The 60,948-nt window shown below is 38.5% G+C and overlaps 1 long non-coding RNA gene across 1 annotated transcript; it reads left to right on the top strand.

Annotated features, from left to right (window-relative positions):
- The first annotated feature begins 43,830 nt into the window (after positions 1 to 43,830).
- LOC110358400 (uncharacterized) lies at positions 43,831 to 60,183 on the top strand. The gene is made up of 3 exons (XR_010469838.1): positions 43,831 to 43,914; positions 44,140 to 44,243; positions 59,659 to 60,183. It is a non-coding gene; the product is annotated as an uncharacterized LOC110358400 (long non-coding RNA).
- The last annotated feature ends 765 nt before the right edge of the window (positions 60,184 to 60,948 follow it).

Consider the following 60,948-nt stretch of genomic DNA (forward strand, 5'->3'; position numbering starts at 1 on the left):
GGCAACAAAGTTGGTGAAAGGGCTGGAAGGAATGTCTGATAAGGTGTGGCTAAGGGCTTTGGGCTTGTCTAACTTGCAGAAAAGTAGGCTGAAGGGGGACTTCATCACTCTTTACAGCTTCCTGAGGAGAAGAAGTGGAGAGGGAGGTGCTGAGCAATTCTCTCTGATATCCAGTGGTAGGACACATCGGAATAGTTCAAAGCTGCACCAGTTAAGGTTTAGACTGAACATTAAGAAGCATTTCTTTACCAAGAGTAGGGTCAAACGCTGAAACAGGCTTCTTAGAGAGGTGGTTGATGCCCCAAGCCAGTCAGGGCTTAAGAGGCATTTGAACAATGCCCTTCATAACTTGCTTTAACTTTTTGTCAGCCCTGAGTTGGTCAGTCAGTTGAACTAGATGATCGTTGTAGGTCCCTTCTAACTGAAATAGTCGTCTTACTGATGAAGATATGCTGTTCTACAAGAGAAATAAAGGGAAATAGCCTTGGTGTTAGGGAAAAACAAAGAAACAAACCAACCAACCAAACAAGCCCAAAACACATTAAGTTGAACATGTGTAATAGAGAGATGCTTTTCTGTAAGGTGATGCACCTCTGGTCCAATCTCTTGTCCAGTGGCAATGCACTGAACAGTCACTGAATTGTTTTAAGAGAAATTAAGATAATTACTTTCTCTCTGAAGAGTGTTCAGACTCTGAGGGCTGTGTCCACTCCCTTGCTCTTCCTGCGATACTTCCCACATTGTGGAATGGCTTTAAGTAAGAGGGATAGAATATTTCTAGACCATTCAATTTTTCTCCATCTGAAATATAATCTGGGCAGCTAGAGTTTATTCTGGGATGTAATAGAGACTGAGAAGGGTCTTAAATCCAAGTCCTTTTCTTCCTCACTGGCTGTGCTACGTGATAGTCATAAAAGGTAGGTGATGGTGAAATTTGCATCATTTAGAGTAAAAAGGGAATATGTTTCATTTTATTTTTTTTGGTAAAAGGTTGCACAGCCTACCTGCAGAAGAGATTTTTCACCCTGCTGCATGAAACTGCCTAATTTTAAAATGGATAAAATACATAAAATGAATCCAAATCATTAACATGTGAATGGAGACTAATAAATGTCTCCTTCTCTGGAGATATTCAAAAGCCTCCTGGATTCATTCCTGTGTGATCTACTCTAGGTGAACCTGCTTTAGCAGGTGGGTTGGACTAGATGATCTCCAGAGGTCCATTCCAAACCTAACCATTCTGTGATTCTGTGAAATGTATTGTAAATTCGTGTTGTCATTGGTACATTGTGTAGCTAAACTCATTGACATTTTGAGACCATTAGTACAAGCTGCCATTTCAGGTCCTAACATGAAGAAGAACTGGTGGATCTGAAAACCAGTCTTTTATCCACATCACATATCTATTGGTTTAATGAAAACATACCTCCATTATAAATCTCCCCTGCAGATCTTGTCTTCTGTATATGATTAGCTTACCACAACTACACAAAATTTCTTATTTTTGTTGACTAGAGGTTTTTTATGACAGTGACCAATGTCTCAGACTAAAATCACAAACTATTTATTTTAGAAGTATGAAGTGTTATATTAATCACCTTTCATTCATTATGTTTAGAAGGAAAAAGTTTTTAGTAATAGTGAAGGGTGAGTAGGCTTTATCTCCCATCTAAAGATATTTTACAGGTCTTATAAACAACCCAAGAAAATTCTTGCTAATACAAAAATTTTTATTCTATGAGGTAGTTTTGTTCAGCAACATCTTTCTTACTGAAGCTGATTCTAATAAACTTCATAGTTGATTCTTGAGAAACAGACACTGTCAGGCAGCAATAAAAGTAAATAATGTACTGTTTGATTAAAATTCTAACTATCTGGATGCAGATCGTTTCCAAATTCTTGTCACAAGTAGCACCGTCCAAAAGTGCTGATCCTTGCTTCTAGTCACATTCCAAGAGCTTTGGATGGTGTTTCAGTGAATAGTGGTGACTCATTTCAGCATAGAGTCATCAGTTGGACTTGCAATTTAGACTTCAAGAAAGCATCTCACAGATGCCAAAGCCACATGTTTATTTGATTTATTTATATTTGAGGGGAGAAAGCTTCTTTGGAACCCCTCTCAGAGTCTGAGGCATCCTCTTTTCAGATTCCTCCCCTGCATCCCTGTGGCCCTTGTGGTCCTTTTGGCCAAAGGGAATGGGACACACCTTTTTGAGTTGCCAAACACTTTTCAGCCTGGAGTAGGAGTCCCTGCTGTCTATAGCTAAGCATAAGAAATATGGAAATGTGACCCAACAGACATAAGCACCTTTGGGAATTTTCCTCATAAAGTACAGTAGAATGCCTCTTTCACAAATGGGAGTCATCTTTCATTTTTTTAGATTGTGGACGGAATTCAGTGCATGAATTTATAGTGTGTTCCTTTCTGTATGGTACTGGTGGCATAATTTTAATCATTGTGATGGTAATACGTGAGTGTACACCTCTGTGGGGGTGATGGTGATGCTGGAGATCTGGATATTTTCTGTATGACTCCTTTTATGAGGCTGATGAAATATGGATATCCCCTCTCCAGTTTCTCCATCATTTTGTTTATGAGTGCTGGTGCAATGCATTTGAAAAACTGTTGTTTTGCATCACATTCAGACAACCTAGCCATGAAGACATGGGATCCCATATCCAACATCACAAGCCATCTACGTTCTTTCAATTTCTTTTCAAACTGCTGTGAATTACTACATTGCATGCATGGCAGCTGCTTGTTAACACCTACACATATACAGGTTTATGCACACACAGACAGCTGTTGTGGTCTGAAAACAATTTTCAGTAGAAATAATACTTCTAATGAGAAGAGATATGAGGAGTGCAAGGGGCAGTGGATTCATTCCTAACTAAATATATTTTGGGATCAGTTTAGAGTGAGAAGGATATTGGTATCAGCTTTTATCTTGACTACATGTGCCATCAGGCAGGCACATTTTTCTTTTGCCCACTGAAAAACTTGACTGAGATTTGTCAAAAGCCATGCTTCTGATTATGAATACAAGAAAAATAACCTTGGTAAGACAGTGAACTATGTCCTTTGACTGAGCTGTGCTCAGTGTGGGGCAAAAAAAGTGTAGAAACTCTTTTTAGCTGAGGCAGGCTTAATCAACAAGGGGCAGCAGACTCACAGTCTATTCACAGTATTAATTTTGTTTGAATTATTTTTTTAGTAAAGAGTCAAAAACATACATGATAAACTCTAAAAATGACAGGTGGCCCTACATAATTTTGCAAGTGCAAAAATGCACACAACACAGTGCCCTTACTCAAAAAGTGCTTCTTTACTGAGACATGTGGCAAGTTTACTGTTTAATTACATTCCAGGTGTCCTAGCAAGCTGTGCCTTTTATACATATGTCTCATATCTGAATTGACTTGAATACAGATGGAAATTTGGAAACATGGAATTTCTTAGAATATGGTTTGGCAGTTCAAATCATTATGTTGATGTAATTCAGGGCAGACTTAAATACAGACTATTAACGTTTCTGAGGAATAAAATCATAGAATCATAGAATAGTTTGGGTTGGAAGGGACCTTCAAAGATCATCTGGTCCAACCACCCTGCAGTGAGTGCAGGGCATCTTCAACTAGATCAGGTTGCTCAGAGCCCTGTCCAGCCTGGCCTTGAGTGTCTCCAGGGATGGGTCATCTACCATCTCTCTGGGCAACCGGTACCAGTATTTCACCACCCTCATTGTAAAAAAATTTCCTCCTTATGTCTAGCCTGAATCTCCCTTCTTATTTAAAACCATTACCCCTTGTCCTATCGCAACAGGCCCTGCTAAAAAGTCTGTCTCCATCTTTCTCATAGGCTCATTTTAAGTACTGAAAAACCACAATAAGGTCTCCCTAGAGCCTTCTCCTGGTTGAACAATCCCAAATCTCTCAGCTGGTACTCACAGGAGAGTTGTTCCAGCCCTTTGATTATCTTCGTGGCCCTCCTGTGGACCCTCTCCTATGGATCCATGTCTTTCCCATAATGACGACTCCAGAGCTGGACGCAGTACTCCAGGTGGGGTCTCACCAGAGCAGAGAGGCAGAATGATCTCCCTCAACCCTGCTGGCCATGCTTCTTTTGGTACAGGCCAAGATATGACTGGCTTTCTGGGCTGTGAACACACATTGCTGGTTCATGTCCAATCTTTCATCCACCAGTACCCCCAAATTCTTCTCCTCAGGGCTGCTCTCAATATCTACATCCCCCACCCTGTATTGATACTGGCGCTGCTCTGGCCCAGGTGCAGGTCCTTGCACTTGGCCTTGTTGAACCTCATGAGGTTTGCATGGACCCACTTCTCAAGCTTGTACAGGTCCCTCTGGATGGCATCCCATCCCTCAGGCATGTCAACTCAGCTTGATATCATCTGCAAACTTGCTGAGGGTGAGCTCAGTCCCAATAGATATGTCACTGACTGAGATTTAAACAGTACTGGTCTGTGTACAGACCCCTGAGGGACATCACTTGTCACCAGTGTTCCATCCAGACATTGTGCCATTAATCACTACTCTGTGGCTGTGACCACCCAGCCAGTTCCTCATCCACCAAACAGTCTACCCATCAAATCCATATCTCTCCAATTTAGAGAGAAGGACGTTGTGGAGAACGGTGTCAAAGGCTTTACAGAAGTCCAGAGAGATTACATCCATTGCCCTTCCTTTGTCCACTGTTGTAGTTATTCCATCATAGAAGGCCAGTAGATTGGTCAGGCAGGACCTTGGTGAAGCCATGCTGACTGTCTTGAATGATCTTCCTGCCCTCCATGTGCTTTAGCATAGCTTCTAGAAGGATCTGTTCCATGATTTTCCTAGGCACAGAGGTGAGGCTGACAGGCTGGTAGTTCTCAGGGTCCTCCTTTCTACCCTTTTTAAAAATAGGTGTGATCTTTCCCTTTTTCCAATCACCAGGGATTTCAGCTGACTGCCATGACTTCTCAAATATCATGGAGAGTGGCTTTGGCAAGTACATCAGCCAATTCCCTCTGGATTCTGGGATGTATCTCATTAGGTCACAGGGACTGTGTTCAGGTTCTGTAAGTGGTCGTGAACCAGATCCTCACATAGTCAGAGGGACTTTGCTCCCCCAGTCCCTGTCTCACAGTTCATTTTCCACTCAAGAAGTGTGGGAAGAGATCTGGCCTGAGAAGACTGAGGCAAAGAAGTTGTTGAGTACCTCAGCCTTCTCCTTATGCACTTTTACCTGTTTGTCAGTCTTGCTCATCAGGCAGGGCATGCTTTCTTTGAGCTTCCTTTTCTGGTTGACATCATAATAAGAATACAAATCTGACACACTTTCTGGCTAAGACAGTTCCAATCATACCTTCATCAAAGATCTAAAATTTATTTCTAATGAGGTTTTTGAATAGGAAATTAAAAAATATTTGGGCATACTTAGAAAATTAATTAATGATCAATGGAAGCATTGATAGGATCAGTCAAATACTGTTTTGGTTATTTAATTAAGTAATTTTTTAGAATTTCCATGAACATCAGGCAAAACTAATCCTGATCAGCTTGTGCTAGCTAAACATGGGAATTTTACTTTAAATGAGTAATATAAACTTCCTGCAACAATGAAGAGAACAGTTTAGATAAGCAAAGATGAACTCCTGAGGTGACTCTTTTTCTCAATTTCTTTTTACAATAAGCTTTTAGATTCTTTTGAACTGGACATCTAACCTCTAGGCTACTGAAAACAGGCAAAATAAATTCCACTATGACTTGCTCTAATGGGTCTACCCAGTCTCAATGGCAAAGCTTTTATGAGTTAGAAGATCATAAGACATATTTGTTTTCTACAAGGACATAAAAATACATTTATTGTATTTTGACTCTTTGTTTTTGGAAAATGATAGTTATAGTATAGTGAGACTATCTAGAAAATAGTTTTAGTCAGTTTTTAATTAATAGGAACAAATACACTTTTCACTTTCAAGTTTTATGTGCATAATAAATATAAAATGGCAGAGAATATAATTTTTGACAGTATCTTTAAAAAAACCCCATATTACACACTTACTGAAAATGAGATAATAAAAAATGTGTTTGTACAATATGTACCTTCAATTAAGCTGTAGAAATAATGCTATTTCATAGAAAGCGACGAAGTTTCCTTCTGGTAGAAGGAGTTCTAAAAAATCCCTTCAACTTTGCTTGTTTCAGCTACCTTTTTTTTTTTGAATGAAAATAAAGTAGAATTGTGTTCATCTGTGGCCTGGGCAAAACAAAATACATGATTTATGATACATTCTAAAGCATTCTCAACAATATATTAACATTTGCTGAAAGGAAGACCTGAAACAGTGTTATTTAATTTGAATCAATACAAGAAACACAACTTTAGTGTCTTATTGACAGACTGCAGTGGAAACTGAAAGTCTTCATGTGCAGAAAGCATTATTTTGCTATTAGCAGCAGTAAATAACAAGCAATGATCAAAGGCCTGGAAATATAAGGTGGTGGAAACATTTGCATTGATTACACAGGCTTTGGAAGAAACCTTGGAGCCATAAATACTAAAGAACTGTCGTTAGCTAGCAAATACATCCCTAGTACTCAGTAGGACCCTGAAACACATGAAATTACTTTCCTAGTGTCTCAGTTTTGTGCTTGGATAAGAGTATGATGGCTGCCCAGAAGAGTACCAGCTACTGAGGTCCTTATTGTTTTTTGGGATATCAGGTCTTATCCCTCTGCCTTGTCACATTGCAGGAAAGAGCAAATAAGATCCCTGTGCACCTCCCTTAGCTCTGGGAAGGAGCAAGTGCTCTTGCCCTTCAAGACAAAGGCAAGGGATGCCTCTTTCCCCTGGCCCCAAACATGCCGGAAAGGAAAAGAAAAGAAGGCTCTTATTTCTGCTTTGCTCTGCAGGTGAAACTTGTCTTGCTTAGCGTTAGCCCTCTATGAACTGGCAGACAATCTAAACCAGTTGTTTAAACTCATTTGTAATCACTGGGGAAACACAGGTTCTTCTAGAGGCTGTTCATCCATCCACAGAAAATTATTTAAAGCAGATGGAATAAATTGGTTTAGGAAGGTGTCCCTCTCCCTCTGCTGATAATAAGGGGCCCAGAGTACTAGTTTAGAGCAGATGTCTGTCTTTCAGCTGGTTAATTTATATAAGACATACCCTGCTATTATTGTGTGTGTATAGAGAAGAGTCTGAATGTGTTTAACCTTCAAGCCTTTATCGTGGGTGAAGGCAACAAAGGGACTGAAGACTCAGGTCTGTCCACCATACAGTATTTTTTTTTTTCCAGTGAATCAACAGCAGCTTTTAAAAGTTAAATAATGCCTAACTGTGACAGCAAGTTGAAAGCCACCTCTGCACAGGAACTACAGGAGAAACTCTGCCAGTCTACTCTACAGGTGTCCCTTGCCCAGATGAGTAGACATGAATTGTCCTCTGGTGGAGCTGCTCATCTTTCTACCATGAAAAGAGGAAAAAATCTTTGCCCCTGTCCAGCTCCTTTAGAAGTACATTGCAACTTGCCCTTTTTTATCCTGCTTTTCTTCATACCCTTTGATTACACACCAGGAAAGCCATGGGTTGTCTTTGGTCTCAGTATTTGATCTGACATCCATTGAAGGCCTCATGGCATCACAAATGTGTGTCAGTTGTTGAACCATCAACTTTCCCCGTAGCATTTAAAATAGCTAAAATCACAGAAACAAAACTATGGCCATGTGGGCTGAAGAAAGCAGACAATAAGGATGGGAAATGGGAGTGTGCACAAAAGGAAGGTTTGCAGACTCATGGTTGGGTTACAAATTGCTTTTCACATAATTCTGAGAGAAGCTGGACCTGTAGCAATCTCTTCACTGACAGCTGGTTGTAGACGTACCTGGAAATAAAGATAACATTTATTTTCTGATACATAATGATGCTATTTAGAACAGCAAATGGAAAAAAAAAAGCATGCTAATGAAGCAATAATGACAATTCACATATGCTGAACAGTAAGCTAGAAACACTCTTTATGATTATCACGGTTTTAAGGAACTTTTTTACATTTGCACTCTAACAAATATTTATACAGCCTTTATTCTCATAGCTCCCAAACAATTCTGCTTTCCTTATCACAGCTGCTGTGGTTCAGGTTTAAACCTTAACAGTAAACCTTTCAGTAAAGGATTTATTAACAGTCACTTCATGAATTATTTTAGTATAGTAAAAAAATAAAATGCTGATTCACCTTTGAGCTCAACAGGAAATATGAAAGTTTTGTTACTGACAGGGTTTTTGTTTTGGTTTGGGTTTGAGGTTTTCTGGAAGATAGCAAAAAATGAATCTGCTCTCTTTTCTGTGCCAAATGAATGCAAATGGCCTCCAGTGACAAAAAAAATAATACATGAAATAATTTCTAATTATCAAAGAATTTATTTTAGTTAGTTCATGAACGGTGACATTTACTGATTGCTTACCTTGTTGCACATACCTCCTTTCTTAAATTCATCACTATTTATTAGATGCTTGTTTCCATCATTGGTGCACTTGCTTTTGCAGCCATTTCATTAAATATAAATCTCTCTATTAAGTAACAATCTGTTTCCATTTGAGCCTTTCTTTTATTTATCCCTTTTTTCTTTTTCTCTCTCTCTGTTCTCCCTTTTCCTCTTCCTCTTCCACTTTCTCTTCCTTTTTTCATTTATTTATCTGTTTCTTTATCTGTTTTGTGTGTTTTTTGTTTTGTTTAGTTTTAATCTATTTCTTTTTACTTCTTTTAGCTTCTCCTGTAAGTTTGGCTGGTCTGGAAATATACAGGTTTAAGAAAGTCTTTTACTGACTAAAAAAGTAAGTAAACATTTGTTTCTTTATAAATTTTCACATTTGCTTTGTTGAATTTCCTGGATTTCCCCTGCATGCACTATACTTGTAAGAAACAGAGGTAAAAATAGATATTGTTGATCTAAGTGTAGCAATTACTATAGATATATGAACTGCTTTCCAACAATGACTTTTTTTAAGGCCTGTAAGATAGTGAAGCTTTTTTTTTTAGTGATGAGACAAAAATATTCCCTGGGAGTTTGCAGGGTCTGTGTCACCATAAGCTTATAAAACCTGTCATGAAACACAGAAACTTATAGGCAACACAGTCTTTTGTATGATCTGCTGGATGTACTGGAATAGGTTGAAATGTTGTTATTCTTCTGTGTAAGATTCAAGGATTAGGAATTTTTGAAGCCTGAACAAACGACGCTGGTAAACTCCAGCCATGTTTAAAATAGGTCCTTATATTGAATCTTACAATACTCACTGGGAAAGCTGGCAGCTTTTCTAAGGTTTTGGTGAAATTAAGCAGGGAACAATGAAAACATTAGCCCAATTGAAAGCTGTTCTTTAAAATTTCCAGGAAGTAAAAAATAATAAAAAATAAAATCCTCATGCATGTAATTTCCTAAATGATTTACTGACAGATGAAATTTGCCTGAAGGATTCTTTAGTGAAATTAAGCAGTTGAGAGGGCTTGTTCACATAATAATTCAGGCAGGTGAGAGGTTGCTTACAGCTCAGTGAGAGGGTGAAACTCCAAAGAAATGAATACTCAAGTACACAAAGGCAAAGTTCAGAGCATAGAAATCCTATGTTCAGCATACAGCTGTGGATTATAATTGTGCCTATTGAAGTACAACTGCAATTGCTGGTCATAAAGATCTCTGGCTCATAGTTTTTACATCTTCTGGGTCATTCAGTAACACTCTGGCATCTGAATCCCCCTTAAAACATCAGGGAAAATCAAAGCCATATCCTATGTAGTCCTTCAAGGTTCAGAATATCTTTTCCTTTCTTAGTGTGAATATCTTATGTTTATGTAAAATGTTCTTGTTATCAGTGGTCCCTCCTTCATTTGCATTTACTACTACTGTCTCGATTTGACGAGGTACCAAGATTACACTTAAGAATAGAGTAATTAAGTGGTTCCACTCTGACTATTCAAATTTCTATAGCTGGTAGGCAGCTTCCAGTTTGGTCTGTCTAGCCAGGGCCACTTTTATTTTATTCTTTATGTAATCACTTTCAGTCCATATGCAATCATAGTGGTTTTGTTACTGACACCATGGGAGCTACTGTTGTCTTTTGTGAAGAGGTGCTTGTCAGACACTGCTTTTTGTAACATTTTAGCCTGAAAAATTCTCAAGAATGGGTAAATATTATTCCACTTTAGAGGAGACTGTCCTTATTGAATATACATTTAATTTTGCTCCATGCTTAATTATGTCAACTGGCACTTGCTTTTTTCTTTTAATTTTTTTTTCCTAAGCACAATTTACAAATAAAGTCCATTGTATTTTCCCATCATAATCTTGAGAAACAATCTTGAAAATTAAAAAAAAGGGCCAAAAAACCTAGATCACAAGAAACAATAGTCCCAAATTAAACTTCTGTAAACTGCATACAAAAACCATATGACAGCAGGAGCTGCTTGGATGCTGGCCTTCTGGCATCCACAACTTCTCTGAGCAGGCTTTCAGTCCTGTAAGTCAAGCAAAGATGTCAGGAGGCACGTGTGGATGGACAAGGAGGGATGTTTCTACTGGATCTCCCTGTTTGCTAAATATTTTTTTAAAAAGTTTCACCTGCTCATATGGCCTTATCATCTGTGTTCTTCTTTATCTACCAGTCTGTAGCACAGAAAGCTTTCAAAAAACTGTGTCAGTTTCAAGAAAAGGGCATAAGAGATTCTTAAGTCAAGTTTTAATTCAGAAAACATGGAAGACTGAAAGAAGGTAAACTTGTCCACTGTGAACAAGTTCAGTGAAAAAAGGTGTGTGTCCAGCCTGACAGCATGGATATCTCTAGAAAACTTCAAAACAGCATACTGTAGAATACTCCAAATATACTTTACTTTTTCCAACTTATGCTTTCCAGTAAGTACATAAAGTAGCATGAGGGTTAGGGAGAGTTTATAACAGAATGATTGAGAAGATTTATCTGCCAGTATTGCTTCTCCTGCACATCTGTGGATATCTTTGTGTATCTCCTTGTCAATTTTTAAATTTCCCTAGGCAAATTAAAAGGATAATATTTTTTAAAGAAATTTACTTTTCCACAGGCTACAAAGCTTGATTTTTATCCACTTATTCCAACCTCGTGGCTGAGTCTTGTGCCTCTTTCTGCAGACTGGTTCATCTTTAACAGACAGGGTGAAGAAAAGACTTAGAGCACTTCTCTTTAAACTACCACTTCTGCCCCTGCAGAGGTCTGGAAAAACACAGTGTGTGAGGCTGTCAGTAGCTGCCTGCTTGGCATTTACTTAGACTGGGCTAAATGCTTCATTTCTGCCAGATCTACGAGTCAGCATATGGAGTCACCATACAGAGTCACTATGCAGTCAGGGTGTGGAGTCATCTCTAAAGGAATCCCAGGGTGGTTTTGAACCACCTGTGGCTCTTCCTGAAGGAGAAAAGGAGAAGTCTTATGATATAATATTATCTTTTAGCACTCCATACTTTCCAAGAGGTCATATGATGAATTTGGAACTGTGAGCTACTAGTCTGAGTGAAAATTCAGAAGAATGTTAGGAAAGAAATACTTTACTCCAATGTGAACAGAAACACACCCTCCTACTGATCTCCCATTCTCACTGCCATCTGCAAGCTCTGATTTTATGAGGCATTAAATTAGAAAAAAAAAATTTAAGAAATGTATCTGACACAAACACAGTCTTCCAGAAATGAAGGAAAATCTTTTGATAATGAAAAATAAAGCTGCAATATTGACATTTAAGCAAAAGCAGTTTGGAAGAAATGTATTAATTGCTTTGTTTGCTTTGAAAATGAACATTTTAATGTCTTCAGTGCTACTATTCTCAGAAAAAAAAAAAAAAAAAAAAAAGAGGCTTATCAGATTATGGCTCTGTTGGCAAAAGAAATCAAAAGAAATCAGACTTGGCTTGAACAACGGTGCCATGATGTTTTCCAGCCCTGAAATGATACATTAGCTGTCTTTAGAAGGTGGTAATACTAGGAAAGCAAAATCTGACTCATAAATTGGTCTGTTGTGTAAGCAATTCTGATCGCAGTTTCCATCAAGGATAACATTTATGCATCTCCATTTGGGTTAGCTAGTAAAGCAATCTCACTTAGCTCTCCTGGCAAAGTTCCCTATTTCATAAATATCTAGCCATACATTTGCAGATATTCCAGGGCATACACTTGACTATTGACTGGAATGTGCTTTATAGAGGTGTAAAATTGTAAGGAAAAAGAAACTCTCCACTGGTTTTATAAGCTACATGGGAGATACATGCTTTCCTGTCTCCCTTTACCTTTCAGTAAAGACAATAATGGGTTTACAGGAAGCTAAATGACAGGTCTCCAAATGAGAGGGGATTATATTGTGCTGTCTTCAAAAGGTTGAGTACTTCTTTGGTGTGTCTGGAAACCCTAGGAAATGGGCTAGCCCTATACCTAGGAGTGAAACATGAGCTGAAGGCCATGCCTCCTGTACTCATGGTACTGCCCTGGCTGCTGGCCAGGCTCCAGCCATTCTGGTAAAAACAGGGCTTACAACAAGACTTGCACAGGTGGCATCCTCACTTTGGCTGCTCCTGTGCCAGATCCCGTACACTTCATGTGAATGGCAATCTGACTCTAAGCTCAGGGGCTGAAAGGACAAGGCTGTTCCTGCTGTTGGGGGGGCTGCATTGTGGCTAGAGGTGACTCTCAATGTGGGCTGAGTTTATAATGTGTATGGTGACAAAACTGAGTGTGAGAAAACAGAACATCACTGCCTCAACTTTCCTGACTTTCCTGATGTTCCATGTGGGACAGCCCAGCTTCACACAGATTTTTCAGGTTATAAGCTGTTACCTTTAATTCAGGAAAGCATAGACAAATGCATTGCTATATTCTGAACTTCCGATTTCAGTGATGCTTTCGACCGAGGATGGTGTGAATACGAGTTGGGGGGATTTTTTTACTGAAGGCTATCAGCAGATCATCGAATAATGATATAAATCCTATCTGGATTGATGCTTTCATATTTCATTGCATTGTTGATTCACTCTATCACTTTGAGTATGTCTTTGAACTCTTTAAACTGCATTTAGCCTAATAAAGTCTGCCAAAAGCTCTGGATATTCATTCTGAAGAACAATTCTCAGAGAATCTGTCATTTTGAACTATTATCTGCAGTAAAAACCTACTTGTTTTAAAATTCAGATTAACTTATCTGATTTATTTAATTTATAATAGAAAGTTTGAATTTTGGTTAGAAATGTGTGGGTTTTCATGAAAGAAGGAGGAAAGCTTTCTCAAATACAATATAGACACATTAAGGAGGAACAGAGAGAGTAGATTAAGGGTTAAGTCAAATTTTTCATGTTAAATACCTTCCTAGGTTTAAATAAATAACCGCATACTGTAAAGCAGGACACTTTCCTGTTGGAGTTACTCTATGTTACATAAATCACTAATATTTCTCAGATTAGAGAAATAATTTAGAGGAACAGTAACTTCGAATTAATCTTCCCAGATGTCTAGTGACTGGCCTGATCACTAAGATCCTGCCTATTCTGAGGTTGTGCTTTAAAAGTATGTTCAATACATTTTGAGGGTCTTGGTTGTTCTTTGATGTGGAATGAAACTATGCAACCAAACACAACACATTCCTGGGCAACCTGAAAACTAAACAAAACAAAACAAAACAAAACAAAACAAAAACAAACCAAACCAAGGCATTTTCTTCTTTTGGTGCAAGTGTTCCTTATTTACCCCCATGTAACTAGGACCAGAATCTAGCCTCTAGAATGGAAATATCAGAAGACTAGAAGATCTGATTACTCCCTTCCTGCAGGAAAACCCAGTGGTGATCATAGAGGCATGCATAAGTTGCACCATGTCCAAATTCCTGAGCTTTACATTTAATGTAAAAAAAAACCTTCGCTGAAATTATGTAATGTGGAAAATATGCATTATTTAGGTATATCCTGACATATGTGATTGATAATGGTTATTAGCATATCCACATACTTGCAAGGAAAATGGAGCTTGGCTCAAATGGTAGATGTCTTATGTTTTATCTTGCAGGTGTACTTTGATGCTTTTGTTCTCAAGTATTTATAAAACCAATGACTGATGAATGAATATCGATTCACCAGTTTAAGCACTAATCCCACCATAACACAGAGAAGCCAATGATCCATTCTTTTAAGAGAGGACTTTTCATGGGAATTGGATTAGGCTATAATTCTTCCAACATTTAAATAGACATATTTATTTGCACAGTTAACATTTTCATAATTAAGATATTATTTCACAGACAGTCCTATCAGTAATTAATGGAATGAGAGACATTTTGCCACACGCCTTTCTGTAGGTTTCAAATTTATTATGAAGTTACAGTCAGGCTGATACATTTGAAGCTTTATGGTTTAGCTAATCTTTTCAGCCTTTTGTCAGAAGTTACTGGCTAATTGTTACCTTTACTATTCATCACTTATGACAGTGCAAAGCAGAATGAAAAAAATCAAGTGAGAAATATCTGTCTAAAAAAATATTTCTACCTCCTCTATTACTGCAGCTGTGTGCCCAGGGAAATGCTCCAGGTGATTCATCTGATTTCCCTCATCTTTCCAACTGTTAAAAAAAGGCCAGTCTAAGCTAATTGTTTTGTCTATTAGTGAGAAGAGAAGGACAGACCCCTCAAGGTCAATTTGTCTCAACAATTTGAGACAGCTGAGAAGAGATGAATCACTCCCCTGACTACTGAGAGAGCCTGAAAAATGAGGTTACAGGAGGCATCTCAAGTTTTACTAAATAAATGGAGTTGAATTCTACTTTTTACAGGAAAGGTAATAACTTTAATCGGTCTAGTATTTCTAAAGCCTTGATCACAGGATGGAGCTACCCGAGTACAGGGCAAAGACTGAATTTACCAAACTCAGAGTTACTGCACAGTGGTTTTCTCCAAAGTAAACCTCTCAGGAGTGTAACCAGATGTAATATTTCTAGGTGAGGTTAGATTTGCATTACTTGAAATGGCTGTTTCAGAAGGTGATATTTCTGCAATGCTTTTCCATACCTTTGAAACAAGAGGGTTTTTTCCCCCTTGCTAACCTGCTTGTGTGTTCATGGCTAAGGACAATGAACAGGTGTGCTCTTGGATGTGTGGCACTGAGATTATGTGTGGTAGAAAGTTATTTGGTGGTGCCATGGCCTCTTACTTACCAGCATTCACTTTTTTCACTTCAGTGTGGCAGTTACTGAAATCAAGGATGTTTTAGACTCTGATTTCTATGGTGGTTTTTTTGTTTGGTGTTTTTTGCTATTGTTGTTGTTTTGTTTGTTTGGTTGGTTTTTAATGTTTGAGGACTTGAGGTTTAAGCAAATCCCATGTCTGTGAAAAAAAGTCCTACCTTTACTCGTCTTTACCAAACCAAACACTTAGAAACACTTTTCAGCAGACTTTGGAAAGCAGAAGGAAGCTCAAGGTGGACATGCCTACCCAAAGAGGGTAAGAAACAACACACTGTTCTCACTGTTCTGTATTTCTCCACAGATTTTTTTTGTTTGTTTGTTTTGTCTCTGTAACTTCCTCATGACAATTTGCATGTAGAAGGCCTACAGAGATCCTCAGCATTTCTTATTCTGTGCTAACATAAGTAGAGGTGACACAAACCTTCCTCATCCCTTGACTCAAATGTTGATGGGAATAGTATAGTCCTTCACCCACACCGTCCCATCATATACACACCTCTCCTTGGGATTATTGTTTTCTGTGGTTATGGCACAGAATGAGGGAATTTCTTAGATTTTACAGTCTTCTGCTCTTTGTTGTTCAAAGTGCATAGTCTTGAGCTATTTTGGCACAATGTTACTCTCAAATCAACATTTATTTGCTATTGTCTTCTATTTAAAATATAACTGAAACAACTGCATATCTGAGAGAAGCATATTTCATGAACTTAATATCACTTTGATAAATAAGGCGAAACCAGATATTTTCCTCAGTACGTGAAAACATTTATTTTAAAGCTATCAGTTATTACATGGTGACAATATTGTTTAACAAGAACTAAGCCTTGTGCTCAATTTTGGTTTTCATGTTTCTGAAGGAAATTAGTAAGGATGAAGGAACGACATGCCACTTTCCAAGCCTAGCCAGAACAAATTTAGGATTAAGTTATAAATGCCATGACTTATAGTTCCTATACTGCATGTTCTGTGAGACAATTCTAAACGTACAACTCTGAAAAAATAGCAAAAAATCAATTGCCTGTGACCTCGCGTGTTTAGGGCACTGAAAGTCATGTGTTTCAGAGCTGTTTCCTCTCAGTGTTGGCCTACGCTGTCAGTGTACTGTGTGAGGAGACCTGTTGCTCTGCCAGAAGAAAATTCCTATGTCTGAAGGTAGTGCTGGAAGTGGAGGTCCAGCCCGAAGCCAGCTGCTCATGCAGCAGCTTCTTATACATCTCTGTTGCTGCTTTTCCTTGAGTGTTACGTGAAGCATAGCATATGTTAAATAGTAATTTAGAGAATCAATTTCATTCTGAGTTAATTAAAGCCCTTTCAGCGACACTGCTGCTGCAGAAACTTGCTTGATGTAGGTGTATCATCCTTATGTTGACTGTAAAGAGTACTGCTGTTCAGTCCCCTCACTGCCTCAGTGAGGTAAGAGCTTGAATAGGATTAAAACCAAGGCAGAACTGAAGGTAGTGTTGATATGAAAGGAAAAGAGTTTGAAGAATTCCAGTCCTCAGTAATAACCCTGTATTACGTATTATTTCCATCCACTGTTGTGACAAATCTAAGCATGCAGATAGTACGTCCAGTCCTGAAAGTCACAGTATCAGGTAGTAACATAAAAATGTGTCAGCTTTGTTCTTCCTAAAAATATTTATTTTTCCTCAGAATTTTGAATCAAGTATTACAATAATTATTTGTTGTAACTTTTCCAGTGCACCATTCTTATGAAATAGAAAATATGTCTAATGGTCAAATTGATGGCTTCCATTTACCAGTAATAATTGCTAACATTAAAAAAATTGTGAATACTTTTAAATTTATAGAATTTTTTTGCAGGTGAATACTTCTACTCAGTTCAGAGAAAATCAGCAGATCCAGAGAAGAAAGGTACACACACATGACTACAAATCAGAATCTTTGAAAGAAATTCAATTCCAGAAAGCCTGTTGATTAAATAAAATTATTATTTATATTGTACAGTAACTTCTCCTTTTCCCTATTATGATGACGTGTGAACAATTGTACAGCAATTTCTCTCATTGTGTATTCAGCTTTAGATGGAATGTAAAAAACTTGAATTTGTACATGAAAGGAGAGATGAAGCAAGATTCACCTGTAAGAACAGGATAATCACTCAACTTAAGAGAAACTTCCAAGTCAAATTCAAAGACAATTCAGACAACTAGCATAGCATTTTATGCAAGGATGTAAACTCAATATATTAAGAAATTCAGAGCAATCAAAATGTTCTGCATGCCATTCATCTTAAAAATATCATAGACCATGACCAGAATTGCGATAATAGCTCCTTATAATCACCTTTTTCTTTCCTTATTATAACATTTTACGCTACACTAAGCACTAAATGAAGTTTAAGTCACAATGTTTCAGAGAGCAATTAAATAATACATGTTTGAAAAAGAAATAAGCCCACCTTAATTACAGTTAATACTTTTTTTTTCGTTTAATAGCCCGAGATGCCTTTGTTATGTTATATACAAGATTGTCTATATCACACAGTCCATAATAATAGTTTTCAGTTTCAGTACAATGTCTGGTAATATTTTATGTTTTGATAATTTATTTCTCCCTCACTCCCAAAGCACACATCTCTAATTATATCTGCCAACCCACACCCCACAATTGTAAGAATATCAAAATTCCTGAATGATGCAAAAAACTTCATAACAACATATTAACAGATGTGACAGAACAATGTTGTGAGGGAAACAAATGAGTTGGTAGAATCTCCAGCTAGGCAATTTGATATTTTATTTAAAATCTGAGATAATTTAATTGTTGGGTTTTGCTTTTAATTTAGCAAATTAATTGTGAGAATGAAAGCTCCAGATTCAGAAACAGTTGAGTTTGATGAAAGGGTTTATTGGGCTTTGGATTTGTCCCAGAGATAGCAATAATCTTCAATTTAATTTGCAGAACAATTGCTTGAGTCAGCACTAGCCATAGCCAGCAATATTCCCTGCAGTGACTGAAGCATTCGTAGCTTGCCCATCTGTCTGGAACTTGTTTGGTTTGCATGGGATAAATCCTTTGGTTACTGACTGAAGGTAGGCAGTAGTGATGATTTGTTACTATAAAGATGGGAATAATCAGTAATAACTGCTGTCTACAATGACTCAAAACTTAGAGTGTTAGAATATTGAAACAGTTGAGGTTTGAAGGCACCTTTGGAGACCATCTAGTCTAACCCCTCTGCTCAGAGCAGGTTGAGCTACAAAAAGGTTGCTCACATCTGTGTCTAGTCAGGTTCTGAACATATCCATGGATGGAGACTCCACATCTGTAGGCAAACTGCTCTAGTATCTTAACATCCTCACACTGAAACTTTTTTTCTTATGTTTAAATGGAATTTCCTGTATTTCAGGTTTTGCCCATTGCCTTTTATCTTGTGACTGGGAGTCTGATGTTCAGGTGTTCATACACATTGCATATAGGCTCAGAGGTGTCCCTCTAAGACTCTTCTTCTCCAGGCTGGACTGTCCCAGCTCTCTCAGGCTTTCTTCATGCATAAGATACTCCAAAGCCGTAATCATCATAGCTGCCCTTCACTGGACATTCTCCCGTGAGTCCATGTCTCTCTTTTACTTGGGGAGACCAAACATGTATGTAGGACCTCAGCTATGTCTCAGCAGTGCTGAGAAGAGGACAAGGATCATCTCAGGCTGCTGGCAACACTTTTTCTAATGCAGACCAGGAGGCTGTTGGCTTTCTTTGCAATGAGAGTGCATTGATGGCTCATGACCAGTTTGTTGTCTACCGGGACTCCACGTACCAAGCTGATTTTCATCTGGTCTGTCCCCAGCATGTACAGGCACATGGGGTTATTCCTCCCTAGGACTTTCCCTTTGTTGAACTTCATGAGGTTTTGGTCCAGTCATTTCTCCAGCCTGTTGAGGTCCCTCTGAATGCTAGCATAGCTCTGGTGTATCAGCAACTCCTCCCAGAGTTGTATAATTTGCAAATTTGCTGAAGGTGTACTTTGTCATCCAGGTCATTAATGAGAATGTTAAACATGAATGATTCCATATTGACCCTTGAGGTACACCGGCTGTGATTTGCCTCCTACTGGTCTTTGTGCCATTAATCACAGTCCTTTGAGCCTGGCTTTTCAGCTAGTTTTAAATACACTTGACTGTCCACTTACTGAGTTTGTCCATGAGGATGTTGAAGGTCCTGCTAAAATCAAGACACAACAACCACTGTTCTTCCTTCATTCTCCAGCTTGTTCATTTGATCATGGAAGGCGATCAGGTTGGCTGAGTGGGGTTTCCCATTAACTGATCCATGCTGACTACAAAGTTCTTGTCTTTCATATAGTGAGAAATGGCTTCTAGGTTTATTTACTGCACCAGCTTCCAGGTGATCAAGGTGAAACTGACTGGCTTGTAGTTCTCAGGCTCTCCTTTCTTTTCCTGAAGACAGGAGTGACATTTGCTGTTTTCCAGAAAGCCAAATATTGTGAGATAAAAAGATGTGGAGCTGTTAGCACTGCGAGTATGTGCCTCTCACACTACTCACATGTGCTGAAACTTGCTGCTAAATAGTACTTTTCCCCTAAAAAAATTACATATTTGTTTTAAATATCTTCATTGTTATTCATCATTCCACATACTTTGCATGCCTAGTACCGGAAGGTTTACTGGTGGCACTGAAGTGATGGGTCTGCATCTGTTTCTTTGGTTTTGATGTTTGCCTTTGTGACTTGCAGGGCTGAGAAACACCCCAGCTGGATATCCCTGTTCTTATCAGCACTACCCACTTCAATAAGATACTGAAACTTGTTTTCTTTGGGGCTTTCACTTGTAAGTCAGGTTTTCAGAAAGAAAGCATGGAGCTTTGTAAGCTCTGTCTCTCATTAGAGCTACAGACTTAAGAACAGGACATGCACAGATGAATGTTCAGTCTGGTGAAATGTGGTTTCCACACCCTGCAGTACCTATAGACTTCCAGCAACGTACACAGACGTGGCAGAGCGAAGTGGGCAAATGTATTGTATGCCCTTATGCTTGGTGTGAGGGTGCACAGAAATTTCCAAGGAAGAATTAAGCAGTTTGAATAGAACTGAAGGACTGAATAGGGTTGAAGGAACTATGACTGATACAGCCAAAGTCATACTTTCCTTTAAGGACAATTCACTGAGAGAACTGTCCTCAGCCCCACAGTTGGATTTTATCAGGCGCTAGGTGTTTTGCTCCAAGAGAGAGCCCTGGAAAGAACTGGTAGTTGTGCAACATGGAAGATGGGGGAAACAGAAGTAAATTAAAGACCTCTGCAGAGAGAGGTGTTCCCAATGCAATCCATGTCTTTGGTGCAAGTTCAGCAGGATTTGTAAGAAATTTGGATGCAAGGCTGTCTAATTTCTGGATCATAAATGAGGTCAGGAGATAGATTCCTCTGACAGGTCCACATAAAATAGCAAGCTTCTGGATTTAAGTTTCAGCAAGAAAAATACCGTTTGTGAGAAATTTTAGTTGTAATTCAGACACCTATGGAACTGAGCAGGGTTTCTTACTTGTTTACTTACCTCTTTACTTCATGTAAGAGGTTATAGTTTGTCTAATTTACCTGTTTAAGTGCTCATTTGAAACATAAGTTGAGTACTCATCTGGATCTCACCCCTGGACCTCTGAAATAATTTGTCAGAAGAATGGCATTTCTGTTACAACACACAAAATAATTGAGTGTTAGTTACATTTAAGACGGGTATGAAATATAGCAGAAATATTTTGTCTGTGGAATGGATGGATTATGTATTTTCCTTTTTGAGGATTTGCCTATTAAAATATAAATTGTTTGCAAAACACAGTATTTAAGTCTACTCTCCACCCATCAGCAGAATTAAAACCATTATTTGTTAAACTTCTTAGTAATGTAATAGAATATAAAAAGATTTAGAGAGCAGTAAATTGTTTAAAAGGTGAAGTGCAGTTAAAATAACCATCTAACTTGATAAATCACCAACAAAAACAAATCTAATTTGCAACTGGTTATTCTAATTAGATCCAAGCTTTCAAAAGTACAGAAAGAACAAATAACCCGGTAATACAGGGTAGCACTGTTTTTTTGTTACTAAGGAAAATGTATTTCATTAGGGCAAAAAATGGGGTACTAATTGTTTTTTACAGTTACTATAATTTGCCTTTGGTATGACTTCTATTTATTTTGCCAGCTCCACCGCACTTCTAACTTACACAGCCATCAGCATTTATATTGTACTATGCTCTTTATTGAAAACTAAAATGAGAGAAAAATTTGCAGTATCACCTAATTTTCAGCCATATTTCTGGCTGGTTTTATGCTACCAGCCAAATTTTCAGGTTATGAGTCTCATGCATCTACAGATTTAATAGTCAAACATTTAAGTTATGATAAATTTTGCACATAGGAATATGTATGGACCTGCTTTTTTGTATAAAACAGCATGATCACATGGCCTTAACTTGAGACCTCAGTCTTAGAAACAGTTCCGTATGTGTCAAATGTAAGGTGCGTGTACAGCATTACTTTTGTTTCTTCTGTCATTTCTTGAATGATAAATCAAAATAAAACTCAGACTGGACAAAAAAGTAACAATTCATTCTTCCATAACACCCAGTCACATTCTTGTGGCTGCTTTTCAGGTATAGTAATTTCTTGTGTCTTTGGATGCTGCTTTTAGCATCTCCCAGGCCACATTGAAGATGGTTATTACTAAGTGTCTGATTTTCCATGGCTGATGACACCTTTCATGCTGCTAAAGTGATTCAGAAAGTGATTTAATATTGTAATGTGACAATATTCACATGACACAAGTAGATATCAAATATGAAGAAGCATCTTAGACTAGTAAAATTAAAACAACATTGTAATTAAACTGAGCAGTCATGAATCTAGAAAACTCAGACATCTACAAAACAGAAAAGAAAAAAAATCTGTAGAAAAAACTGTACAGATATTTCAGTTAAAAGCAAGTACTGCAAAGAAAACTATGGAGAAAGATTGCTCATGAAGTGGACTGGAATATGTTTAAAACAGATTTCAGTGTAATGCTTCAACATGCTAATGTCTCTGCATGGAAAAAATGTGGATGATGTCTCTCTTGATAAAAGTGAAAGAATCAATATATTTGGATTAATATGCCAAGTAACATATAAATTTCACCATCTGAAATAGTAAGAAAATACCTGAATGGGTGCAGCAGGCCTGCCTGGCTGATAAGTTGGTGAGAAGAACAGAGCTGGATTCAGTTGGATCATCTTTAATGATCTGTATTTTTAGTAGAATAATGTGTCGGGGGAAAGAAGAAAAGCTTCACAAAGTATCATAAGTTTCAGTTGAGTCCTCATGTAGATGGCTCCCATGATATCCAAAGAAAAAAAAAAATAAAAAAAAAAAAAAAAAAGAGGAAAGGAAAGAATCAATCATCTTCTAAATTTGTTTTTATGAAGTTGTTTAAAACATCAGTCTTGCAAACATTTACTTCCATGTTTAATTTTAATTACATATCACCTGGGATATTGAAGCCATGTGTCACTACTCACAACACAAAGTTTAACCACTTCAATATGGTGCTGGAAGGAATTATTTAAAAAAGGGGACAAAACTGAAAGAAACTATGCCTGCTAATTTTCAGAAGGAAATGTTTTGAAAACAATATTTACGACCTTATTTTTGGAGAACGTGTGAAAAGATCCTCAGGCATTAAAAACTTGAATAAGTATTGCAGTTTGTATAGCAGCATGGTAAAAATATCCTGGTTGTGATCCTGCACTCCTCTAAAAAATATCCCCTACCAAGCCAAGAAACAAAGCGAGTGCACTACCCCAAGGCAGATGAATATTTGTAATTTCATTTATTCCTCTATTTTTACACATGTGATAAGCTGGAGAAATATTCAGCTCTTCTAGTAAAAAAGTTGATTCTCCATTCTGCTAGGTATTTGCTGAAGCAATAATTCACTAATAATGTTAATTTAAAAAGTTCTTATAAACAATTCTTTACTGTTTTGTAGAGATTTGAAATAACATTTTGACAAAATATGTTTCTAGTGAGCTTGCATCAATTTAAAGAAAATACAACCCTTCACCTTCAAAAAAGCCCTTTGAAACACAAGTTTTCTTAAAAACAACCCAAACAAACAAAACCCCACAAAACTTGGAAAAACTTAAAAAAAAAAAAATTAAATTATATGGTATCAAATTTTCTCTCTTTCTAAGTCAAATATGTTCTATTTTCAACTTTCATTTCTGTTCACAAAAAAAAAAAGAAAATAAAAAAAAAGAGTCAAAATGCTTTTGTTTCCTGAAAACCAAAAATTCTGAATTTTGACATGCTCTGATCACCATAGAAGAGTTTCTAACCATGGATTTATGGGTAGCTGGTGGTTATTTTCCCCTCAGCTCCCTCGGTAGTCAAGGGTGAGAAATCAGCAGTGTACATTTTACGGTAGGTTTCCTATCTGTCCCACGGTATGTAGATGGTATTGCCCATTTTACAGCACAGTTTTATGTTATGTATATCTCAGGCAGTCTAACTTTTCAGTAGTATTCTCTTTGCTCCCATTGATGCTCCTTGTTGCATATTGCCACTGCTTTGCCTATGTAAGCACTGGTATTTTTCTGACCCTATGATGATCTGCTTCTAGGAGCAAACCTCCCTACCCACCCTAAATCCTAGTATTTACAAAAACAACTGAGGTTTTTTTGTTGTTCATCTCTGCAAACTAGATCACTGTAAGTCAGATGTGCATTAATGCAAGAAAGAGGGGAGGAATGGTTGCCTGAGGGCAGGGAGTAAGCACTGATGCTGCTGGCAACAGCCTGTTGTTACATTAAAGTGTTACATTAGATTCTATTTCATGAGACAACGATCGCCCTGTGAGTTGCTTCCAGCAGAGACAGTAAAAGTCTGCAATACTAACTTACACTATTTGTTTAATTTTTAAAAGCTTTTAGTCAGATAAATCACACTGGTAGCCTGTAAGAGGTATTGTGTGTGTTATAAAGCAACAGCAACAAATTCTTCATTTTTGTCAGTATAAAAACAAAACAATAAATGACCCTGTTAGACCAGAAACCTATATGTAAAGGAACATATATCACATATTTAGCTAGTATGTCTTTCCTGAAGGCCAAAGAGAAAATGATGTTTATTATTTCCTAGGATAAAACAGCTGAAATGTACAATTCCAAAAGCCACGTACACTGGGGAGAAGTGAATTCCTACAGGTCAAAGTTTTCTGAACTTTTAATTCTGATGGGAGTCCAGAAGGCAATTAGAGTTTCTTAACCTCTGGGAAGCCGAATTGTATCTGTTACGTGATTGCTCTAATATGAGTACAAGGCTATAAAAAGATATAATAGGAAATACTGAATAATCAACTGTTTCAAAAGGAAAGGAAATCCTCTTGCCTAGTTTTTAAGCCAATTCTTGTTGCAAGTTGAGAGAAATTACAGAGAAATTTCTGACAAGGACTTGCTGTCTCTTGCCTTCCTTTGAGTTGTCTAGCCCAGACCATTGCTGGTCACAAAACCATGGTCTATATGTTGGGCTGATCCCATGGGAGGTCTGTTCCCCTTCGGTATGTCACAAAATATGTCTCTACATTTTGCAAAGTATACCGTTATGTTTAACTTTGATTCTTTTTGAATAACCAGGGGAAAAAGCACCACTATGTTGGCGTATTTCTTACGGGATCAAACCACTGAGTTGAGAACATGATGGCATTGTCATCTGTATTGTGTTGTCTGGAAAACAGAGTGGAGTAAAAATTGTCAGAATCCCTTGCTTTGATACAATCATGGAAGACATTAAAAAATATGTTTTAAAATCCTCTAGAAACAAAGTCTAAGTCTTTCTGCAGCTTAGAGTTATTTGAAAAAAACAAATTCACACACGCAAACCTTGTATTTACTTGAAATATTGGAAATGCAAGTTAGCAAAGTTCACATAGTTACCCCATCCATTACTTAATGATTTTATTATATTTTTAGGACTGAGCCATGACTTTGAAGTTTTGGAAAATAACAAGGCCGAACCAGGACACATATTTCTGTCAGAAAGAATAACTATGACAAAACTGGCAAGTACAACTTTGAAGCTGTTTTCTTCAGGCTAAATGCAAGCTTTTTATTATAACCCATCCTCTGAGAACCTGGGATACACTGAAACAGAGAGGTGACCTTTCCACTTGAACCATGGAATACCAAAAGTCAAACAAAGCATTGCATTGTAGTGCTCATATTGTCCTCCAGTTAAGTACGTTGAAGGGTGTTTATTGCAGATATTTATATTAAATACTATGGGGAATGTTCTTTTTTCTTCCATCTGAGGATTGCAGATGTTATTTTTTTTTCCATTCAATGTACCATACTGCTTTTGGGAAATAACAAGGCAGAGAGATACAAGCATTTCTGGCTTTATGTGAAGGAGAGCTGAGTTTTCCAGCAAATGAACAGCACACTGGAAAAAAAATAAACAGTGTTAGTTTTCAATGGATAAGCAGCAAACTGTTTCCAAAATTATAGCTTAAGTTCACAAAATGTCTTTAAGTTTGCAGAGTGGCTGCTTGCCCATAGGCAACTTGAGGTAATGCCAAATACCAGATTAGTTATATGCTTTGAAATACAGTCCTTGTTCAAGAGACTGCTTCTCGTTCTTTTCCATATTTACCCCCAGTTTAAGCTAACAGAAAGATGGCCTGAAATTAGTTTGAGACCCTGAAAATTTGAACACATCTGAAAAATTGCATTGATCAAATGTAATGGATTTGCTTGCTTGTACTTGCAAATGTAGAAATGTACCTTGGATATCAACTTGGTGGAAAACTTGAGCAAGGATGTTTTATGTGAACATATTATGATTGAAGATATAATTTAATAACACTGTTGAGAGTCCTTGATGCATATGTCCTGCCAGATTGGCCTTGGAAGCTGTTACGTGGTTTGCCTGATGCCTGTGGAAATGAGTGGGAATAATTTCATAGATTTCAGTAGGTTTCACTGATTGACTTCACCATCATGTTATTCAGTATATGTTCACTTTTGTTTATGGCACTTCCTTTTCTTGTCACATGGTTTAACTTTTCTCTGTTGCTCTTATAGAGCAGACAAACAAGAAATGAACATTAAAACAGGGTGGTGAGCCAGGAACAGAAATCAATCATTCAGTGCCCAGTACTCAGCTGTGGAAACGGGTTGTGATTGAAAAAGGGGAATATTTTGATTTAATTACGAAGTCTATGGAAAATTAACACAGTGGGTATTTTTTTACCACTTTTGGAATGTTTATAAAACAAACTACTTTGAGCTTTTGGCAGTTCAGTAGGATTTTGCCATAAACTTTATTCCCCATTTCCTCTGTCGTGAATAGAGAGCCTAGAAATAGCCTTTCCTGTTGCCAAAAATGAAATATGTATAAGTATATGAAATATGTATGTATATGAAATACATACATTTGTATGTAGATATAGTAGAGTGAAAAACCTTTAAATTAAAGTTTATTTCCTGATTAAGATCTAGCTGCATTTACCTGTGATGACGTGACTTTTAAAAATCCAACTGCATTTATCTATAATCACTTGGCCTTTACTTGGTGAAGATTGCTAATGATTCCCCCACTAATCACACTACCAGTGGCTCTCCGCAGTCAAAGAGAGAGATTGCACAGTACTGTACCATGAACAAGGCTCCAGCACAGGCTGTGAAAAAAGAGTTGAGATTTTCTGTTATGGATCAGAGAGCCTTGGAAAGGACCTGACTGCAAATGGGGATGAAAATGCTCTGGAGGAGCTGAAGACATCTTAAGAAAGGCAGTTACTACAGAAAGAGTCCTTGGGAAAGAGTCTGGCATATGAGCTTTATAACACAGAATGAAGTTACTCTATGCTTTATAGTAGCAGATTTGGCAGAGGAAGGGAACAAGATAGATCTCTATGATAAAAATTATAATTTCACTAACAGCATAAACATTCAAAAGAAAAAAGAAAAGAGAAAAAAGAAAAAAGAAAAAAAGAAAAAAAACATAGTGTTGGCTTGCCTAAAATTCAGCTGACAAAAAAGCCTTTTCCATTTGGATGCTAGAAAGGGATTTGGCAATGTTGGGCACAAGGAGATATCCACCAAAGGAGGTGTTAGGTTTTCCTTGTTTCAGAAGGGAAATTGCTTAAAAATGTCTGATTATTAATCGATCTATGGAGTGTGTGTTCTCTTGACCTAAATTCATTTTTTTCCACCTTTAAAGCAGGTTTCAAAGGACTCCTTGTGTGGAGTTAATCAAAGTGTTTGAGATTTTGGTATAGAATATAATGGGCTATTTTATTTTGCATAATTATTCTTTGGGAAAAAAAATAGCTGGTTTTGTTTGGAATCCACTGAAATAAAACCCTCTTTGTTAGAAGTAAAAGGGTCTGGGCCTTCTTCTTTGTCAATTCTACAGAAAAGAGATTTCTTTTCAAGTGTGATTTATTAGCAGTCTTTGATGTTATGATTAATTAAACATCTCATCCAGATCCTCTTGAAGGTAAAACTCAGTAGACCTTCAGTCAATCTTAGGATGTTTATGGAGGAGTTCTAACTGTGAAAAGAGTGGGATTATAAATTTTGTCCCTTCATAAACTTTCCAACAGCATTGCAATGCTGAGGTTATTAGTTAATTTTTGTTTCCTGTACAAATAAACAAATCTGTGATGTTTCTATATAGCTATTGGTTATATAACACAAACGTTCAACCTTACAAGTCTGAATTCCATTTTTGTACTTATGAAACACAATAAATAAAAAGTCATTCATATTAAACCAAAAAGAACCACACTTTTTGTTCCTAAATTCCAGAAATGGCCAGATGTTTTAAGCTTTAAAGTGAGATAGTCCAGAATTTGAGGAATGATGCCTGGTCATGGCACCTGGTTTTGTGTACATAAAGACATCACATGGGCAGGTGTTGACCTGCAGGTTGCATCTGTTCCTACTCAGGCACTTCCTCTTGGCTGTTGTGTTGTGTGCCAGTGACAAGCTGCTGGTAGGGGTGGCTGCAGGGTGGCCTCTGTGTGGAGGGGCTGGGCTGCCCCATGGTGGTTCAAGCCAGCTCCAACCAACCCACCGCACAGCACAGCTGAGTCAATATGGTGGAGCCTCTGGGAAAGTGCATTTAAGAAAGGAGGGAAAAAAAAGTGTGAGAAAAACCCTGCAAGCACCCAGGTGAGAGAAGAAGGGCTCTCCAGATGCTGGAGTAGAGATTTCCCTGCAGCCAGTAGAGAAGATGCTGGTGAAGCAGGTTGTTGTGCTGTAGCCCATGGAAAGGACCAACCCATAGTAGATATGCACACCACAGGCTGTGAGGGACCCCATGCCAGAGCAGGTGGATGTACCCTGAAGGAAGCTGCAGCCATTGGAGACCCCACGCTGGAGCAGACTCCTGGCAGGAGCTGCAACCCATGGAGAGGAACCCATGCAGGAGCAGAAACTGCAGCCTGTGGCTGAGTCATGGTGGAGCAGGGAAAAAGTGTGAGGAGGAAAGGGTGGCAGAGAGGAGCCATTACAGACTGACCACAACTTCCCATTCCTCTTTTGCCACTTGGGAAGTGGAAGGAGTTAGGAAGGAAGGTGTGAAGTTGAGCATGGAAAGAAGAGGTTGTGTGGGGAAAGGGTTGTTAGTTTTATCTTTGCTCCTCATCATATGACTCTTTTATTTTAAACAAATTAATTTTCCCCAAGTAGAGTCTGTTTTGCCCTTGATGGTAATTGACATTAACGTGTGGCGACATCCCTGCCTGTGTCTTGACGTACAAGCTTTTTCATCTTATTTTCTCCCCTCCAATCCTGTTGAGGAGGCAGAGTGAGACAGTGGCTGGGTTGATGTTTGGCAACCACACAAAGTCAACCCACCAAAGCTGGCAGGACTAAGGAGAACCTCACCTCATCTCCCTTGCCCTTTTCTCCAGCCCCTGCAGCCCTGTGGCCACTCTTGATATGACCAAGCTCACTCCAGCAATACCACTAGTACTCATGCTGATGACCAAAAAAGTACAAGCACTCAAGGTCCTCTGCACTCTTTCTGTAACACCCCACATCTGTGATGCTGGCAAGCAACACATCTCCAGGACAACAGGTCTAGCCTGGTGCCTCTGTTCCCTGTAGCAGGGAGTCCACAGCCACACTAAATAAAGCATTCTGCTGTATCTAGCACACGCTTTTTGCTCAAGAAAATATCCAAATCATAAGAGGAATTAAGCTAAACTTTCTCCCGTACTTGCTCATTTTCCACCCTGTTTCCTATGTGCCCAATATATGGCATGCAGCAAAATAGATGTTACATAAATGAGCTCTTTTCCATTAAAGGAACGTACCCTTTCCAAGTCAGTGGATATTCTTCATCAGTCTTTGAAGATGTATGCTATGTAGAACTGCCTACTACATATAGAAGAGTCTTTGCTTATATGAGCTGCTCTGCTAATGGTGTAGTGAAAGGTTTTGGACTTACAAAGGAAGAACTGAGATGTGCACACATGGCAAATGAGACTTTTCAATGGAAAATCCACAGAGAACTTATATTCAGTGTGCCAAGAACTTCAATATCTTCATGCAAAAACCAAGAAAGAAATAAAATTTAAATAAGTGCATAAGAACCAGCATATTTGTTTGTTCTCCTTTTGGCCGAGAATTTGGTTTAAGTCATCTTTTCCTCCTCTTTTTCCATTACAAAAGTTCTACGTGTATGCACTCCTCCAACTTTGTTTTTGACATTCATGATACTCACATATGGTAATCATTAACTACTGCAAAAATGTACTACAGTTGATTTAATTATTTTCCTAGAACATTATTTGAGGAATTCAGGTACAAGGACAAGTTCTTAGAGGTACACACTATGCTCAGTACCATCTTCTAATGAGGAACATACATATTTAGTTTTGGAAACATTATATATGTCATGACTGCATAAAAGACATCTGATTTTTTCTCAATGGAAAACATAAAGGCATGCTCAGTATTTTGCATGCAGACAGACAAAGTTGGAGTCTCGCAAAGAAGAATAGTGAAACAACTCAAGCCCAGAAAACTTCAGTGTTCAGACTTGGAGAGATCTTTGTACTCTAGTTCTGATTTATAAAGCAGTTCAGAACATGAGCTATGCCATTAAGTAAAGTTCTTCCTTTGTGTCTTTTTGACATCAACCTTTGTCTAATACAGGTTAAAATACTGGTTTACAGATCATCTTTGTTGCTTGTGACCCAACAAGATTCTACTGTACTATCAGCAAATCCAACCTTACTGTTCCACCTTTATGGGTCAAGGTCACTCAGTTTTTACAGTTTTTGAACTGGGTTGGTTTTCATGACTTGTACTTTTCTTTCTTTACAATAACATAACCCTTCCTTATCAAGACTTTCAAGATTGTTCTTGCTTGTCCTAGTTCCCTACTTACCCATGGACCTCTTTTTCTACCTGCACCTGATCCAGCCCCAGAACTGAGGGACATCTTTCAGCTGATACCACAAGACCCTTGGCTAGACTCTAACTCCTCTCTAAACAAATAACTTATTCCATGGAAATCACAGATGTGTAAGCAGAAGTTAGTGCTGTAAATAACTCTCCATGGTCAAAGGAAATTGTCAATGTGATTGGCCTCTTGTCTAAATAATAGTGTGGTTTTCTAGGTCAAGGTTAATGGCGGCAGCCTCATACTTTTGGTGAGCGAGATTTGGACAAATGTGAAGCCTAATTATGCCTGTACTTAGATGGTGTCTCATTAAGAATTTCCTTGATGAAGTTTTGCAGAAGTTGGAGATATAAGGTTCATATACTAAAGTGAGCTAACCAGACCTTTAAACTGAAATTCAATTCACCTGTCTCTATCAATCTGAAAATTAGCTGTCTAGTGTAGCCTGTGTAGTTATCAGGGAGCAGGAGGTACCTCAAAGGTCACATCCTTCATTTGATCAGTGGTAACACAGTTTTATTTGCTTTTGTCTTTCCTTGCCAAAAAGGAAGTGTGCATACTGACTTGAAGAGAATTGAGCTGCTGTCATAGTGAGTTTTAATGACAAAGCATTTCTGGATTTTCAGCACCATGGAATATCATAGACATTCTCTCAAAGTGACAATTCAAGCATGACCACTGGGCATACTTATTTATCATGTTACATTTTCAAAACTGTATATTTCATTACTTTTTTTCCACAGAAAAACATTTTTTCACTCTTTTCCAATTATTTCTAATAATGCATGGAATAATACAGACAATACTAAAAAATAAATAATTTGACCTTTCAGTTACCATCATTAGCATGCCTAAAATGCTGCATAAAGTTGTATATATCTGTATCTATCTTTGATCATTTTTTAACAAAACTAGTTTTTTAGGAAAACCTAAGTGAAAACAAATGTTAATAACGTCACTGAAAGTTCCTGGAAACTTGAAGAATTGTTTTATTCCCTTCAGGGTTGGTGATATAGTTCTATGAGTTTATAAAATATTTTGACCGTTTTACATTTTAAAACTCCCACTTTGTTGCCATAAGTTATAAAAATAGTTCCCAGCATAATGTCAATGATTTCATTCATAGCAGCAGTTCAAGAGAACATCCACCATTCAGGAGGACTGCTGCATGCAAAATGAGATCTTCAAATAAAGTACATAGACTGACACAGGAGTTGTGGGCTTACAGAGACGTGTGCTGGGCTGAGGAGAAGCTGCTCCACCCTGAATGTCAGCTGTGGTGAACATTTTATTCAGAGCTGCTGCTGCCAGGAAAAAAAAGCAAAGCTGTCAACTAACCTGTTATGCCTGTGGTCCCTGGGCAAGGAATCTGCACTCCATGTACAACTAAGGAGCACCAGGCATGTGAAATGTTCTTCCATTCATTCCTAGCTGGTAGGGCATGAGAATATACATACGGGCTACACAGAATATACATATAGGGGTTATATATATATATGGGGAGGGGAAAAGTACCATTAATGAGTAGATTGTGCCATATATTAGAAAATGTATAACCATATGTGGAAAGCTCAATGACCCAAATGGGAATTTCTCCAAGCTTGTAAAAAACCCCAGAATCTGGACAATAAACTGGAAATTCTGAATTCACCCTGGGTTAGGCACAGATTGTGGTTTCACTGGTATATTGCTATTGATCATGTCATGGAACGTGTTTATGCAGAAAAGGTGTCACTTTTCTGTGTCTCTGCAGTTGCTTTTTGTAATTTCTTGGAGTACCATAAATGTTCTGACATTAAATATACTTAAAATAACAGAAATCCCAAATCAGCAACTTTCTAGCTTCCTTTGATAACCTGTTGCATGTCACTTCACTCTTCCACTGAATGTGTGTGCTTTAAATTAACTTGAACAGAAATCATTAGTCCTCTGAGTCAGCCAGGAAGCAGAAGTCTTTGTCCAGTTTTCCTGAGGGTACTGCTCTTTATCTTGAAGTTTCAGAAACGTGTCCAAAAAAACCCTCCTCTGCAACACTCCTCAAAACATGCCTGTCCAAACTGTGATTTAGATTTCCATTTAGATGCAAGCTTAATGCTGACGGAAAAGCACAACCACAGGTTTTACACTGTTCATGAAAAACAGAGTTTATTTTCCTTAAAAAGCTGCTTATGTACACATGGAAAAGTGTTCAGGACTTTCTCTGGTCATTCACAAGCAACAGGAACACAACTGAGGCTACTAAGGAGGCAGGACAGTGTGTGTCCTTCAGAGGTGTTTGCTCTCTGCCTTTAGTGCCACAGCCTTTTCCACAGTGGGGCTGCATGTTGCTTTTGAAGCCCCGACATCCATCCTCACAGTGAGCATGGACACAGCCATCATATCTCACAGAGCAATATGGCATACTAGAACAGGACTTATGCAGCAGCTCAGCTTATATTTTGTCCTCATTACTTCCCCGAATATTCAAACTTTATTTTTCCACAAGAATGCAGAAGTTTGCCAGCCATACACAGGGCAGTAAATCTTTGGCTTTTTACTGTTATGTCCTGTGCTCACCTCCACACCTGTCACCTCTGAGGCCTCAATGGGCTCATGAAGGATCTTAACTACATATTGCAGGTTTTATCAGCATAGATTATAAAAACAGAAATAGAAATACGTAGCAGGGGACATATTTATAAACAAGCAGGGCCTATGCTTACTGTACACTTTCTGCCTTAGACAGTGAGGCTGATGAAGGTTAACTCACATGCTTTAGAGTGAAGAATTTTCATGCTTGTCCCAAAGAAGAGTACAACATGAAGGAGACAGAGGTAATAGCTGGAATACTCATTCTCATGGTATGTGCTCACACAGCGGGACAACTGAAACAGAAGGAAGAGAAATATCTAGAAATAGGATGTGGTGGACATTGGTCATAGTCAGCAGTTCTCTCATACTGTGCAAGCTTTGTTTCAGATTGAAGTGGCCAGACACTTGAGCAGTGATGATAGATCAGGAGTAAAGACAGAGAAAGAAAGGGAGAAGTTACTAATGTGGCAAACACACAGAGGAAGTTTCGATGGGTCAAGACAAGCCAAACAGATTTGTTGCACCCTTCTTATTAAGAGGAACAGATTTTTGTTTCAGCAGCAACAAGAAAGCAGTAAATTATTAATTCATGGGCTGGGATTGTGGAGTCCTGCTCCTCCACTTGCTTGTTTGCTTAATGGCTTTGAAGTACTTGGAAAAACCCTGAGACACTGCTCCATCTCTGTGTGCTCTAATGATTCTGGGTGGCATAGCCTGTATAAATGTTGATAAATGTCTAAGAAATCATTGCTGAAGATGAGCACTAGGCCTGTGTATGTGAGAGAATAAATTTTTTGTTCTCATACCTACAAGAGCAGGAGTGAGATTCACACTGTGGGAGGACTTGCTTAAAAGTTACTCATGGCATTTCATAAAGTATTTGCAGAGCTTTGTGTGTTCTAGAGTGTTTTCTATATGTAGCAGGTTTTTCCTTTTTTTTTTTTTTTTAATTTATTTTACAGAGGCTGTGTTTCCATGTGAATTTCTTTAGTGACCATACCTGATTAAGCAATTTCTTTTGTCTCTCCCCTGAACACTCTGAGAGTGTTTGCAGACCCATATTCTAAAGTGGATTATGATGCTGATCCAGCTGAAGACAAAACAATTTTTCTTCCCAGCTGGAGACATTCCTTAGTCCAGTTCAAATTATGGGTCCTTAACCAGCTCTGCTTATACAGCACTGAGACATGTGCAAAGGCAGAAATGTGCTATGCAGGCAAAAATAGCTCAAGCCATTCTGCTGCTCATTCTGAGGCCACAAATGTATAGCACAGCCATAGCATGGATAAGGATGGCATGTTTTCGGGCTGTTCCTTTGTCCCTCTTTCCCGTGCCCATAGCCATTTATTGTCTCCTCTTCTCATGTGCTAGCACTGCAGTTCAGCAGACTGAGTGATAAATGGGCTCAGAAAGCTGGAGATAAACTGAAAAATAAATGGGCTGTTTTCAGCTGGACTGGCTCCCTGATTCAGCTTCAGCCAGTTAAACACATGCCAATGTAGTTTCATGGCAGGATAGACTAAATTTAAGACTTAGGGTTAGACTTTTAACTCCTATGGAATTTTGTGCACGAAACCTACACAGCTCACATCACCTTCTCTCTATCTTTTTTGTCTGAATAAGGCTATAAAATATTAACCCCCAAGCTGCAGAATTTAGGCAGTGTGGAGCTTGGCCTTAATTCTGTATAATATGTTCTGAATGCTCGTAGAGACAAGGAATTTTGCTTTATTCAACAGATGAAATAATCTTGGTTTCAGGCAAAAATAAGAGGACAATAGAGATAATAGAGTTGTAAAAATGTTGTCTTTGGAGGCCTCTTCCACAAGAATTAGAGAAATGCATAAAAATGCAGAAGTACAAAGCAAAAGACTTCCTTTCCCATGAAGGCTACTCTTTAAACCCAGTTTCTACTAGGTAGAAGAGATGACTAGTCGCAGCAACAGTTCCTGGTTCATTTTGATGTATTTTCACATTTTAGGAAGCTGCCCTTAAGATGGTGGCTGTCTATCCTGAAGTTTGGGCTTTTCTTTCGGTTTCATACTTCACAAATACAAAATGACTAGCCTTGTATATATTCTTTAGTCAAGGACCCAAGAAATTTCTGTGTGTTATGATGTCAAAAATACAATATTGGTGGTGAAGAACCAAAAATAACTCACCTCATGGACACAAATAGTTATACTGGTAGTCAAGAAAAAAATGTAGCCTGTGAGGTTTCTTTTTTTTTTGAGGAAAATCAGTTCCTTGCACTTCCGGCTGCTGCAAGGATGAAGTCACACACGCAACACAGACACTGTCATTGTAGATTTAGTTGCATTAGTTTCCTATCTGGCTGTAATATCTAGCTACTCACTCAGCTAATAAGAGGTCAGGAGAGGAGAGGAGAGCAAAAAGGCGTCTCCAAAAAGGCATAAAACTATAATCTCCTGAATTTATGCTATAGCACTGCTTTAGTAAAACAAATAAGGACTAAGTTGTATGTGTGATACTGGGATTAATTTCTGCTATCATTTACACTATTAAAAAGACAACTTTAAATTGCTGAAGTAGCTCTTCCAAAACATTACTTAGTTTAGAGGTACAATAAATGGGTGAAGATATGCCCAATCTCATAGGCCTATTTAAATTGTTAGTATAGTAAAATTCATGTGTTGAGTATAAATGAAAGCCAAGGGTTCTTTCCTTTGCTTTACCTCTGTTTTCCTGGCCACCATTTCACCTATTTAAGCTTCAGCTTTCCCATGTTTTAAATGGAGAAACCTTAGTTCCCAGACCTTCTTCTCTATGTTTTGAACTCTATCAATGAAAAGCCATATGTAAGAGCACAAATGTATTATTACTAACTGTAGCATGTGAAACTAAACTCAGTATGTAGTAAATCTTTTTGAAAAACAGTCTTACCAGATTTATAAGGAAAAGCTGATTTTTATCAGATTATTACAGAAAGATTATTTTTAAATAAACTGGGGTTAGGGAGAGACTACCATTGTATTTGCAATATTTACTGTTTTAGAATCTAATTTCAGACACTTTTCTTTCTCTCTTTTAGGAATCTTGTTGTCTGACTATGTCCAAGTATCTAGATAATCCAGAAATTATTTGAATGACAAACTGAGAATAATCTTCGATTGATGAATTAAGTTAATATCTTGCATCTGGAAAGAGTCACACAGCAAATATGTAGCTCTTCTTCCATTTCTGTTAATATATTTGATTTTACAAACTCCAAGGCAAGTCATAGCAGAAATAAGGTTACTGTAAGTCATATCTCCTTTGGGGACAAGAAATGCATTATGTAGTCTGACAATGCAGTAAACAAAAACAAAACAGAAATGGCCAGAAGCATCACTCTCTGATCTTTTTTCTCAGTGATCTCAGCCCTCTGCCAATGACTCATTTCCAGAGAGAAATTCAAATTGGAGGTACTACCAGAAAATCAAGTCCAGCCTGAAAGAAGGGTCCTTAAGGAGGTTCTTTCATACAAGCCGTAGCTCAAGATCAGCTCTTGAGTATCATGTATGTATGACAAATGTTTTCACAACTTTTTTTGAAAGGTCTCCTGTGATGGAAATCTTCTACCACAGTGTATTTCAGTACTTGATACTCATATTATTATATGTTATTACTGATATTAGTAGACTTTTCTTGATGCTCAGTCTTAGTCTTATAATTTAAACCCCTTAATTGTTGTATTTGTCACAATAATGTAACAATATTTTATTCTTTCTCTCTTCAAATCAACCATGTATGTATTTGAACAGTGTTTACTTTGTGTCCTCTTACTTTCCTCCAGTTTAAACATCATAGTTCTTCAGTCTTTCCTCACAGGCAATTTTTTTAGCTTAGTTTCCCTGCTCTCTACTGAACTTTCTGCAATTAGTTCTGCCATCAGTTCATATATTTTCTCCAATCTGCCACTCCCAGACGTGCTTTATCTAAAGTCTAACATCTTTTCACCTTGAATAGAAAGACTCTTCAATACATCTTCTTCAGATTGTACCTCTGCTTACATAATATAAAACATAATGTCTTTTTGCAACCATATCAGTGCTGACCCATTTTCAGTTTTGATAATTAAATCATCTCTATCGTTTGTTTTTGGAAGAATTCCTGCAAACAAGTTTTTCCCATTATATAATTCATGTGTCTTTTTCTTCTTTCCCAAAGTGCATTTGTCCCTATTGAATTATTTTTTCTGATCATGATATCAGTTTGCAAAGATTTCACATTCTGACCCTGTTCTCTGGAATACTGGTAGTTTTGGCTGTGTTTAGTTAGTTCAGTGTTTGTGAATTCAGTAAGCACTTTCCCCATTCACAATCCTTGCCAATAACAAAAAAGAATATGAATGGTGCCATATGCAAGACAGAACAGTGATCTACATTTAATGAGTTGATGCTGAGACAGTGTTGTGCCATTTATTCACTCAGTGGTTGTTGTGCACCCAGAAGAGTAACTTTGGTGCACAGTTCTGTAGCCAGCCAGCAGTGACAAGGGAATGTCTCAGCAACAAATTTATCGATATCTCATGAATCTCCCCCACCCCATTCCTAGCTTAATGCAAATTTAATTCTTATATTGTCTGAGGTCCCAATCCTGTCTCTTCTTTACCTTCACTTAGGTTCCTGCTCCCAACAAAGTCTATTACACTCCTGTTCCATATCTCAGTCCCTTTCTTGCTGTTCTGTTTCTTTAGTTTCCTCATTTCACAGAATCACAGAATCGACTGGGTTGGAAAAGACCTCAGAGATCATCGAGTCCAACCCTTGGTCCAACTCTAGTCCGTTTACTAGATCATGGCACTAAGTGCCATGTCCAATCTCAGTTGAAAAACCTCCAGGGATGGCGAGTCCACCACCTCCCTGGGCAGGCCATTCCAATGCCTGACCACTCTCTCTGTAAAGAATTTCTTTCTAATATCCAGCCTAAATTTCCCCTGGCATAGTTTAAGCCCATGCCCCCTTGTCCTATTGCTAACTGCCTGGGAGAAGAGACCAATCCCCAGCTGGTTATAACTTCCCTTCAGGTAGTTATAGAGAGTGATGAGGTCACCTCTAAGGCTCCTCTTCTCTAGACTAAACAACCCCAGCTCCCTCAGCCTCTCCCCATAGGTCTTATGTTCAAGTCCCTTCACCAGTCTTGTTGCTCTTCTCTGGACCCGCTCCAGCACTTCAATGTCTTTCCTGAACTGAGGGGCCCAGAACTGAACACCATACTCCAGGTGTGGCCTCACCAATGCAGAGTACAGGGGAAGGATCACTTCCCTTGTCCTGTTGACCATGCTATTTTTGATACAGGACAGGATACCATTGGCCTTCTTGGCCACCTGGGCACACTGATGGCTCATGTTGAGCTTCCTGTCAATTAGTACCCCCAGGTCCCTTTCTGTCTGACTGCTCTCTAGCCATTCTGCACCCAGCCTGTAGCGCTGCAGGGGGTTGTTGTGACCAAAGTGCAGCACCCGGCATTTGGCCTTATTGAACTTCATACCATTGGAATCAGCCCATTTTTCCAGTCTATCCAGATCCTTCTGCAGAGCCCGCCTGCCTTCCACCAGTTCGACACTCCCTCCCAACTTGGTGTCATCAGCAAATTTGCTGATGATGGTCTCAATTCCCTCATCTAAATCGTCAATAAAGATGTTAAACAGGACTGGACCCAACACTGACCCCTGGGGAACACCACTAGTGACTGGCCGCCAGCTAGATGCAGCCCCATTCACCAGCACTCTCTGGGCCCGGCCCTCCAGCCAGTTCTCAACCCAGCGTAGAGTACACTTGTCCAAGCCATGGGCTACCAGCTTTTGCAAGAGTATATTATGGGAGACAGTGTCAAAGGCCTTGCTGAAGTCCAGATAGACCACATCCATGGCTTTCCCCTCATCCACCAGCTGGGTCACCTGATCATAAAAGGAGATCAGGTTGGTCAGACAGGACCTGCCCCTCCTAAACCCATGATGGCTGGGTCTGATCTCTTGTCCATCCTGAAGGTGCTGTGTGATTCTATTCAGGATGATCTGCTCCATTAATCCTGCCAGGCACCGAGGTCGGGCTGACAGGCCTGTAGTTGCCAGGGTCAGCTTTGCAGCCCTTTTTGTGGACTGGGGTAACATTGGCTAATTTCCAATCATATGGGACCTTCCCAGTGAGCCAGGACTGTTGGAAGATGATGGAGAGCGGCTTGGCAAGTTCTTCTACTAGCTCCCTCATCACCCTAGGATGGATCTCATCTGGTCCCATAGACTTGTGAGGATCCAGATGGCTCAGTAAATCACCAACTATTTCCTCCTGGAATGTAAGGGGCCTATTTGGCTTCTTATCTCTGTCAACCACCTCCAGAGATGAGTTGTCCTGAGGGCCACCTGTCTTACTGGTAAAAACTGAGGTAAAGTAGGTATTAAGTACCTCAGCTTTCTCCTCATCTTTGTTAACTATATTTCCCTCAGAGTCCAACAGAGAATGGAGGTTTTCCTTGCCCCTCCTTTTGTTATTAACATATTTGAAGAAGGACTTTTTATTATCCCTGACAGAATTGGCCAAATTAACTTCAAATTGCACTTTTGTTTCCCTGATTTTTTTTTCTGCATGATCTAGCTATTTCCATAAATTCTTCATAAGTAGCCAGCCCTTTTTTCCACAGTCAGTAAAGTCTCTTTTTATTTCTGATTTCATTCAGAATCTCCCTGTTTAGCCAAGCTGGTTGTATTCCCCGCCGGCTAGCCTTTCAGGACACTGGTATAGCCTGTTCCTGTGCACTCAAAACCACCTGCTTGAAGCATGCCCAACCCTCCTGGGCCACCTTGTTTTTAAGCATTGTTTCCCAGGGTATGCTCTGAACTAGACTTCTGAATAGGCAAAAATCTGCCCTCCGGAAGTCCAGCGTAGAGGTTTTGTTAATGGTTCTCCCTGAATCTCTGAGTATTGAAAATTCTATTATTTCATGGTCGCTATGCCCCAGGCGGCCTCCAACCCCTACATCTCCCACCAGCCCTTCTCTGTTTGTAAACAGTAGGTCTAGCGGGGTCTTGCCCCTGGTAGGCTCATTTAGCATCTGATGAAGGAAATTGTCCTTTATACACTCTAGGAACTTCCTAGACTGCCTCTTCTGTGCAGTATTGAGCTCCCAGCAGATATCCGGCAGGTTAAAGTCACCCACAAGAACAAGGGCTGTCGATTTTGAGACATCTGCCAGTTGCTTGTAGAATAATTCATCTCCTTCATTATCCTGGTTGGGCGGTCTATAACAGACACCCAGGAGGATGTCAGCCTTATTGAACCTCCCTTTGATTCTGGTCCACAGGCACTCAACCTTGTCACTGCTGACCTCAAGTTTAACAGAGTCGAGTGACTCTCTAACATATAAAGCCACCCCTCCACCTCTCCTACCCTGCCTATCTTTTCTGAAGAACTTGTAGCCACACATAGCAGCACTGCAGTCATATGAGTCATCCCACCATGTTTCTGTGATGGCAACTATGTCATAGCTTTCCTGCTGCACGATGGCTTCCAGCTCCTCTTGTTTGTTGCCCATACTGCATGCATTAGTGTACATGCACTTCAAGTGGGCTGCTGATTTCACTCTTAATTTGGGCTTTCCATCCTTAGGCTGATCTTTGGAGAGCCCAGTTTCAATCCCTTCCCCCTTCAAACCTAGTTTAAAGCCCTCCTGATCAGCCCTGCCAACTTATGAGCTATAGTCCTCTTGGTCTCCCTAGAAGGATGGAGCCCATCTGATTTGAGGAGACTAGGTACCATGGAGTTTGTCCCATGGTCAAAAAACCCAAAATTTTGACGGTGACACCAATCCTTAAGCCACCTGTTGATGAGATGGGCTTTTCAATTCCTCTCTTTATTTAGCTCCTCATCCATCCCAGATAGCACAGGAACTGAGGCAAATATCACTTGTGCTCCCGTTCCATGAACTGACCGACCCAGTGCTTTAAAGTCTTTTTTAATTATGTTGGTACTTCTTCTGTTGATGTCTTCGCTGCTAGCTTGCATCTTGCTTTCTGCCCATGCTTTTGTCTCAGCCTATGAAGTTGTGCAAAATGACTCTTTTTATTGACCATGTCTCTGACTGTCAAAATGCTCCTTTGGGTAGTGGAATGTTTTCACATCTTCATTTCTGGGTCACCACAAAGCTTTGTTGTAGAACACGCCTCCTGATCAGAGCATACCTCCTGACTGTAACATCTTGAATCACTGTCCAGCATCTTACCATCAGGCCTGACTGCTCATCCCCGACATTGCAAAACATATAAGGTAGAAATCTAACTTTGTGATTGTGACATCACACCAGTGTGATACATACCAGTTTTGTGAATGACCAGTTTCAACAGCTTGCTTTCAGGTTGATGTTTTAAAATATGTTAGGTTCAGGAAAGCAATAAATAATTAATTATCAGCATATTGTAGCAGACAGAACCCTCATTTTTTTGGACATGTATATTGCCATATGCACACAGAGACACATAGATAGGCATGCACATATGGACAGCTATGAAGAATTGTTATTCCACTTACAGAAAATAACTGATTAGTCTTGAGATTTGTGTTTTCATGAGGATGATACATAAATGGAAAATATAAGCACATACTTCCCATGTAGTATCTTAATACTGGCTTGGAAGAACTCTCTCTAGGGCCCAATGGGACTACACATTAGTCTTCTGGTCCGATGACTTGTCAGCTGTGATCTCCCACATACAGTAGGAATGGGTTTGAGCCATACATTTTGTTTGTTTGCTTTAATGATTAAAAATATCTTCTGCACATCAAAGACACTTTCTTGCTATTTGATTTTTCCAAACTGTGATGTGTGGGTGGATATTTAGAGCCAAACCAGCAGAGCTCCTGCTTTCAAAGACTTTATAATACGAAGTCTATTCCAGTAAATTATTCTTTGGAATAATGTCTTTTTAAGTTGTGTTTGCTCTGGAGAATCTGATCTTCAGGAATGTGGTCTTCTTGTGTATCTCACAAAGTTTAACTTTGTTTAAAACAAGATAGGATGTTAATCTCTGTCAAAATATAAGCTCAAAGCTATTCATGAAGTCACAGAAAACATGTGCCATGGTTTTACAAGCACAGCAGCAAGCACAAACAAAAGTACTTTTGTGTTGTAAGGAGAAAACGTGATCATTGCGGTAAGGATGAATGTAAACCATAAAGACTGACAACTTGAAGGAAAAAGCTGCTTCCTTGGGTGAATTACAGGTGATTGCATGATGGCACATGTGTGTTATTAGATGAAAAAAAATATATATATTGGATTCTCAGAACAGATTTTAGAGGTGAAAGCTGAAATGGAAAAAAGCAAGCCTTTTATTATTTTTTGTTTTAGAATGTTCCCATACATTTTCTTCTCATCCATGTTAAAAAATTCTGTACAAAAAGTCAAATATCATTTTGCTTAAAGAATGAGATGTATTTGGGAATGTTCTTTCCTTTTCGGAAATGGAGAAAAAAACTAAATAGGAGTGAATGAAAAACAAAACCAAAAACAACAACAACAAAAAACACAAACAAACAAAAACGACCAAACAACCAAATCAAACCAAACAAACAAAAACCCCAAAACACAGTTAAAAACTTGTTTTAGTTAACAAATGAAAAACATGATGTTCTTGTTCTATTCACCAAACCACTGTCTGTGGTAATTTTTTTTTAAATGGCACTCTTAGAAAAGCTTTAACGTCTGTTAAATTCATTATAACAAAACAACTGTGACTCTTAAACCAACATTTTGCATATCTTTCACTTGAGCATGTCAGCACAGCACTGTTGCTTGTTTCAGCAATAAAAAGTTTTCTCAGGTGTTGCTCAAGTTATAGTACAGAAAACTACCACAAAGGGAAAATTTATGGTAGTTCTGTCTTTTTATTTTTTAAGCCTCAAAATTCCCCTTGAAGAAAATACAGGCATAGTTGGTAGTGGGCACCCTATAAAAATGAGATGTTGTTGCCAAAAAATAAGTAGTTGTCTTGAAATACAAAGTTAATGGTTACATTTTTCTCATTTTCAGTTCTTTCAGTGGAAGCCAATTTTCACCACAACCTTGTTATTTGTCCAAAGTAGGAAGAAAGGTCTATATCATGTCTGAAATGTGCTTAAAGTTACTTATGTGTCTGAAAATCTTTTCCTCTTAAGTAGGTTTAAAAACATGTATTTCTGAAATAAAGAAAAGGAAATTAATTTACTGAAAACATATTTCACTAATACTGTTTTTAATACGAAATTCAGCTTATAGATGAATGAAGGAAATTCTTTTTTTTTCTACTATTCAAACTTCACACTGAAGCTATAGCCAGTTAACCAATATTTACTTCTGTTAGTAATAAGAATTGTCAGTTCAGCTGAAGCCTGTGGCTTCTTAATTATTAATATATGTTGGTGACTTACAACAAATGCAGAGACCAAAAATCAGATCACAGCTGAAAGCAAGGAATCTAATCTCATCAATGAATACTTACCCACACCTTCTGACAACAAGGTTTCAGGTTACAGGTGAACACAGGAAATCCCTAGTGATTTAGGGTTTATCATAAAGGCAATAAGATCACTGCCTTTGGAAAGCTCCAGGTTTCAAAGTTTGAATGTATTTGTCATTACCTTTAGTTTACTAATGCCATAATTCCTTGATAAATGAGATTAATGCAGAACTAAGGTATGTGACTATGATACTGATTTGATTTGGGTTTGGTAATTATACAAGGTGGTTGAAGTAAAAAAAGAGTTGGATTAGGTAGTTAGGAATTTATTGAGCTTCAGTTAAATGGAAGGGTTAATTCAGCTAAGGCCTGAGACTAAGGCACTGGATTTCAAAACCAAGCCAGGAAGAATGAGTTAATGGTACCACCTGGACTGATAAAGCTAATGTGCTTTATTTCAGAGGAGGACTGAACAAGGAGGAAATCTGGCAAGAAAACCTAACTGGACAGATAACCTTGCTGAGAAGTGTATCAGGAAAAAGCACAGAATGTACAAGTAATGAAGGTATGAGTCTGAGAACTTTGAGGTAACGATGTGAGAACATAAATTGACAAATGTAAAAAGAGACTTGCCAATTAGAATTTTCAGAATTGTTAAAACAGAGTTCATGAGGTCACCTTACCATAGAAGCGATTAACCACCTTGCCTCACACAGCAAAGGAGATAGGTAGTAAAGTAACTTAGTCACAACTGCCAGATTAGCTGAATGTTTGACTCAGTTTTCAATAGGGAGGACAACATTAGTTGAGGGGGAGGAGAGGAAGGAAACTGTGACAAGCGTGATAACTGGTGGGAACGAGGGCATGGAGCAGACTGTACTGAAACCCACCACATTCAGCTCATGGAGAATGTCACTTCCAGGATTCTCAATGAAGGTGCATGTCAGATTTCAATTTGCCTGCAGGTACATGCAGTAGATCTAGGGAGAGAGCATACCACACTAGATTTAAGTAGCGATGCTTATACAAAAAAATGATAAGGAAGCGATTCAGGTAATTCCATTTGCTATCTAAATTTATGTATTCTGAGCAGTGTGGAAAGATTCAGGTGATATTTTGGAAGGGTGAGTAACTGAAACATGAATGTTAAACATAATTTTTGTAAAGAGCAATGCAGATTTATCAGACTTGTATGTGCCAAGCCAATCTGATAGCTTTCTCTGATATGAGAGCTTATTTTCTAGGCAAGAAAATGTAATAGATCTTATGTGCCTGGATTTCTTCAACACATTTGATAGGGTATTACTTGAAGATTTATTACTTAAGTGGAGATGATAGGGGTAAGCACAAGAATTTTGAGGTAGGTGATGACCTGGCTGAAGAGAACACATTGTGTTGGCTGAGAGGAGATTTCAAGTCCAGTTTCCTATGGCTAGCCTCTGCAACCTTTTCAATATTTCCACTAGCAAACACTGATATGCAGGAGGCATATTCCTGATACAAGAATTGGGAGGATGCATCATCTGGAAAAAAAACATGGTTAAAATGAAAGTCCATATGCACAGGAACTAATAACAAGAATTTCTCATGTGAGAGAGTGTCAGTTACCAGTGTACAGTAAAGGGCTTAAATGTACTATGATCCACCTTGTGACTTAGTGACATATCACATAAGATGCATGGAGTAGAATATCAATGTCATGCACTCTGAAGTACTGAGAAAGACTAAATTAGGTGGAAATTTACCCTTTGCTTTTCAGTTCAATAAATTCACAAATTGCATACTATGTTCACTTTCTTCTCATTCTTTCAGAAAATAATCTCAAATGGTTTGAGGCTTTATGAAGCAATTACAGCTCAGAATAATGAATGTTTGTGGGAGGTTAGTTGAGAGATGCAAGTGATAGAAAAAATGCTGACAGTCATGGTTCTGTCTGTGTGAAGAGGATAAATCAGATTTGAGATGACATTAGCTGACAGCAGTTTACTAAAAGAGCAACATCTTGTGTAAAATTGAAATTATTAGGGTCTGTGTCCATGGCCTGGGATTGGAGTCCAGTCCACACCATCTGTACAGCCCAGGTGTCTGGATTAAGAATAATCTGACAAAAAAAAAGTTGTTATTCTTAACCTGGGTCAGTTTCCCAGTCTGGGTCACTGAGCAGCTGCATACAGATCTGCAGAAATACAGGAGCACTGTGAGGCAGACACGAGGGCCAAGGGAGGAAAGGCAGAAGCTGGGGGCAATAAAACGGGCACTGCTGCCAAGTGGAGTTGTTCCTTGGGTTCTGACCTTTAAGAGGCAAAAGGAATGGTCATGTGAAGGTGCCTGGCAAGGGCACACTACTAGCTGACACGTCCTGGGCATCTGTTTTTCAACAACTGAATCAAGGCAGTCAGTAGTCTCCTTAGACTACAGTGAGAGCTTGTACACGTTCTCACAGATAGACACATACAAAACCAATTGTATTTAAATGAAATGGGGGCTGAATCTCATACCTAACATTTAGAAACTCACACTTTCTTCTATAACATGAATCTAAAGGTGAACCATCCTTTGACTTGCAGCCCTTCAGTCTTGCTAGTATTAGTGGGTGGGAGTTGTATCCTTTTACATGTGGTATGACAGGGATAAGAGCAAAGAAAGCTTGTTGTATCTGTATGTTTGCTACTCCTGGCCTCAGTGGCTTGATGTGTTGTGTGGGCACTGAAAGAATGGCCATGGCATGTACTTTGCTGTCATGAAAAAACAAAATCTCAACACTTCTAACAGGAAGCAGATGGACATTGACAGGCAGAGCCATGTCTATATTTCAACTTTCAACTTTAGCTCTCATATTTAGAGGTTTTGACCTCCTCCAGTGAGACACTGAATATCTTCCAGTAAAAATCAAATGACCAGAAAACATGATGCTTTGCCATATTACAAACAGCACAGCACTCAGACAGTAAAGGAAGTTTGCTCTATAAGCAGATAGGAGGCTGTGAAGCTTAATTCATGGTAATGACCATGAATAATCTAATATCTTCAATAAGGGACAACAGTGACATGTTGCAGCACATGAAGTTCAGATTGGATATAAGGAAAAACTTTTCATTCCAGGAGGGATGCAACATCTCTATACTTGGAGGTTTTCAATAATTTATTCAAAACGTCAACTGACCTGGCCTGATGTTGGCTATAATTCCTCTTTGAACAGAGGCTGGATTGTGTCATGTCTAGAGATCTCTTACAGGCAACACTTCAATGGTCCTCTGCTATGTTACTTTACTTCTGATTGTCTGATTTCTCTGGCAATATCTGAGCATCTTTTTCAGTACCTGCCTGTGTTGGGTTTGTGTGCCAAGGTTTTGGTAGTGGGGTGCTACAGATGTTGCTTCTGTGAGAAGCTGCTCAAAACTTCTCCTGTGTCTGACAGAGTCAATGCCAGCTGGCTCCAGGATGGACCCACCGCTGGCGAAGGCCAAGCTCATCAGCAGTGGTGGTAGCACCTTTGTGATAATGTATTTAAGGAAGGGAAAAAAACCCCTGTGCAACAGCAACTAAATTGCAGCTGGAGGAGACAGGAGTGAGATTATGTGAGAGAAACAACTCTGCAGACATCAGGGTCAGTGAAGAACAAGAGAGATGAGGTAGTGCTGTAGCAGAGATTCTGCTGCAGCCTGGGGAGGACCCCATGCTGGAGCAGGCATGTGCCTGGAAGGAGGCTCTGATCCTGTGGGCAACCTATGCTGGAGCAGGTTCTCTGGCAGGACTTGTAACTCTGTGGGGGACCCAGGCTGGAGCAGTCTATTCCTGAAGGACTGCACCTCGTGGAAGGGATCATGCTAGAGCAGTTTGTGAAGAACTGCAGCCTGTAGGAAGGACCCATGTTGCAGAAATTCATGGAGGACTGTTTCCCATGGGATGGACTCCATGCCAAAGCAGGGGAAGAATGTGAGAAGGAAGGAGCAGCAGAGACAACATCTGATGAACTGTCCACAATCCCCATTCCCTGTATCCCTGTGCTGTTGTGGGGAGGAGGCAGAGAATTCAGGAGTAAAGTTAAGCCTGAGAAGAAGGCAGGGGTGGAGGGAAGGTGGTTTTAGTTTTTATTTTTCATTACCCTACTCTGATTTGATTGGTAATAAATTCATTTCCCCAAGTCAAGTCTGTTGTGCCCATGACAGTAATTGGTGAATGATCTCTCCCTGTCCTTAACTCATGAGCCTTTCGATATACTGTCTTTTGTCTGTCCAGCTGAGAAAAGGAAGCAATAGAGTAGCTCTGTTGGACACCTGGCATCCAGCAAGGGTTAACCCACCACACTGCCATAACGATGTCTTCATAATTTTGAAGATCTTAGTGTTAATGTAGTCCATATGAATAAATATGAGATTATGTCTGTAAATTTTAGTACATCAAACACTTCACTGGGTGTTTTTTATCTATCCATGAGCTTTTGAAATACTGTTTGCACATTAAAGTATGTGTCCTGCTTTATTACTGATGTGCTGTGTATTTGAAATTGACTATGCAAATAGTTCCTTTCATTAAATCAAGAAAATAGAATGTTAAATATGTACAGGGATAGTTGCCAGATGGCCAGAGGAAGAGCCTTGGAGCTACTAAATGGAAAACATTCTTCTTTATTAGTTCAAGACAAATACGTATCTGTTAGGCACGAGCCTAAGTCAGGTATTTAGCCGTAAAACATCTCCAGGCTCCCCAAGAGACGGACAGGAAAGAATCCATTTAATCCTTATGAACTGAGACCCATCTGTGGTTAAACTGAGAGAGGGATGTTTCTTCCTCTCTTTCCCATTTCTGTATTCCAATGTAAAGCATAGTCGCAGAGGGTGGGGAAGTAACATTTCCGAGAACTTGGTCTCAAATTCTCTGGCTTTCCCTTCCAATTTATGACACTCTTACATAAGGAGAGGTTAGTAAGATTTTTCATTCATCCCCCTTTTCTCCTTCTGTCTTGTTTATTCACTATTTTTTGTTGGGTATTGTTGGGTTTTTGTTTTGTTTTGTTTTTTGTCCTGAACCTTTAATTTTCTACCTTGGAGCTGTATCAGCAATCTTTGAGAAAACAATACCACAGAAATAATGAATTAATTACATTATTGACTTAATGTACATTTTATTTGCATTAATGTGCATTTTATTTAACTTAATGACTTAATGTAAATCAAACAAAGCCAAGTACTTTTTAAAACGTTCAGAACAGATCATGTGCCTTGGTAAAAACTGGATTATTCAGATATCATTCTCAAACCCCTTAGTAACAGCTACTTTAAAACATGTTGCAAAACCACAGATTTTTTTTTTATTGTGCACCATCCATTAACAAAGATTTATTTCAGCATGAATCACTAAAGAAAAATAAAGACTTCCCTGCTCCACTTGTGAACTACTGAGGGCTGTTCACCTGCTGTGTAATGCTTCATTGAAGAGAAGGCCATTGAGGGAGCAGAGGTTTATGTCAGTTTAATGGTGTAACTGATTATTTAAATATGGTTACTTTTCAGTGCGATGAATATTAGTGTACAAACTAGTTTTGTTACAATTCTAAATTAACATCACATCACAGATGATTCACTTGTCTTTTGAAATCAGTGTTTCATAAATCCCCAGCAAACTCTATTTAGAAATGTCAATTAGACTGTCTTTTCCGAAGGTTCACATAACCATAAGCCATTTTTGATGGTTATTTTGCTGATTCACCTTCCTCCTTTTGAGTTTCCAGCCATGTGCCCCTCAGATGGAGGTTTCTGCCTCAACACTTAGAAGACAGATATAAACTGTTAATTTACAGGCATGGTCTGGGAGAGGATAGGCAGGAAGGAATGTGAGTGTAAACCTCCTTCAGGCACTTCTAAAAAGGGGATTTTCTTCAGCAGGGGAAGGAAATCTCTCTTCCTTCTTGGCAGTTCATTTTCACTCTCCTCTCCAGATGTTTGTGTCCCTTGGGCTGAATATTGAATCTACAGTTTGTGACACAGCACTCAGAGTGAGCAGAAAAAAAAAAAAAAAAAGAAGAAGAAAACAATCAAACTAAAATCAAATAAGCCACCCAAAATTAGTTGAGAGAAAGCAAAATTAATCTTTGGTTGGTCTTAAAACGAAAAATAGATAGCCTTGCTCTGAAATGTGGAGATTGAGTATTCTTTCCTGTGATTCTTCTCCAGATTTTAGGACCTTTGTGTAATTATAGGACTGAATACCATCAATTTCTGACCTCAGATAAAATGCAGCTTTTAATTATCCACTTGGAAATAAAAGGAGATTTGTATCTTCCAAGGTTGACTATACTTTGGCAGTAGCAGCAGAAAAAAAATTGTTTCTATGTTAACATTTAATTAAATTAATACCCTATTAATTATATTTGTATAAAACTATGAAGTAAAAAGCACTAGGACTCTGCATTTAGAGCATATATATCTAATTAATGTCATATACAATACTTTCAAAATAAAAATAGAAAGGAAGTAATTCAATATTTTCCTTACTGGGATTAATCATTCATTAGGTTACAAACGGAAAATTCTCATAAAGTTTCAACACAGGCATTGGTCAACACTGACACTGAAAAAGATTTTCTGTTGGCTGTGTTTCACGATTCAAACAAGAGGAAAAGCCATTAAAGACAATTAAATGAAATGAGACAAGCTAGAACACTGACGTCATCATGAAGGCCATGAGCAGCCACACATGGTGTGGGGAGATGAACAGAACTGGTGTAGAATTGCAACATCACTTCCATATAATCGAAGTCTTGGTGCTTAATGATCAGCTCTGTGGTTACACTCAAAAGGAACAGAAATTCAGAAGGCGGTTTCACAACCCAGTTTAAACTACATTCCTTGACACTGATTTCATCTGGTACGTACAACAGGCTGTTGTGGTCCATGTGGTGTAACCCCAGCTCTTGGCTACTTTTGTCATTTCTCTGACGCTTTTGTCATCAGAAAGTCTTGCATATAAGGATGTACCAAGCAAAAGGGTATTGAAGAGGAATAGTGGGGGGAAGAATATTAGAAGCTGAAGTTTGTGTGCTACTGGTATGGATGAGATAATAGCATAGTCCCCGGTCTTTGACAGGTGGGCATGGACAAAAAGTTTGATGTTATGACAACCATATATATTCCAGGGGCTTTAGAACAATTGCAAATCCAAATGCATTAAAGAATCTTTTTGACACAGACAAAACATATGTTTCTTAAAGTGTGTTATTAGCATATTTATCTCATACCTTTTGGTTTTAGCATACAAGGTTCAAAAACAAAGGAGAAAACAAATATGTAAATAGGTTTGTTTAGGTCTGCCTGTCATGTGCTAAGGAAGGGTCAGGTACGTCTTTGCAGCCTCTTGGAATGAAATGTATTCCATGATCTCCGCAGACAGCCTGTTACACTGCTTTACCTCCCTGAGGATTAAATAGTCATTTCCTAAATCCAGCCTATGGCATCAATTGCCAGTAGAACTGGTTGTCATCTTCTTTACAGTACTGTTATTGTGTCTTCCCTTTTTCCTTCCCCTTCCAGCTGCCTCCTAGCTTGTCCTCTTCTCTACAGAGAACAAACCTAATTCCGCCTCAGTTTTGTCAAAAATCATATTTTTTATTTCTGTCATTCTTACTGTTTTACCTTAGCTTTTCCAGTTTCCCTATACATTTCTTAAAAACCTTCTGCCAAACACAGGGCACAGTATTTTAGCTGAGGCGTTTTCCATGCCAATTAGAAAAGAATAATTATCCTGCATGTCTTACAACTCCATAATTTTTAATGAATCACATAATTACTTTTTTTTCTTTTAATATCAGAATAATGTTTGTTGCTTATTTACTTTTTTAAATCTCAGTGAACTTCTGCATCCTAATCTGCCACTCTTCTGCCTGGCCATGTGTCTAATTCTTTCAGTGTATTTGCCAGCATCCCAGCTTGGTGTAACCCACTAACTTCATAGACATATATTCTGTTCCTACGATTTCAGGAAGGTATTAACCAAACCCAACATAGGTATTTATTGAATGCTAATAGAAATTTCCTGAATACTTCAGAAGCAAATAATTGAGAATCACTTTTCACATACGTGTGCACCTTGTGATGATTTCCTCTATCCGACATTTCCTTGGCTTCCAAATGGGAATTTCAACGCAACAGTGTCAAAAGCCTTAAAGCCAAAACAATACCATATGTGTTGGCTTTCCTTTACCATCAGCCATGAGAAAGAGAAGAATTATTTCAGAGTGGCTGAAAAGTATAATGACAAATATGGTAGCACAATGTACATGGTGCTCTTCATGTTTTGTTTCCCCTGTCATTAGAGGTCTGGGAAGGGAGGTTGCCTGCATTTCTTAGGCATATGGTTTTATTCAGCTATGGTAAACCAGTAATTTCAACTGGAGGAAATATCTTTCTAATGGAATATATTTACAGATATTACCCAGCATGAAGTAGTCTAATGCTGTTGCTTACCATGCAGCAGAAGCCTTTATTCAGCTGATTCTCATTGTGAATGAGGGACTGCATATGGTACTATGTAATTTTATCTAACAAATGTTCTGCAAATGAAATCAGAAAAGGGTTTCCATGCCATGATTGCAGACCTAAGCAAAACTTCACCCTGCAGTTTGCAGTAAGAAAAAGGGAGCAATGACTGAGGGCTCTATGAGAAGATGGGAAGGCAGCATTGTTTCACGGTTACAGATGACAGCTAAGTGAGCCTGTGAAGTGTTTGAAGCTGTGGTAACTTGTCTATCTAAAAGTAAATGAAAACAAAATCTTTCCAAGGTTTTATGGTAGATAGCTTTTGTTCCCTGGTACTACCAATCTGATAATGCTTTCCTTCTGTTTTCTCAGTGTCTACATTTTAAACAGTCTCCTCTCTTGGCAGTAGCCAGGATTTGCTGAAGGTGCTCACCACCAAATATGGGGCCTTTGTGGCAGCATTTTTATTACATTTTACATAAAGCTATCACTGAAATAATAATGCTGTGTCAATTTCCATTGTTGTATTGTTAATGAGCCCAACATTTTTCAGTTTAGCATGTGTTCTCACTTGCTCATTTCTCTCCCAAAATATTACAGTGTCAGCTGTACTTTTATGTTCAGATATCTGCCTAACAATTACTTAAGTTCTTTAACGTAAAAGAAAATGTTTGTGCTAATACTAAGTTCGAGATTTTCTAATATGACACTGCTTCTCCTATCTTTTTAATGTGTAATTCATATGTTTAATATAATAATTTAAAATAATGATTACATACCAAGTGTTCATTCTTCTTCACCTTTGCACTTGAAAACAAGGTTGCTCTTGCAACAAAAATTTGAAGTCAAGGTCCATAGTCTGGAGTTTTGGTAAAAATTTAAGTATGTTAGGTAGATCTAAATTAGTTTATCCTGCTATCTAAAAGCTATGCATCTAGTTCAAACAAACCAAGATGGATATTGATATGGTTTATGAAGAGAGGTAGATTACTTTTTTGATGACAATGTATCTTACTTCTCTTAAAGTGTTCTTCTGGGTTTTGACGTGTTGAATTATGAGACTGATTGATGACTGAGGGAGCTAACATGACAAGCATAGCTCAAACACCTAATTTGCTAACTTTGAGGTACATAAAATAAGCTGAGTCTTTCCCAGTATTATTTAGTTCCAAACCACATTAAGTTTAGGAGGTTGTATTCATTGACATTAGTAGTTTGTTGTGTTGTGTTGTTCTGTTTTGTTTTGTTTTTTCAATGCGTTTATGCAACTTTAACCTCTCTTCAGCAAGAACAAAAAGCCCTTCCCCACAGAGATCTTAAATCCAAGTCCATAACCATACATAGCCATACAAGTCCATAAGCATACGTGAAAAAAAATTGCCCACTGGTAACAGGGTATTGCTGGGTATGTAATATATTGAAAGACTGTTGTTTTGGTTTTTTTTGTGGTTTTTGTTGTTATTGTTGTTTTGGTTTGGTTTTTTGTTTTGTTGTTGGTGGTTTGGTTTGGTGTTTTGTTTTGTTTTGTTTCTTTGCGGGGGGGAGAGCATGGAGGTATTTTTTGTTTTGTTTTGTTTAGTTTTCCCATTCAATTAGTTATTCATACAAAACAGGAAAGAAGAATTCCAAGGCTCTCAGTAACATCTTTGAACATAAGTTCACGTTTTCTCATAGGGCTGAAATTAAATCAAGGGATAGTCCATCTTCCTGAGAACAAAACAAAATATTAGGGGTGGCTGTCTTGTTTGTATGTTTACCTCAGTGGTACTCTGGACTAAAAAAGGGCTACTTGTGTGAGGAAGGGTTAAACAGGACCCTTACTGACAAGCCAAACCCTATGACTTGAATTCTTTTTTTTTTTTTTTTTCCTTCGGCTTTGCAAATATTTCTCTTGTTAAAGGCTAATTTTAACTTTGCCTAACCACAAATGAGATATTTTATAATTTAACTTCCTGACTCTAAATGACACTGAACCTCTACATTCATTGCTAAAGGCTTCAGAGGATTAGATTCTAACAAAAAGGTGAAATTTCAGAATTTTTCAAGATTTATAAAAAGGGACTGGAAAACTGCTATGTTAGAAGGTCAAGTGTATCCTGTGCAATGAATTCCAGCAGGTAGGAAGGCACCTTTAAAGAGATAAAGTGTTGTGGTCATTGAAAACTACATAAAAATTGAATATAAGGTCACTGGCTAGTACCTGAGCACCCCTAAAAATAGCAAGACACTGGGTAAGCAACTCGAGAATGAAATGTCTTCTAAAATAGGTTCTGAATGATCAGTCACAGAAGCTTGTGAACTATCCTCAGCAAAATAAAAGGTAAGACAGATAACAGCACAAAACCAGCACAAAGGAGTTCAAAAGCCTCAAAATATTATAAAGTAAAGCTGAATAGGATCATACTCATGTTAGAATATCGGCTACCAGTTCCAGAAGTACACTCATACACAAAGGTATGTGACAAGATGCATATTTGAAGGGAAATTTCAGACTAAAAATCATAATAATTCAAGAAACCGATACTATTTAATGACTATGTTTCCAAAGACCATGCAAATATAATGACAGATATCATTATGGAAATATCATCGTGCTTTACAGGAGGTTGTAGTGGGGTATGAAATGTAAACCAGGTCCAGATCAAATGTTCCAGGCATTTGATCCTCTTCTCCTCCTGCATCCCTTGGGATCCCAGGGATGCTTTGGAGTGACATCCTCTCTTACCCATTCACCATCACTTTCTGAAGGGTACCAAAGTCAGCCCCTCTGAATACACTCCAAAGACTGAGATTGCTAGGATTTTAAGACACTCGAACTTGCAGATAAACATGTACTGGCATTTTCCAGAGTCTCTTCACCTGATCTCTGTCCATCAGCAGTGGGGTGTCTCGGCACTTTCCAAATCCCTGTGCACATCTGGCTGCATCTGTGGGTGCTTAGGGAAGACTGCTTGCAGCTGCAAAAAAAGGCAGGATACTCCGAATTGGCAAAATGAAAGCCAGCCCTGCTCTGAACCCTGTGTAGCATGCAGGGCTGTGGCTGAGCACACACACCCTGCCTCTGATGAGAGAGGTGTCCCAGCCTGGTGGGGCAGATGGGGTGCAGAAAGACACCAGAGCAGTTCAGCTTAATCCACACCAAGTCTGCCTTGTATATAAACAGCACAACTGGGGATCCAGCAGGCCATTTTTTAATCCCAGTAGACATAGTTCGAAATACTTTTATAAATGGAGTTTGGAAAGGAAACGCACTGCTGTTAGAAATAAAACCAATCGAAATATGACACCTGCATATGATTCAATATGCAAGGTCATGAGCCATTCCATGCTTCTGCTTAATATAAGCTATCTCTTTTGGTGGTCCTGCTGGTTCTACTCACTTGCTGTAGTCACAGTGAAATCATTCTTCATGATTTCTTCGTTTGCTCTTAATAATCTTATAAAGAATATTCTTCTGGAATGTAATTCCTCCCAGAAACTTGCACAGTTTGAGTCTTCTATAAGTTCCATCTTTTATAAGATGGGGATTTTTTTAATTACTGCTATAGGGTTACTAGGAACACTTTTCTAGTAAAAATTAAGTTGAACATTTCTTAGCTTACCTATATTATGTATAAATTTAAATTCTAGACTCCCTCTGGTTTCCAACTGGTGTATTGTCCCCAAAGCAATACAGGTCTTCCAATAGAAAACAAAAAAATCCACAGCTTAACCCAAGTACAACCTGCAATCAGGTTTTGCTTTAGACAGCAAATATCATGTTTCATTGCGTTTTTATGTCCTTTAGTTCAGATATTCCAGTAGTTTATTTGCCTTTAACTGTAACTACGTATTAGAATGATGTGTCATGTCATTTTATACCATCAACTTGATACCACCAAATATACCATTAATTCTACAGAAACTTTTTTTTTTTCTGCAACTGTTTTTCACTTTTTAGAATCAGCTTCTCCAACATGTATTATAAATGTTCTATAGTATTTCATTACTCTACTCCTTCTTAAGTCCAACACGGTTACCAAGTTATAGGCATTGTTTCAGATGCACTCATCTTTCTCCTCCAGGAGGTCTAAGATGTTAATATTTCAGAGCCTAAACCCAACTGTATGCAGAGATTCACCCTTTTTGTATGCACTCTGACAAGTAATAACTTCAAACCTCTAAATGTCCACGTACTACATTAACAGATCAGAATTCTCTCAGAAATGAATTATCATTCTATATCACGTTCAAATCAAGGTGGATTTTGTATCAGAGTTCTGCTTATCTCCCATTCTGCTGTGCTGTTGTTGCAGTTAAGAAATGGTAGTGAAGTCTATTTTCTTGTTTTTGATAACTAATTATCTAATGTTATTATTTATTTAATATTGTTAAGGATATTAGTAGACCAGATTAGCCAACGAATCGTGACCTACATCTAAAGTACAACATATTTCCTTTTATTTTGTGGAAATCGTTAAAAATTCCATAGACTTGTAAAACAAATAACCTTCTGGGGTGTTGTGAGGTGACCTGATATCTCTTAGAGGCTGTATAGCATAGTAAAAGAAGAAAGATGACAAAATGTTGGCAGGGAAATGGAGGATACTTATCCCTGGCACTTCTGCCTTATAAAGGGCTGAACCTCATCAGTCGTAACACTGGGGAAAATTACCTACACTGAGTACAGCAACTACTTTTGGCGGCATGGGCTCAGGGGAAGACAACATACCTTTCTGCTTAAATGTATGTGGAACAGGTGCTGCTTAGCTTCTCAGTGATCTAAGCATGTCTTCTGTAGTGGAGCCAGGTGGGCTGCTGAAGAATGGGAAAGCAGCAAGGGCACATTCTTACCACTGAATTTAACACCAATAAAAGGGAAATCCCTGTGGCTGGGTATGAGAAAACCACATGGGATTAATGAAATTATCATGCTAACTGAATTTTGTGTGCAAAAGAAACTGATTTACATGTACTTAATTTTTAAAGTTCATTGTGTATGTAACTTGCATATGCATATTCTACTACTAGCTTGGGATTTATGCAGCAGATTCCCAGACCCTTTTCAGTTCATAAATTAACACACTGGACTGAGTCCAAGCAAGGACTTCTGCTGAGTTCAAGCCCAGTGCCTTAGAGAGCACTCATTAGCTTTCTGGCAGGCAGATGCCTGGCCTTGTGCTACAGCGTTTCCAGGGGTCACCGCTGTAGGGCAGATCACACAAATACACAAACCCATGCTTACTTTTCTAAACAGAGGTCTTAAGACCAGGGTACAGATTATTCTGTGTAATGAATCATGATTCACACCCCCCCACACCTCCCTTTAATATTTGGCAGCAAAATCTTGAGGAACTGATGTACTAGATGATTCTGAGGAGGAGCAAGGCTTTGTAGATCCACATTCAGCTGGGACCGAAAGACCTTCTAGAATCACTCCTTTATTTTTTCCAAGCTTTTCCAAATATGTATGAAATATGTATAAAATGGTCTTCATAGCAGGAACCCATGTGCAGGACTCCCGTCTCCCAGTGGGGTGTTCCTCCCATTGACTGACCCAGAGTATTTTCTCTTTCTTGTTTTTTCTAGTACCCCATGTGCTTTACTCTGCAGTAGTAAAGCATCAAAATGAGAGGTGCTGAGTACCTCACTCTAGCATGGCAAGTCTCACAGTAGATAGATACTGATATGACGCTCTTCAGGCTGAGGCAAAATCCAGGTCTTCTTTCCTTGATGAGGGCAGGTTGCTAGGTAACAGACAGCTGCCACTGTCACAGACTTCCTTCCCTCCTTCTACCATTTTTAAAAGAAAAAAAAAAATGTAACTATTCCACTTTAATATGTTCTATCCAAAACACATTCAGACTTATCAGACCTAACAGATCAGATCTGTCAGGCAGCTTCAGCAGATGAACATGTGGATTTCAAAACAATGGTAAGGAAGGTGTCAGTTTACCCAGTGCTGAAGTGGTTCTGGGTATATGAGCCCAGATACCCGAAGAACTTCGAAGTAAAAGAGCAAATTACCTACAGAAGATGCATGCTTTTAGGTTTAAGTGATGTGACTGTTGAAACGGGATTTTGTCAGTCTCAGTTTAGGATTTACGAAACTAAATTCCATTTAAGTGTCTTGTCAGATGCGTAAGACTTTCCCTGGATTTCAGCCAGCCTCCAGGCTAGGAAGCTATTTGTCCCAGTGGTTTAATGAGTGTCTTTCTGTGTGAAAGTTATCAGCACCCTGTAAAGCAGAGTAAGTAAGCCAAGTTCTCTCGGTTGCACAGAAAAATTCCCTTAACCTCCTGAAGCCCTTTTACATTTACACTGATGTATCTAGGATGAGATTTCTTCCCACAGTTAAGTAATTTCCTTTGACTAGCTTATTTATAACATTTATTTGGTAAATGGTAAGAGAAGAGTTAATTGCTGTGTGTTAATGATGCATATTCATGTTCAAAGAAAATGTTAATAGATTCTGTCTCGTGACTATAAGAAAGCTATAACAGGGAGGAAAAAGGTAGCTTGTTAATATCTAAAGCCAGTTCCAGCATGCTGTGTTTGCATGACTGATGCATGTGTATGTCAGTGATCTGCCAGATACAAACTGTTACCTCTCCGAGTATGCTTTCAGTGATGCACTCCAAGAAATGGTAGCTCTGTGCACAGCTTTGTACAGGAACTGTATGTAAGTTATTTGATTCCTGAGAAAGCACAGAGCTCCCTTCTATGTAATGGGCTGTCCTAGAGATTGTTCTAAAAGAGAATGTCAGCAGAAAAAGCTTCTGACCTCATTCTTGTATAGACTTACAATTAGAACATCTGAAGCTTACTAGAATGTAAGTGAAAGAGAGCAAAAGTGAAGGGAGAGATTGACTATTGGTGAACTTGTCAAACGTGACTGAGAGAATTATGGGTGACACCCAGGAAAAAAGTTAAAAAGCTTCCTGTTTCATTAGCCTGCTGCTCTACTAGACTTGTGAAGATTAGCAGTGCATTTGTCTGATGGAACTGCTTTTCTCATCCATTAAATTATGCAGCAGTTTGCAGTGGACTGGCAATCCTGGTAAGATTGCACAGCTCAGTGTGTGATGACCTTGAGATACCTGAACTCACTCCAAATGTTCATGTCTTTGTTTTCTGAAGCTGTCAGTGTAAGACACCCAGAGTAAACAGGTGGAACCTTCCTTCATAGGAGAAAGCCTTCTTCAGGTTGAAGAGTCCCAGCTGTCTCTGCCTTTCCTCATAGGAGAGATGCTCCAATCCCTTAATCATCTTCATGGCCCATCTCCAGTATGTCCATCTCTCTTTTGTACTGTTGACCCCAGAACTGCACCCACTACTTCAGATTTTTCTGACCAGTGCTGAGTAGAGAAACATCACTTCCCTCAACCTGCTGGTGATGCCCATTGCTAAGTAAAAGCTGCCATTGTGAGGGTATTTTGGGAGGAATTCAGTCTGATGCGTCACATTATCTCAGATGTGTTTGGCCTTTTGGGTGTTTAAAAGGAACATGTCGTTCCTGTATTGCAGGCAGAGTCAGCTGTGGGACAGTTACCTTGCCAAGACAGAAGCATCATTTGACCTACTCATGCTGGGGGAATTGTCAACTTGTAAAGTAAAAAATTACTGTGCAGTCTAACAATCTTCAGCACTTAGCAGGAGCTTGGGATGGAGGTAAGAATGATAATTCTGCATACACTTGCCTAATTTCTGCTCAGGTACCATTTTCCATAAAGGAACACTTACGTGAAAACCTAGTCGTTGATCAGGAATTCAGTGATACTGGCAAACTGTCAGGTAGCATAGAGACTTCTGAGTTACATGTTTTAGAAAAGGCTGGCAGGCAGTGCCAGTAATGCAAATGTTATTTATTACAGTATCATTAGTTCATGCTCTTTCAACGGTGTTTGGGAAAAGGCTAACTGCTATTTTTACTTCTCTTTAAATGCGAAAGGAATTGATTTCCTTTGTAATAAAACATGGAGAATTTGTAGTATTTGTAAAAATATTACCATATGAAAAGTTAGAATATTTACCTACCCTTGTAACTCTGAATTTTTCTATCCAGGCATATATTTTGAATTACAAATCTTGATTTATTAAGACTTCTGGAAAATTCAACCGTGTGATTTTATTAATCATTAGTTAAACATTGTTTGCACATAATTTCAAATGAAAAATGATTACGTCCTTCTTTAGTGAAATGACAATGAAATATCATCTTTGCCAACTTTATAAACTTTGCGAGATTTTTAAACGACCTCTGAAACCTCTGGTGCTGAGCTGAGGCCAGCGTACTTAAAATGTGTTTAAAGAGTTCTGTGTCCAGAAATTTGCTCATTCTGCAGGCGAAGTGTTTAATTAGACCATGATGGGACCACCAATGAATTCTTGGTGTGTGAGTGATCAAGTGACTAAAATACATAAAACTGTACTTGCAGTCATATTATAACCTAACTTGATTTCCATCCTCCATAACTATTGGATAAACAATAATTATAAAATATTGTAACAGTTTATGTAACTGGGTGTCTTTTCAGACGGTACTATGAAAACATAGTTAAGGCTGTGAAGATTAACTTCTGGCTAAGAAGCTGTGCTGAAACATTATTAAGGGGTGAAGCAATATAAATTGGAGTTATTTTTATTTTCTTGGTCAAATGAAAACTTTAAAATAGCATGTCCAGACTCATAAAAAATATTTGATAAGACAACCCTTTGTTGTTTTCATATGGTTTTTAGTCAAGTTTTATCACCTTTTTTTTGGGTCATTTTAAAACACCAACGGAAAGATCTGAAAATGCTGAAATAAACATTTCC

The sequence above is a fragment of the Columba livia genome, chromosome 1 (genome assembly GCF_036013475.1).
Source record: "Columba livia isolate bColLiv1 breed racing homer chromosome 1, bColLiv1.pat.W.v2, whole genome shotgun sequence".
Taxonomy (NCBI): Eukaryota; Metazoa; Chordata; class Aves; order Columbiformes; family Columbidae; genus Columba; species Columba livia.